Source organism: Odontesthes bonariensis, chromosome 15 (assembly GCF_027942865.1).
Source record: "Odontesthes bonariensis isolate fOdoBon6 chromosome 15, fOdoBon6.hap1, whole genome shotgun sequence".
Taxonomy (NCBI): domain Eukaryota; kingdom Metazoa; phylum Chordata; class Actinopteri; order Atheriniformes; family Atherinopsidae; genus Odontesthes; species Odontesthes bonariensis.
This window is the reverse complement of record NC_134520.1, coordinates 12,473,678-12,545,766: the sequence shown is the minus strand read 5'-3', so window position 1 is coordinate 12,545,766 and position 72,089 is coordinate 12,473,678. Positions and strand designations below refer to the sequence as shown.

The window sequence follows — 72,089 nt, the reverse complement described above, 5'->3', positions numbered from 1 at the left end:
TGAACAGTTTTCAGAACAGTCTCTGGGTGGTTGATGTATTACATCAGCATTGCTTCTTCTTTTGTTTTTTCCCTTCTTTTGTGATTTCAGGCAATTGTACAATTCCAATTCCTATTTATCCTGTCCATTATCAGATCTTACCCGAAACATAACACTCTGTACATATGGAACATAACTTTATTCTTTTTTTTTTTTTTTTTTTTTCCATACCCATCTCACCCCACAAAATTACTTCAAAACAGGAAACAGTGTGAAGTAGAGTGTCATTAAGTGTTCAAGTGTCTCCATATCTGAGAGGTATCCTGACCTCACGACCTCTGGATGTCACCTGAACAGCCCTGTCTGGGGATGACTGGGGTGGTGAACGCATCACCGGTGGATCTTTCTGTCTCTGGACAGAAGCAGGGTCTCTGTGGCTGGGTCCAACTACAGAAGGAGGGCTGCTGGGCGGCTGCAGCGGAGGTCCCTCAGGCTGCAGCTGCTGGTCTGGAGGTTCAGCAGGCTCAGGGACTGCCTGCAGATGTCTTCTATTGCGTCGCAGCACCGCACCGTTGTCCGTCTTCACAATATAAGACCGGGGCTCAGTGCTCTTGCCAATGACCGTAGCAGACATTCTCCAACCCTTTTTTCCATCCAGTTTCACTCTGACGGCTTGCCCAGTTTGAAGTTCAGGAAGTGGCAGTGCAGAGTGACGGCGGTTATAGAAAAACTGGTAAGCTGACTTAGTCTGAGCATCCTTTTGCTGGATTTGCTGTCTGTTCACAGGAGTAGCTTGTGATTTGTCTTCCAGCCTAGGAAGTGTGGTCCTGATGTGTCTTCCAGTCATCAGTAAAGCTGGGCTCACCCCAGTAGCAGCACTCGGGGTGGCTCTGTAGCACATCAGAGCGAGATACGGATCAGGCTGCTTTAAGATGCGCTTAGCAGTCTGCACAGCTCGCTCTACGGCATCGTTTGCCTGGGGGTAGTGAGGGCTGGTGGTTATGTGTGCAAACCCATACCTTTGGCAGAAGTCTTGAAACTCACCCGAGGTGAATTGTGTGGCATTGTCACTCACCAGTTGCAGCGGGATCCCCCATCTAGCAAACATGCCTTTTAGCCTGGTAATGACCTGGTGGCTGGATGTCGAAGACAGATGAGCAATTTCAATGTCTCTCGAGTAGTAGTCAGTCACAATGAGATAATTCTGCCTCTCTAACTCACACAAATCAGCAGCAATGCGCTGCCAGGGGCCCTCAGGTAAAGATGTGGTGAGAAGCGGTTCACGTCTTTGAGTGGGTTTGTTTTCAATGCAGAACTTACATGCTGACACTGTCTTTGTGATCTCTGCACTGATCCGAGGCCACCATACTGACATCCTGGCCCGAACACGACACCTTGTCAGACCTTGGTGTCCCTCATGTAGCTGTTTGAGCACTTCTGATCTAAGTGCAGCAGGGATGACGAGTCTATCTTGATACAACACCAGTCCATCGGTCTCAGAGAGGTGAGCTCTGGCAGAGTAATATCCATGCAGGGATGGAAGCAGCGCTGTCTTTGGTGGCCATCCGTTCCTAATGAACTGCACTATCTTTTGCAGCTCTTCATCCTGTAGTGTGGCTGAGCGGATTTTGTCCAGTTTTTGTGATGAAACAGGTGCATTTTCCACCACTGACTCCACATATGCTTGTACCTCCTGGTCTGTGTGTTCATCACCACTGTCAGTGAGTGGGCTCCTGGAGAGAGCATCGGCCACAACGAGGTGCTTTCCCGGGACGTGCTCAGCCACAACATTGAACCTCAGAAGACGCATTAGGAGTCTTTGGCACCTTGGAGGGACTTTATCCAAATCATATGTGTTTATGAGGGGCACGAGTGGTTTGTGGTCCGTTTGTAGACGGAAGCATTCCATGCCTTGCACATAGCGGGCGAATCGTTCACATGCCCACACGCCTGCAAGACACTCCTTTTCAATTTGGGAGTATCTCTTCTCTGCATCTGATAGTGTGCGGGAGCAGAATGCCACTGGCTTTAACTCCCCCTCATGTTCTTGCAATAACGCTGCTCCTAATCCGTAGCTGCTTGCATCAGCGCTGATTACGGTGTTGCGGTTGACGTCATAATATGCAAGTGCTGGGGCTGACACAAGCATAGTTTTCACCTTCTCAAACGCCTCTTCTTGTGCACCACTCCACACCCATTCATTTCCCTTCCTGAGCAGGGGAGTGATGGGATGCAGCTCAGAGGAGAGGCCGGGCAGGAACTTTCCAACATAGTTGACAAGACCCAGAACCTGTTTGAGTTCTGTAACATTAGTTGGACTTGGCATCTGTGTGATGGCTTTAACTTTGTCACTGTCAGGTCTCATGCCTTCTGCACTTATGATGTGGCCAAAGTACTGTATTTCTGTTTCGCCAAAATGACACTTGGCCTTGTTCAACTTTAAACCACTGTCCTTTATGGTCTTCAGCACCGCATCAAGACGAGTGTCGTGCTCTTTCCTTGTTGCTCCATAAACAAGTATGTCATCCATTACCACGACAACTCCATCATGATCCTTCAACAGTGTCAACATCTGTCTCTGGAAGATTTCCGGAGCAGACGTGATACCAAATGGCAGACGTCGGAAGCAGAATCTCCCCATTGGGGTTATGAAGGTTGTCAGCTTCCGGCTGGAAGTGTCCAAGGGGATCTGCCAAAATCCGCAGGAAGCATCGAGGGTTGAGAACACTTTAGCTCCAACCAGTTTAGGAGCAATATCCTCCAATGTTGGCATGATGTACCTCTCACGCTTGACTGCCTTGTTTAAACGTTTTAGATCAACACACACTCGCACCTGCTCTTTGTTCTTCTTCTCAACTGGAACCATTGGGGCACATCAGTCTGAGGGCTCCGTAACCTCCTCAATTATGTCCAGGGCTAACATGCGTCTGAGTTCAGCCTCAACCTTAGGCAGGAGGGGAAACGGGATGCGACGTGGCGTAGTCAGTGAGTAGGGCTCACAGTCAGCTCTTAGTTCAATTTTAACAGGGTCACACTTGAGCAATCCAATATCCCCAAACACATCACTTAACATTACAGTGTCCATTCCATCAACTCTCATGAGCAGTCCCATCCTTGTGGCAACACTCCGTCCCAGGAGGTTGTGAGAGTATGGCCCTTTAATTACAGTTATCCAGAACCTGTATTTCTTTCCCCTGTACTCACTTGTTGCAAGAAACTTGCCAATACTCTTTACTTCGCCGCCGGGGCTGGTGATGGGTATTTTCCTTGCAGATACCAGCTGTGAGCGCTGTGGCAGTCTCCTGAATGCAGCCTGCGACACTACAGTAATGTCTGCCCCAGTGTCTATTTTAAATTCCACAGTGCTGCCATTGACAGGTAAGTTTACAAGCCACTCATTTTCTGAATCAGGTAGATCCATTACGTCTGACACTGTTTCAGTAACTTCTCCAAGGAAAAACATCTCGTCTGTATCAGTGGGGCTGCTGGACATTTCAGCTACCTCTTTCAGCATCCTCGTCTGACATGCTGCTTCAAAATGTCCAATTTTATTGCACCTTCTGCACTTTTTATTCTTGGCTGGGCAGGGATGTATTTTACCACGTTGTCTGTTACAGCGGGAACAGGTAGGATGTTGTTTTGACTCACTGTGTTCCTGCCATTGTCCCTCGTTGCTGCTCCTGCTGTCATGGAACTGTCGCCTCCCCTGCCTCATGGCGTCCACTGCACACTCCGAGCGCAGACTCACATTCTGTTGCTTTATTTGCTCACTCTGGCGCGCTATTTGGATAGCCCTTTCAAGGGAGAGTTCAGGCTCTAGCTGTAATTTCTGTGATACATCGTTGTCAGAAATGCCAATTACAATTCTGTCTCTGATTTGCTCATCTTTAGTCCGCCCAAACTCACAGTACTGTGCCAGTTCGTATAAACTCCTCACAAAAGCCTCAACCGACTCACCGGGCTTCTGAGCTCTCTTGTGAAAACATGCTCTTTCATGGATCACGTTCCTCTTGGGCACAAAATGGTCGGAGAATTTGGCTATCACCGTGTCGTAGTTCAACTCCGGTCTGTCTCTTTCCGCCTCGCCATCATCGTCATCATCGTCGTCATCATCTTCATCGTACACAAAAGAATCATAAATTGCCTCCGCCTCTCTCCCCATGGCGTAGAGAAGCGTGTTGACTTGAACTTCCCCGCTATCTCTGTTCAACTTCGACGCCACTCGAAAGCGATCGAAGCGCCGGCGCCACATTGGCCATTCCGCCGGGCGAGTGAAGTCAAAAGATTCCGGAGGTCCAAGCTTCGCCATGTCTTATTTTGTGAGCGTGAAGTCGGCCACTTCTGACACCATGTCATGTGTCGATGATAAGAAAAGGAGGAACCAAACCGTCTTGTTGGTAAAGAGCTGATTTATTACCCACAGGAGTTGCTACCGCTAACCGAGCATAATCCAGGCACGTACACCACATGTCCTGACGTACGCGCACGCTGGTGGCATCACCTGCCGTGATTACGGCAACCTGTAGTTACATATCACAACACCAAGCAAACTTGAAAACTTGAGAGCCCTGGCTGCGCGCTTTGTTTGATTTACGCGCCAGGCCACGCTCATTCATAAAAAAAAAGCACGATAAAAAAAGGTCTGCATTGGCAACCTGTGTGGATGAAGAGGATTGCTTGTTTTAAAAAGGGCATTGTTTAAGATAACATCCCACTTTCTGCTTGTATTCACTGGCGCATTCTGAACTTTATTCAAAACACACGTTTGTAACAAAATGACTGATACGGAAGCAAAATCTGAAGTGGAAAGGCCTGAATCAAAACGGTCAATTAAATGACTTTGGAGAAACAATTAAGCATAATCAGCATGTGCTAATGGGGGGAAAAAGCGGCCAGGAATATTTCATAGCTGAGAACTCTTTTAAAATATTTTACTTACTATCTTCAGATGTTAAATACATTTTGTTACTGACTGTCCACAGCAGTACATTGCGGAGTTTCCTGCACCAGTACTCCTGCTGCTTCTCCGTAATGGGCCCTGCTGAACACCATCTATGAAAGGTGACTATAGATAAGTACCTGGTACAACCTCACTTTAGAAAATTTGAATTCTCTGAGTTGTAATAAAGTGCTCTTGAAACTTGCATGCAAGGTCCAAGGTTGACTGGAAGCAAATCGCTGAAATGATGAGTAACACATTTCCTTTACGGAGGAAAGAGATTGTTGAAGATGAACCAGCCTTGTTCTTTGAACGGCAGGTAAAGAGTTTTTGAGTGGTTTTCTCAAATTAAATTTTGCTATTAAAGGGATACTTTGGATTATTTGAAGTCTGATTGTATGGAATATTTATTCCTAGTCATTGTATTGCATACAGTACTGCTGGTGTCAGAAGCTAATCAATGTACACTTAAGAATATTTTCACCCCTTTATCTGCTTTACCCATGACTTGTGGGTTTTCCCATCAGAAAAGGCCGACTGTCTGTCTGGTGGCAAGGTGAAGTATTTTTGTTTTTATGGTGGACCTTTTAAACACCCTTTGTTGCTGGTGCTTGTCTCTGCTTCTCCAAACTTGGAGTGTGCTGACCAGCATCTACTGTAGCTACTATATTGAGTATGAATAAGTACTCATACAACCGCACTTCAAATAATTAAAACTATCTCTTTAAACTTAAATAAAGTGTCCAGTTTGAGAGTACTAATTAAAGGCATACTCTTTGACTCTTTTTGTTTTTTTATCCACATCCACAGATTGAAGCAGAATTTGCTCGCCTTACATCTGTTGACTTGAACGGCTCCTTCTTCACTGGGCTGGACCAGTATCTGCCAAGGTTCCTTGAGCTGTACAAAGCAAAGAGTGGCATAGCGGACCTGACCAGGCTGATGAGATGTCTCAATGAAGACGTAAGTGTTAAAAAAAAATGTCTTCATCCATGCCTCCCACATTTGTTGTTAGCATCTTCCACACCATCTCTGTGAAACATCCTTCCTGATCAGCAGTAGTGCACACAGCTTCTTCTGTGTTGGATGCTTTTTTTATCCTCAGATTTGAACTCCAAATAGGGAGTTCTCTGCAATCACTGACATGAATGAAGATTGACAGCTCGTCTCCACTTCCTCCCACTGTCCAAATTGAAGCCTAAATATCCCAGATACAAGTGCCGCCATCTTGTGCTGGTGACATTATTTGGAGCCAGATTCTGTGCAGTAGTGATCAGGGTTGGAAAGAGTGTATTGAGTTTCTGCCCATACAGCTGGTAGACTAAGTCATAAGCTGAGCTTTTAAAAATGCAAGGCCATATGTGTCTTAATGTCTTTTTGCTTGTGAGAGGTCTTAAATAACTGTTTACAAGCAGACAGAACAAATACCAGTTATTGTTTAAGTTTTCATGTTTTTTCTTCTTTTTAATCAGAGCTCCACACACCGAAAGAGGACAATTCTTCTGCTGGGCCTTCCTCACTTTCTTAAGGAGGATCCCTCCGTTTTTTTTTAAACTGTCGAGGTTTGTATTATTTCATTTCTTTATTGCAGTATTGAAGTTAAAATGTCCTGTAGGACCTGCATAGTCATACTTACTAAAATATATGTAATAAACATCCTTTCTGTAGGTGTTAGACAAAAATATGCACTCAATTCCATCACAAAAACGGTTGAAAAGATCTGTCCAGCTCAGATAAAATTGATTCACATTTGACACCAGGTTTGCTCTAAATCAGTAAATGGAACTTTTTGTTCTGTGGCCCATTAGTCGGGTGATGATTGGTATTAACATGTCTGAAATGGTAAACCTGTTTCTGTTCTTATACATGCCATTATATATACATGATACAACCAAAGATGATGAGATATTTTTGCCTCCTTTGAAATCTTGTGTAGGCCACAGCTGATGACACATTCACAGTGGGGATGAAAGTTGGTGTTGTGATAGTGAAGGACGGCGAAGACATCATTGACACGTCCGTGGTCCTTGAGGAAGCAGTGATCCTGTCTGATCTGAAGGACATTCCACGTGCCATTGCCTTGCTGATGGGTCTTCTTTTTTGCCTCAACATATAGACTATCCAAAGGAACTAAGGTACACATTTGAGGTAGTGTGTGCATGTATGCATTTGAACATTTTCAGTTTTATGGTGACAGGCATATGTGCAGTTGAAGAATATGTTACATATGTAAAGCTACTTTTTTTTTTTTTTTAATTGACAATTTGATACTTGGAATGTTCAGATTTTAATTTTGCAGGGGGTTGAGCAAGTCTTGATCCGTTCAAATATGTCCTGTGTTGTTGGATGTGAATGTCATCCTTGATCTTTCTGGCCCTCCACTGACAGCATTTTCATTTTTATTGACAGCCAGGTGAGCATACGTAAAGCCATTCATTCTCTTCGATGTTCGATGGCAATATTGTCACATAATACTTGCAATGCTGTAAATTTTAAGGTGGTTGAGTAAATCTTGACAGTGTGTGCCCCAATAAACATGTAACTGGCTGCATGTTAGTTGTTGGTTGTCATGTTTCTACTTTCTATAGGCATTAAGTAGGTTATTGTAAAATTTGTTTTGTTAAAATAAGAATAATTTGGTCAGGTTTTGCTAAGCATGGACAATGGAGTTGGAAGATTAAACAACCGGAAATGGAGTTGAATAATGTACAAATTTAAATCTATTGTACTAAGACAAAGTTATTACAACAGGCTACAATAGTTATGTTGAAATAGACGTTTAAGTTCAAAGAAATCTTGGATGAGTTCAATAGATTAATGAATTTAATTCAAATGACCTGACACTTTTAATTGAGCTAAATTAGATTTTCACATTCAAATAACAATCCTAAAAAGTTCAATCAATTAATATATCCAAGTCAACTTAACTGAAACAAAAGGTTTACACAACTGACCATTTTAATTAAGCTGAAATTGTTTTGCTAGTTCAAACAACTACCCAAAGGAGTTAAATCAATTATGAAATCTAAATCAACCAAACTTACACAGATGTTTACACAACAAGGAATATTTCATTTAGATAACAAATGATTTGTTTTAAATTAACTTAGAATTTTAAGGCAGCCCTTTCACTCATATTTTTAAGTTGAAACAACATGTTACATTTTACAGCAGCTTGCCTTGTTCATTCAGTGCTACGAGGAGGCTGATCTGTTTCAGATAAAAAACATGCTTCAAAATGTGATTCTGTAGTGGGAACTAGTTCCACAGTTCTTTGACAATGCATTGTGCTCAAAAAGGTTTTCTTGTATGCTGACAATCGTTCAGAAAACATTAAATTTGGATCAGCAGGTGAAACTGTCCAATCAGTTTCTTTTTTACAAGTTGCAACAAACTCTCCCACACCCTGCCAGTGCCAATGTGTAGGTTTGGCCAAGGAGATGTGAGGGCGAGTACCACAAACATTAAAAAACTCTAATTGCTCTGGAGTGAGACACACAGCCAGTGCAGCAGTTTGTGAATTCCAAAATAAAGTAGACGTACATATTTTTTCAAAAGGAGTGCTAAACCACTTCTTCTCATAGTCATAGTCAGGCCCCAAAGAAATGTGTGATGTGCAGTGCAGATCAGCAGGTTGCATGAACTCAGAAAGGGGTGAAACTAAAGCTTTTGCTTCCTCCACGAGCTGTTGTGAGGAAGGAGAGCTGGGAAGTTTCCACTCATAAGCATATGTAAGTGCTGATGAGTCAAACTGCACCGCTGTGAAAACTTTCTCCGGCTGCGACATCACCTTAACACCCTCTGGTGTGGAAGTTAAAATAATGCCCAGTTTACACACGAGATCACGGCCCATCAGGTTAATGGGACACAGCTCTGATAACAAAAATGAGTGCTTGAAGGAGAGCCCATCGGAGTGACACATGCAATGGGCGTTGTCATTTTCTCCTTAACAACCTGACCTGATGCAGACACGGAATAGACGTATTTTCCACTTAGCTTTGGAGGACGATCAAATTCCCCTGACTTCACTACTGATGATGTAGCCCCAGACGATGGTTTGCTATGTTCACACGTGGGATTAGCTCAGAGGGTAGAGTGCTTGCTCTCATGTTACTGTGTCCCGTCAATTTGGCCAAAGTAAGCCCACATTAGCCAATCATGTCTCCCTCTGTGGGCTTACTTTTGACCAATCACCGTCCCTCCCTCTCTCCATCCATCCATCCATCCATTTTCCTGCTATCATAAAGCAGCTCTTCGCTCATAATTCACACATAATCATCGCATATTAGATTATTATTATTATTATATATACATATTTTTTTTAATTATTATTTTTATAACAAATATCCAGAAATGAAAATGGCTGGTTGATGTTGTCATAAATAGAGAGGAGTTTTAAACAACATCCTCCTCAGTACTATGCATTTTTCCAGATAAATTCATTAGACTGAGCCAGCCCTCTGGAAGAAACCCTGAAATATTTCCACGGTGCAGCTGAAAGAGCTGTGATGTCATGTCATTGTTAAGGAAACCTGAAGAAAAACCTGTTGAATTACAGACTCTTGGATGATACAATTTAATTTGATGCACTTTAGTAGACATGAGTTGAAAAAAATCTTCTTCTGGGCTTTAAAGGCATTCTACCAACAGCTGCTGTAAACTGCCTCCCATGTTTGTTCTGTCATATCTGTGGATATTAGTCAAAGAAAGACTAAATCAAATGTTATAGCTGATCATTTAGAATTCAGATGAGTAAAACATTCCTTATGTGTCTGACAGACTGCAGAAAGCTCTGTAGGGTCTGCTTTTAAGAGTGTTGCATCAGAAGATGGTCGTTCTCTGAGGCAAAGTTATTGTTTGGTGTTTCATTTAGCAGAGGAGAGGCTAAGTGTAAAAACTGTTCATTTTTATTGATTCCAGCACCAAAGCAGCATGTAAAATGTAAATGCAAACATGTTGTTTTAAATACATCATTTAGGAATAATGTCTTTAAAGAACAACACTGTCCCACTGGTTGTCTTTCAGTCCCAGTTATCTGCGTCTCGTCTCGACTGTTATTTCTGCAGGTGTAGGTGAGCAGATCTTCTTCTCTGTGTGTCTGTGAGGAGCTTCACACACGGAGACGGCTTCATCTGTACGGCTCGGTGTGGGATGCTTTTCATCGTTTCAGCTGGGGCCGATCAATAGTCCGGTGTCTGCGAGCAGATGTGGTGCTGGAGTGTGTTCAGGGGACGGCTGTGCAGCTGGAGCTTCCTGGGACTGGTGGATGTCCACTGTGAGGTCCTACAAGGAAGACAGAAAGAAAGTCCTGATTTAAGCTTAAGCATAACTTTGTGACAATTTGTCTTCTTTTGTTTTTAAAGTAGCAGCTTGTTTCTTTACTTTTTTCTATAATATCAGCTAATATCATCTAAATGCAGTATATAATGTGCCTTTCAACTGATCACGACTTTGTGACAGTAAAAAGGACCTACCCCAAGTCCTCCTTTATTGCTTTTTTTAAACACCAGCTTCTCTCATCCGGCTGGGAGCTCCTCGTCGTCACGGAAACCCTGGGTGCATCACGGTAATGTCGGGTCCACAGTCTCTCTCCTTCGGACCTGCGCTGGAGTCTTCTCTCATCTATGATCACCTCGGTAAAACACAGCAGGAAAAGGAAGGAAAAACTGCACAAGTACCTAACATGTGTGAGCTAGCATACATTCATTTCTGTAGTCAGACGGAATCATGCACTCACCTGTTTCGCACAATACGTTACCTGCGGTCAAGGGGAAATCCTTTAACTTCCCCTCGCAGGATTAATAAAGTACTTTGATTTGAATCAGGCCTGGATCAGAAGGAGGGACCCCCTCCTGAAACTTAGCCTGTAAGATAGTTCCACCTTCCTGTACTTCTATGACTGTGACATGACACAGGTAGCAGTGAAGAGAATGCTTACTATTATATCTAGTTTCCAAATGAATTACAAAGCCATGTCCTGCAGATAAACCGGTTTGTAACACTCCACAACACACTCGCTCACAGTCCTATCTTTTGCCTGAAAAAATTCCAAAGGTGAGTTCAGTGCGTCCCCCTCTTTCTCTCTGACATGCAGCAACCACTCAGTCAAAGCCATAACTACCAGGTGAGCACGACACCGTTACGCACTATGATGATTCCACCTTAGAACAGAACACAAGTTTTATAAACCATACGTAATCTTTTACATCCGTCAATATTTCCACTTGGCCCCCGAAGCGTTGTCCGACTCTAACCCAACATCAGCACCAGAGTTTGGGTGCCTTGCCCAAGGACACTTCGACATCTGAACTTGAGGATGTGGGGATCAAACTACCAACCCTTTCACCTGAAACACTGCCACCCCGTCTCTCACTCTCTTGCTAGCTGTCATTTAGCTCTTTAAGGTCTTGTTTCTCAATAAAATTCACAAGATCAATGAACATGGCTCTATGTCCTCTTCTTTCCAGCAGATCACATGCCACATTCCTCCATTTCTCTCTTAATTTGTAGGGAAGTTTCAGGATTCTGCTCCGCATGTTAGAAGGTATGTCCAGTTCACTCATGTACATCACTTGTTCCATTAAGTTTGAACATCCTCTGAGAAATAAAGAGAGTGATTGCAATCCTTTTACATGCTGACTTTTTACTGGTGTCCAGTTCATTATTTTTTCCATGTAAGCAGATGCAATTTTATGCTCATCTCCAAAGCGCTGTGCAAGAAGGCTCTTGGCTCTTTGATAGCCTTGATCTGGGGGAAGATGTTGGCAGCTATGCACAAGATCCCTTGGATGCCCCCTGGTGTACTGTTCGAGAAAGTGCAAACAGTCGCTGGCATTATTCGTCTTCACCTCCACTCCATTTCCAAAGGCCCTAATAAATGACTTATATTGGAGAGGATCTCCATCAAAGACAGGGAGATTTCTTGCTGGCAGAGCTGATGAAACATTTTGCTGAACTAACAATGCAGTGATTTCATTTTGTTTTTGCATAATGTTCACCATATCAATTTTGTTGTTTCCAGTTTGAGTTTGTGAGTTTAAACTGTTTCCCATTAGATGTCCGAGGCGAGCAGTATGAGTTACTTGTGGCAGCCATTTGCACACACTCATTTGCACTCGACGTGAAAGTACACCGCTCACACAGTAATTAGAAGGTAAATCAAGTAAATTAATTCACGTTGGGCGAAATATTTCGATTGGCGATGCTGGCGACGCTAGCATGTATGTATTACGCGCAACCAAGCAGTGGTCAGTGCTGTGAGATTCGGACAATGCCTGGGTCGCCAGGAAAACGCTCCCACACACTTATTTATGTCTCGGGATTGCGGGGATACGCTTAATTTGGCCTGGGGGTGGCGTATCCAGGGGCGTAGCACCAAATTTGGGGCCCCAGGAACAACCACTACCATGCATATTTGAACCAACATTGACCCTATGTTAGGCTTTTGGGACACTTGTATAGGCTAATAGTTATTATGAAAATAAATACATTTAAGACAAATATGGCTTCTATTTCACAATTATGTGGTAGCCAACAAAATGAGAGATTATTTTTTAATTATTTGACTTCAGCTGCTATCAGGGCCGTAGCCAGGATTTCGGAATAGGCGAGGTCCATGGTGCGCGCCGCGCGCCGAAATTTTTACAATATATATATATATATATATATATATATATATATATATATATATATATATATATATATATATATATTAAATTATATAGTTTTTAATATATAGCAGTGTTGCACATTGAGGCTGGTAGCAAAATAAACCATTATAATGTAACAAGAACCCATAGCTAAAAAGAACCTGATTATTTCCCAATACAAGCCTATACAAATGTTTGGTACAAGCAAAGGCCATTTGGCCAGGCATAGAGTAAGGCTAAGTAACCAATATAAAAAATAGAGTTAAATATAGATGGATAGATGCATATTGTAGGCTATAGCTGTTGCTAAACAACCTATAAAGATTTATGGGCTATGTTGAATTCATTACTAAATTAGATGTGAAAAATTGTCTCCAGCCTACATAAATGTGCATTGCTATAACAAGGTGCTGTCTTCTTTATTCAAGAACCATACATGACATTGATATAACAATCATATCATTCTAAAGAGCTCGAGCTGAGCTTTCCGTCAGTATATAGCAATCGCCGCTGCACTGCAGAGTGGCCGAGGAAATCGTTCGTCAAATTCGTCTAATTTTTCTATTACTGATTACTGGTATGCAGCTACTATGTTGACGATACTTTTCTCACCAACTACGGAGCGCACACACGTGTTATACACACTGTTGGAAAGGGCAGAAACAGACCTTTCAAATGGTACCACGCAGTCACACATTCACGAAAGTGATGTCAATACAAACGTCAATTGAAACGTGTATGCGAAAACCGAGATAAAAAAAATAAATAAATAAAAAAAATCCCTGGAAATTACCGAGGTCCAGACCTCACTTTCCTCATAGCTGGCTATGGCTATGGCTGGTATCACAGTGGTATGCAACGGAATGTGAAGGGGATAATCTGTAGGCTGTAATTTTGACATTTGGGCTCACTTTTCTTGGGAAAGAAATCAGTCAGCAGTTGCTTTCCTTCATTTTGTCTCTCTTGCCTTTCTTTTCTTTTCTGAAAGCCTGATTTTTTTTTTTTTTCTTTGGATGACATCTTTCATGTGCCGGCTGCTGCGTTTAATGCCTAATAATGAAGTGAGTGAAATTTATGGCGCATGTACAATCAAAAGTCCGCCAGAGGGCGGACTAAACCAATGCGCACGGATAATGGGGGTGTCTGATATAGATTATAGCCTATTTGCAGGCTGGGATATACATTTCAACAGATGTATTTCCAGAGAACATTGGGTTTTTATAAATTACCAACATATATTGATTTTATTTAAAAAATGATTTTTAAAAAACGAAAGAAGAAGAAAATTTCCCTTAGGGCCCCCCCTGTAGGCTGGACCCTGTGAATCAGTCTGACTTTTCCCCCCTGTTTGACGCCGCTGCCTCTACCTGGCCATAAAGGAGATGTTTAAGGATAAGAACGGTTTTTTGACATTGGGCCCTTGATTTCACATTATAATATGATGTTCTACTCACCCCTGCTTGTTGTTGAACATTTGGAGCTGTTCCGAAGATATTCGCGAGGCGTCTGGCTGCTCTCTTGAGATATTCGGCCATGAAACGCTTTCCTATGGGCAAGCTTATACAGGCACAAACTATGCTGTTTATAATTTATTAATTACTGTACACTAGCACTGATAACGTGGAGGTGCGTCGCTTACTTAAACAAATCCGGGTTACTAATTTTGAATTTTAGCCGAATGAATAAATAGGCAGCAGGTCTGTGGGCTGTCTGTGGCAGTAGCAGACGAGGACGTCAGTAACACCCACTTTACGACAAAAAAATCAAAATTACAGTAACCCGGATTTTTTTAAGTAAGCGACGCACCTCCACGTTATCAGTGCTAGTGTCCAGTAATTAATAAATTATAAACAGCATAGTTTGTGCCTGTATTACGTTGCCCATAGGAAACCGTTTCATGGCCGAATATCTCAAGAGAGCAGGCAGACGCCTCGCGAATATCTTCGGAACAGCTCCAAATGACCAACAACAAGCAGGGGTGAGTAGAACATCATGTTATAATGTGAAATCAAGGGCCCAATGTCAAAAAACCGGTCTTATCCTTTAACAAAGAGAGGAATAGAGCCAAAACAAGTGGTTTCAATAACCACAGATGGAGCCCCTGCTATGATCGAGAACATTATACTTATCTGCAGTCATACATACATGTTCAGTTCTATGTTACGTGACAATAAATATTGTCAAAAAGTTTTTGAATTGTACTGAATTCATTTGATTTAACCGTCAGGTTTTGATTTCATGCAGATGTTGATACAACTACTTGGCTACTTAAATATATATAGAATAGAATAGAACTACTTTATTCATCCCAGCTGGGAAATTATTTTGCAGTAGCAGCGTACAGACAGTAAAAATAAAAATAAGAATAGACATAAAACAAATCAAATAAAATAAAATAAAGAATAAAATAAATATAATAAAGATATATGTACATCAAAGTGCAACAATGCAGTTGTGCGGTTATGCAGTTATGGTATTGAGATACCATAATGACACTTAACTGTTATTGTACAGGGTGATGGCATGTGGCAGGAAAGATTTCCTGTATCTGTCCCTTCGACAGCGGAGCTGAAGCAGTCTGTATGAGAAGGTGCTCCGCTGTCTGTCCACTGTGTGGTGGAGAGGGTGCTGTTTGTTATCCATGATAGATAACAGCTTCTTCCGTGTCCTCCTCTCCACCACGGTTTCCAGTGACTCTAATTTTTGTCCCAGTACAGAGCCAGCTTTCCTGATGATTTTGTCCAGCCTGTTAGAGTCGCTGGCTCTGATGCTGCTTCCCCAACACACAGCAGCAAAGAAAATGGCACCAGCAACAACACTGTGGTAGAAGGTCCCCAACATCCTGCTGCACACATTGAAGGATCTCAGCTTCCTTAGGAAATAAAGTCTGCTCATCCCCTTCTTGCACACAGCGTCAGTGTTTGAGGCCGCTGTGCCAGCGCCAGCCCCACACTAAACTTAAATATATATCACACTAAATAGTTAAACATTATGATCTTCCGGACCTTTGCTTCAAGAAATTGTCTCTGACTGGACTTCTTTAAATTTTAGTTGAATACCCCTGCCCTAGAAGGTAGAAGATCTATGCTTTGTTGAAGCTAAGATGGATATTGTTTGTCTCTGGTTATGGCCATGCTCTGCACTGTGTCCTACTTACCTGTGTAGTATGTTTTGCTTAGTTAATACCTTATCAGTCTTTGTATGTCATGTCAAATTGTTGGCAGTTTACTTTTTTGTTTTGGTTTTTTGTTTGTTTTTTTGCTGACAATTGAGGGACTGCTGACTGTGTGAACAACTGACTATCTGTGTGTGAGAGTAACTGTGTAACAGATCCAGTGTCTGAGTAACTGTGTGACTCAGTTATTATGTGCATTTTAGTTTCTGTCAATGGTATCAGGGTGTTGGTAAATGCACCATATTCATTTTGTACATAAATAAACTAAAAGTTGCACTCAAAATGGCATCTTCTGTCTACTTAATACGTGGCTACTTAAACATTATTGCAAATTGAAATGACTGTTTATAGGTTTATATAAGAAAGATCAATACACACCAGAAATAATCACTTCACATCTTTCATCTGTAATCCCTGGTAATTGTGTGTGTGTGTATTTATGTATATATATATATATATATATATATATATATATATATATATATATATATATATAGTATAAGACAAAAATGATCAAAAGTCATGACATATCAAAGAAGAACACAAGACAAGAGAACAACATGCTTAAGTCCATATAGGAATAAATAATAATAAAACAATAACAATAATAATAACAGATATACATTACTCAATTACTAACAGATGGTTTGATGTTCTTCTGCTGCCACATCACTGTTAGCGCATAAACTTATTTGTGTGTGGTGTAAACCATTGACCCCCTGAAAAACACTTGGCCACCCCATTGCTACCCCAAGAAAAAAAGTCTAGTTCCGCCACTGGTTATACCTAGAAAGACGACCTCATCTTTAACTGCTATGCTCTCAATTGAGGTTTTGGAACAGTCCTTAAGAGCCGTTATTTCACATTTCTTAAGGTTAAGATAAAGACCAGAAGCTTTAGAGAAAATGCTAATTTCATTGATGGCTAAGGGGATTTGATTTTCGTCCTTTAAAAATAAGGTAGTGTCATTTGCCAGTTGTGTTAATGTAATCACTTTATCAGTAACCAATGTTATGGTACATTTGATGTCTGCTAACCACTTGTCTTTTAAAAGACACCTTGTTGTAGACCCAATGGCCCTCATTTATCAAACTTGCGTAAGACGAAAAACGTGCGTAGGTCGTGTGTACGTTCTTTTCTGCGCAAAGGTTGGCATTTATCAAATCCATCGTGAACGCAGGAAAGATGAAATCGCCACGACAGGTCTGAGGCCGTGTATGCACTTTTCCATTTTGACTTGCAGTGACTGCAATACAGCAGCGTCACTAGTGCGTGCTCAGGAGTCGCAACAAATCCCTAGGTCAAAATTACAGACTTATCACTTTAAAGAAGGCCCATGTTTTATTTGACTTCAACATAAATATAAACATAAACGCAAATTAAATAAATTAAACAAGTACAACTCCGTAATTGGAAGAGTGATGGCTCATTGTTCAACCGTGCACCCTCACACCGAACAGGAGAGGCGCTTTAACACTGCGCATACGCGCACGCGTGCCACTGTGGAGAGGTGTATAGGGCTCCTAAAGGGCAGCTGGATCTGTCTCTCGGCTGCGGGGGGAACCCTATACGCCCGAAAAGGTATGCAATATTATTATTGCATGCGGGGATCTCCATAACATTGCCCAAAAAAATGGAGTGCCATTTCCAGATGTACATCCAGAGGACCCCGTATCCAGAGATCCCTACCACCAGCCTGCACAGCCAAGAGCGCTCAGGAGGAGAGAGGAACTTATTCAGCTATTCTGACTTTTGGTAAGCATTCTGTTATTCAAGGAAAAAAGAAAGGAGAACAAGGATTTCTTTCAGCATTTATTCTGTGACTTCAGTGTTTCATTTATGTCTTTCAATGTACTGTCGATAGATTGCATGGTGTGTGTTAAAGCCATCATCCACTTCACGATCTCTCTTTGTCTTTCTAGGACCTCTGTGGTTAACACGGCTGGCCGGTGTGACGCTGCAGACCGGGGGGGCAGAGGCAGAGGCAGAGGCTTCGGATGTTGACGGGGCCCCGTATTCGTCGCGCGGGTCAGGTTGCCCGGATGCCACTTCGGATTCATCTGTGAATGAAAAATATTAGTTTGATTAGGAACCTCATTTGTGTTGAAAATTAAAGCAACTGTTTTATTTAAACGTCTTGGGTGTGCAGTCATTCTTACCATTCTCGAGCTCTAGCATGGGCGCATCAGTGTCAAGTTTCCCTGGCACGCCCGATGAGGACGTAGCTCCGATCACGCCAGCCACCCTCTCCTCCAAGGCACTCAAATCCAAACCTGGATCGGCCAGAAGCTGAACTACCAAGAGGAATAGATAGGGGGAGACAGGACACCCCTGTCTGATTCCTCTACAGATGTTAAATCTAGGAGAAGAGCCATTTTTTAGTTTGATGGAACTGTTATTGTTTTCCTTTTGTTAAGGTTTTGATTATGGAAGTAAAACTTTTTCCAAATCCAAATTCATTCAAACTTTGAAAAATAAAATTGTGTTCTACTGTATCAAATGCATTCCGGCTTCCTCCCACTGTCCAAAAAAAAAAAATCATGCATGTTAGGTTGATTGGCATCTCTAAATTGTCCTTAGAAGTGAGTGTGAGTGTGCATGGTTGTTTGTCTCGTTTGTCTCTATGTGGCCCTGTGATGGACTTCAGCGGTATAGATAATGGATGGATGATCCATCCATCCATTATCAAAGTATCAAATGGCTTATAGAAATCTAAGAATAACATAAAACCATTGTCGTGAACAAAATCAGGGTAATCTAAAATGTCCAAAATGAGTCGTATATTATCTGTGATGTGCCTATTTTTCATAAAACCAGATTGAGTTTCATCAATAATTGAATGTAGAACAGATTTTAATCTTTTAGCCACAGTTAAAGCAAATATTTTGTAATCGGCATAAAGAAGTATCAAGCAGTAGAAGATCTTTTTTAGGTTTTGGTGTCAACGTGGTAAAACCCTGGGTGAGGGTTGTTGGGAGGAAGCCTTTTTCTATGGTTTCTGTGAAAACCTTCAGAAGAAAAGGGGCAAGGTCTGATGAGAAACGTTTATAAAAATCAGCACTTAAACCATCAATCCCGGGGGATTTGTTCAGTTTGAGGTGCGAGACAGCATCTAGAATTTCCTGTAGAGAAATTGGCTCATCGCAGCATTTCTGTTCAACATTAGAGATTGGTTTAACTGTTAGATTGGTCAACGAGGCATCAGCTGAAGCTTGGCAGAAGCTGGAACGATACAGAGTTTCATAAAAAGAATTACAATATTTAGCTATGACATCAGGGTCATCTGTAACAGAGTTGTTGACCTTAAGTTTGGTAATAGAGTTATTGACAGAATTATGTTTTTCTAGGTTAAAAAAGTAATGAGTCTTTTGTCCTTCCTCTTCTAGCCACTTTCTTCTTGATCTAACAAAATCTCCTTAACTTTTGTTAATGTAAAAATGATCTAATTTGATTTGTAACGCAGATAACTCTTGTTGTTCTAAATTGTTTAATTGAGAGGGGTTTAAATGAGAAAGCTCAAGAATCCTAGATATAATCTTGGTTTCCTCAGCTTTATTAACTTTGGCTCTATCACTACTACATTTTCACAGAAATTTACCAGGTTCAAATTTAAAAAGTTCCCATTTAAGACCATAAAGATTTTCAATTTGAGCTTCATGCCAAAAAAATTTAATAAATTGTTTTATCTTTGTAGAGACCTCTTTGTAATTTAGCAATAAATTGTTCAATTTCCAGAATGAAGTAGAGCCAAGAGAGTGTCTTTTGTCTGAAAATGAAATAATTATTTCGATTCCTTTATGGTCTGTAAGGGGGGTAGGCAAGATATTAACAGTAACAGCTTCCTGGTTTACTGAATCTGAGACAAGCCAAAAGTCTGTTCTAGATTGTTGAGATGAAGACTTATTACTCCAAGTAAATAAATGCTCATGTGGATGAATAGCTCTCCAAATGTTTAGATTAGATTAAATTAGATTAAACCTCTCCATAAATGATTTGACAGTTGATTTTGAGGCATTTGGTTTACCCGGCGGCCATTTATCAAGATTTCCATCAAGGACAGTATTGAAATCGCCTCCCATGATAATTGTAGCATTAGGATGTTTTCTTAACCATTCCAGAAAGATCTTTTCAACTAAGAGAAACAAGTGTAGTGGATTTTTTTTTATCAAGGTGGATAAGAAGTTACTCAATAACAAGAGAAAATCTGGATTTTGTCTTTCTGTAAGTTTTATTCAAAGGCACTGTGGGGGATGTATTTTCCCCTCACTAACATGCGTATGTTTGTATTCTTTTATATTCTGATTTAATGTGGTTTTTTCTGCGTCCATGTGGTTTAAACTTGGTGACGTGTTAACTTAATGTTTAAGATTTGTGTTAATTCTTTTCTCCTTCTTTTTGAGGTCATCTGGTCCTGTGTTGCCATGGAAGCGCGCCCATGAGCAGTGCTGATTGGATTCCCCCTCATTGGGGGAATCCACACTGGTTGAGAGGGAGGGGAGATGTTTAGGAATGTTGTTTGAGTTTAGACTGTTTGTGTTTAGTGTTGAGGGTTTTTCACCCCTTTGGAATTAGAAGTGGTGTAGGCTGATCATTTAAAAGGGGTGTCATTCAGACTGTGGGGGATTTTGTTTTGTTTTTGCTGTCTCTTGGGGGTTGAGGAATAAGAAAATGGCATCCTGTGGTCATGTAAAGTAAGACCTGTTTTGTTCCCTATGAAGAGAAATATGTAAAAGAATCAGAGCTCTGCAAACTTTTGGATCATGTTTGTTTTTTCTCTTTTTGGTGTGCATTCTTTGGACATTTTTAAGCCTGGACGGTTTGACTTACCTTTGCAGTCTTACAGGCACACAGCGTTTGAACAGTCTCCTGTGTAGGACAGAGAGCAAAGAGGAGACTTTCACATGTCCCTTTAATATCCCCATCAGGTGGGGGCTATCTTTAAACAACAACAGAGCCCCCCCTGCTCTGTGCTCTGTTGTACATCTAAAATAACACAGTTTGTGAGGTAGCCTCTTTACGACCCCCTGAACTAACCTCCCCGAAAGGTGTCGACCATAAACATTCCCCCGATAGAGTAAACATCTGTTTTCCCTCACTGACCATACAGAAGGGGTCACAAGTTGAATAGTTAAGATGGAAAACAACAGACTTTGGATAAAATGGGACAACTAATACCACTAGTACTTACTTACTAAAAGACTACACTAAGAATTTTCCCATCACATTCCTTTGTTATTACAAGATAATCACAAAACATAAAACTAAAATCCTACAAAACCATCGTCCTAAACCATAAAGATTAAAATGGAAACAAAAAAAATTTATCAAACACATGTGTTGTTTTCCTGGATCTAATATCCTTCAGACCACTAACAAAATAAAGCTAAAATAATGAGGAGAACAGTAATGTTAAAGGATATTCCTAACTTCATATATATACCACAATAATTCTAAATATCAGTCTCAACTCCCCAAACAGTTTTGAGTCATTACATCATCATTTCCATCTTCATATAATATAATCCTCATCCATGCAATCTGTTATCTCAAATGCAGAATCAACACAAACAGAAATCAAGTTTACATTCATATCAACTTTCAGCATGGAAACATTAATCAGTCTCACTACCATAGCTTTAACCCTTGGAATAATGCAACACGAAAGAAACACCAAAATCAAAAAGAAAAAGAAAATAATCCCTCCAATCCTCATTAACCAGGAGGTCCAACCTCCAGTAATCTACCATGGATGTCAGTCATGTTATTAGACACATCAGGAACAAAAGTACAACATCGTTCCCCTATTAAATGACAGACACCTCCCTTCTCAGCTAATAAGTAGTCTAAAGCCATTCTACTTTGCAGACTCATAGTTCTTATGGCCTGCTGTTCCTTTGTCAGCAAAATGAAACCGTCTTCAGTTACAGCAGCAAGATTTCCTAACTCAATTGACAAGTCATTAATATCAACACTGGTTGATCATTAATAGCATGTGGAGTCAAACAACAAACGTAGCAACTGTCATTCCTTATTTTCCTCGCCGTTTGATGCATCAGTTGCCACCAGTTGTTATCAGCATGATCGTCAGGGAAGTGATGAATCTCTCTTCGAGTCAGCTGATGAGTATTATTAGGATAATTACTCAGATTAATCACAAACTGTCTTTGCTGTACCTTTCCCCAAATAAAAACAGGGGTGATCAGAATATTCACAGTACCAATGCAATGTTGGAACAGGCCATCTTCCATACAACTGCATTGTAATCTCGTAGTGGAATGTCCTTTCTTCTTGTAATAAAACAGAAGAAACACTACCATAAAACAATATAATAATAAATAAATTCCCGCTGCCTCTGTCTGAGTGGCTTCTGCGCTTCAGGCTGTTACCAGTCTGGCACAGGTGGGCGGTCGTTGGAAGCCACTCTAGGTAGGGGGTTCAGAACCAGGATGCTTTTCAGATGGTGTGGTGAACACTTTGCAGTGTGTAGCATGAACCCAGTGTCTTTTCCCTGGACCTTCATGGCAGTGTGAGTCACCAGCAGAATCTGGAACGGACCTCTACACCGTTTGTCTCTCCAGTGACGTCTCCTGGTCTCTTTGATCAGCACCCACTGTCCTGGCTGGAACTGGTGCCGAGGTCTATCGGCCACTAGGGAGGGCAGCTTTCACTATCTGATGAGAGAAAGAAAGAGAACGTGACAGAACCTTACGATATTCCAACATGGAATATTCAAAATGAGCAGTTATTAGCATGCTTAAGTTAGTATTGGGTCTTCCTCCTGTGTTTGCGGGCCTTCCAAAAAGGATTTAGCTCAAATTAGCTCTGGATCTATTTTCCATCCGCATATACATGAGAAACAAACTTATTTTTACTGGGGTTACTCTTTTTTAATTATTTTTCATAATCTTCATCGGGTCCCGGGTTATTTTTAAACCCAAAAGTAACATGCAACGCTTCTGCTGACATATAGTCTTGTAATCTGGACACTACATTCTTTCCTTCAGTTAAAAAGGCTGTGGCTGCACCAGCTGGATCTTTCTCTAGCAGATTTAATTTGTAACAATAAAGGGGTGATCCAGCTCCTTTGAGAACAAATAAGTCTCTTGCCTTAATTTCCTTTTGCCTTTTCACAAATATCTTTCCACCATAATCTCCATCATCATCACTTTCTTGTTCCACTTTCATTCTCCGCACACAAACACAAATCATCTTCCTTTCTGTGAAACATCACTTTGTTTTTGGTCCAGTTTGACTTGACTTGATTTGATTTTTCTTTCTCTGCGTTTACTTTCTCCAGTTCCTTCTTTCTTTCCTGCTTGAATCAACCAGAATTTCACATCCTCTATGCCTTCCTTCCCTTCCTCGTGATATCCCTGATAATATAATTTCAATTGAATTTTTTAATCAATAGTTCACTGTGCCAAATTAATTAAATTAATCTCATAGAACCATGGACATGGACTGTATTTTAATTTATATTATTAGAGCTCCCACAAAAGTTAACATAAACAATATCAATTTTTTCAACCATATCCAGAATTCCTCCTTTGGACGCATGATCTAATCTGTCCGTCCACTTTGCAAACAAGGAAAAAAAAATGTTTAGGTAGGCATGGCCTACCATCAGAAAAATGCCAACCAGAACCGCTGGCAAAAGTACAGCCATCCGATTTAAAAAAAAAAAAAAAAAAAAAGCGATGTTTTCCACAAAGCTCCGCAATCGTGAACCACCTCAAAAACATATTTGGAATCTGTATAAATAAATAGTCACAGGTTTTCTTTCCGCTAACTTGCAAGCCTCAGTTAAAGCTATTAATTCAAACCCACAGCAAAACGAGAGGAGGAGTCATTAACATACAGGAAAAGATCAGGGTTAGACAAAGGGGTGTCCCGTTATCAGGACGGGGGAACAAACAACATTCAAAACAGCTGCGCAGTCATGCCGCTCTCCATCCCCCTCAGTAAGCAGAAGTTGACTTTTAACCATCCTCCTCAGAAGTGTGGCTGGTTTTAAAGTGATACAGCGTTTAACTATAATGTTGGGCATGTCCAATAATATAATGAATATCTAAGCCACCTTGCTACTGATAAATGAGACGTCTTTTGTTCCAGGTGGATGACACAAACAGAATGTAGAACAAAAACTGTTAGTGGATTATATCCAACAATGTCACATGACGCCAACACTGCTTTCTCAGCTGCAGCAACAGCGCTGCGACTGCATTAAGCCTACTGGAATAATAAACCACAGGTTGCAATTTATCACCATGGGATTGCAACAACACAGATGACATGAAACCAGCCTTTTCAGCCACCATTTGGATAAATGGTTTCTCAGAATTTGGTAAGGCCAATGCAGACGCAGCGGACAAGGCGTTTTTCAAATCAATGAAGGCCAATTCTGCTTAGGGGCTGCCAAGCCCCTCCCATATATTAAGCTGGCCAATGGCGCTTCCAGCTCAAAGTAATTTGCAATGTGAACTCTGCAATAACCTAGCCTGACTACGTCATACTCACGATTCTAGTCAGAATGTGAGTCTGATACCGCTCAATAGAGATTTGAGTATGGGGCGTGTTTCAACCGAACCAGGAGAAAAAATGCCTCTTCGCTCAATTGGATAGACCTACAACCAATCAGAGCAACGTAGTATGTGACGTAGATTAAGCAACACACACATTTGTTGTAGGAAGGACGGCAAAAACATATTTTCTATCCATAAAAGCCTTTATCGCGTTCCTCTGTTCGTCTTTCAAAATGAATGTAGAACAGACTCGATGGCAGAATCTACACACCCTAGCTCTCCAGCGGCAGCCATGTTCAGCTCTTTAGTGACGTAGTCGATAATGTCCCTGTTGATCATCTGTCCATCATCGTATAAAGCCTGCCCTGGCAATCTGATTGGGTCGACCGATTCTTGGTCGGGCATAATGATTTCCCAACTGAGCAGAGCCAGACCGAACTTCCCGACCAAAACTTTTATGGGCGGGGCTAAGTTCGGCTGGCACCCAGGCTAGCAATAACCTGCCATACCCAAGAATGACATCATGTGTTTCTTTGTGAGAGGTTTTGGGATGTTCAGAACTGCATCAATGCGCTGAGAGGACAGATTTCTGCTCATGAGAGAACATGACCAAGAAACGTCACTTCTTCCTTCACAAATTCACAAATTGAAATTTTGTGACCTTTTCCTTTGAAGATGTTGAAGCAGTTTCAACATGTCTGTCCTACATTGATCCGTAAATCCTGCTGAAAGTAATAAATCATCAACGTATTGGATAAGGACAGTTCCAGGAGTCAGAGTCAAATCAGCCAGAGATTCTTTCAATGCTGTGTTAAAACAGTTGGACTTTCAGTGTATCCCTGACATAGACGGGTACAACAATAATAACAACTGGTTCACAATCTTTAATAAGGCCAACATCGTATTTATGAGCTGCCCACAATGAAATAGGCAGCTTTGCGAGATCTGCATCCGCAGAGGAAGCAGTAGCCAGCAATAGACACCACAATGACACCACAGGTGGCATTGTGTATGCTTTCTTCGTATGCTTTTCAGCTTGTTTCCTCAACAGTGACGCTCGCTGGTCTGGAGAGAACTGCAAATGTGACGCATTCTCGGCGCAAACTGCGCTGATGAGCTGAAGGAACTGTGAAGGGGCTGGCGCTTTCGATGACGTCATTAATGGTTCTCGAGCCAGAACAGTTGCGTGGTTGTGCCGAGTAAGAATCAGGCTTGAGCCGTTCGAGCGAGCAGTTTGCAGTGGTGTCAAAAATACACATATTTGTTACTTAAGTAGAAGTATAGATACTGCAGTTTAAAAACACTTTGGTAAAAGTTGAAGTATCAACTTAACCTTTTTACTCAAGTAAAAGTGAAAAAGTATGTGCTCCAAAACCTACTTAAAGTATAAAAGTATAAAGTAACCTTTAAATAATTTTTTTTTTTAAAACCCACACACAAAGGTAGATGCCACTATATGAATTGCAAGCTTAATTTGAAAAGTGATTAGTTCTACATGTGGCCCAAGACAACAATCATAAAACCATTACTGTCAAAGACAAAGTCACTCAAGGAGCATGTTCTTTCTCAAACTTTATTGGAATTCAATCCCATCAAAAAAAACAAAAAAAAGTCTTACTGCCTGAAAAAATACATAACTATGCCAGTTGTTATTCCGAAAACATCAGCGAGGCAAGGCTAACGCCTTTGACAATTGTTAGCTGCTAACCGGGCATGTCTTGGCATGTTCCTATGCTAGCCAAGCTGCAGCAAAATATATCAATTATCAGTTCACAGTTCGGTGGTAACAAAGAATAAGCTTACAACTTACCTCTACATGTTTTTTCAAATTGGAGGGAGAGTTCTTGAACGCCAAAATTGCGTGGGTCTTGGGTGTGCAGAGTTTACATTGCATTTTCCAAGAGTCATTTTTGCACCCGACTATTTTGAAAAAATCTTTAAGATAGGGCCAAGGATGAGGAAGGTCTCTTTGGTCTCCGTCTCCATCTCCCGATACACTCTCGCCTGTGTCCGACCTTTCAGACATTTCGCCATCTTTTTCTGAGTCGGACATTTTGCGTGGCAGCTTCGCGTTTGCAGTTAGTTGTAGAACACCTGCTCGCTTCTGACGAATGACGATTTAATTGGACGAATAGCCTAACCGATGAGTGTTTGCGTTATATGATTCATCCAATTACACTCGTTCTCACTAGGTGTGGATGGCTGAAGCCAAGAGTTAAAAAAAAAAAAAGTAACAAGGCTGTTTGTTTTGAAAATGTAAGGAATAGAAAGTACAGATACTTGTGTGAAAATGTAATGAGTAAAAGTCAGAAGTAGGCAGAAAAATAAGTAGTGGAGTAAAGTACAGATACCTAAAAAGTGTACTTAAGTACAGTAACGAAGTATTTGTACTTCGTTACTTGACACCTCTGCTTTTCAGCAACGGTTCCGTAAAAACACGATTGATCACCCTGCTTCTGTGTGCTTGTAGATATGAGTTCTTCAACGAGCTCTACCACCGCTTTTTGCTTACACCCAAAGTCATGATGAAGTGCCTGTGCCTGCAGGCGCTTGCGATAGTCTACGGCAAGTGCTTCGAGGAGATCGGCCCCTTCGCAGACACAAAATACATCGTGGGCATGCTGGACCGGGTATGTGCAGCCAAACTGTACCTGCAAGCGTTTACGGTGCTTTTATATCTATCAATAAAGGCTCAAATCTACATCACATACCTTTTGGTTACAGTGTACAGACAAGCTGGAAAGGGACAGACTCATCCTCTTTCTCAACAAGCTCATTCTCAACAAGGTAAATTGTTAAAAAAAATAGATGCATAAATGAATGATAAAGGGAGGGGCCTAACTTGTTCATTTTTGCAGAAAAATGTGAAAGACGTGATGGATTCAAATGGAGTCCGCATCTTGGTGGACCTGCTCACCATAGCCCACCTGCACACCAGCAGAGCGACTGTGCCACTTCAGGTATGAACTGTGGCCAGAAAGTAGAATTCTCCACTCGGCTCATCCCATATGTGAAAATCTTTGTTCTCCGTTTCCACAGAGCAACGTGCTGGAGGCATCACCGGACATGAAGAGAGAAAGTGAGAAGGAGTGGTACTTCGGTAATGCAGACAAGGAACGAAGAGGGCCTTTTAGTTTTGAAGAGGTAGGTCATTTTGGCCCAGTTTTTGGGATGCTAACAGGTCATTTTGGCCCAGTTTTAACTGGGATTCATCCTGCTAACAGGTCATTTTTGCCCAGTTTTAACTGGGATTCATCCTGCTGACAGGTCATTTTGGCCCAGTTTTAACTGGGATTCATCCTGCTGACAGGTCATTTTGGCCCAGTTTTAACTGGGATTCATCCTGCTGACAGGTCATTTTGGCCCAGTTTTAACTGGGATTCATCCTGCTGACAGGTCATTTTGGCCCAGTTTTAACTGGGATTCATCCTGCTAACAGGTCATTTTGGCCCAGTTTTAACTGGGATTCATCCTGCTGACAGGTCATTTTGGCCCAGTTTTAACTGGGATTCATCCTGCTGACAGGTCATTTTGGCCCAGTTGTAACTGGGATTCATCCTGCTGACAGGTCATTTTGGCCCAGTTTTAACTGGGATTCATCCTGCTGACAGGTCATTTTGGCCCAGTTTTAACTGGGATTAATCCTGCTAACAGGTCATTTTGGCCCAGTTTTGACTGGGATTCATCCTGCTGACAGGTCATTTTGGCCCAGTTTTGGGGATTCATCCTGCTGACAGGTCATTTTGGCCCAGTTTTAACTGGGATTCATCCTGCTGACAGGTCATTTTGGCCCAGTTTTAACTGGGATTCATCCTGCTGACAGGTCATTTTGGCCCAGTTTTGACTGGGATTCATCCTGCTAACAGGTCATTTTGGCCCAGTTTTGACTGGGATTCATCCTGCTAACAGGTCATTTTGGCCCAGTTTTAACTGGGATTCATCCTGCTGACAGGTCATTTTGGCCCAGTTTTAACTGGGATTCATCCTGCTGACAGGTCATTTTGGCCCAGTTTTGGGGATTTTGGCCTGGTTTTTGAGATTCATCCTTTCCAACAGGAATGCTTTACTTTACCATTTTTCTGTTGCATCTTTGTCCAGATGCAGGAGTTTTGGAGCACAGGTGTCCTCACAGCAAAGACACGCTGCTGGGCACAGGGGATGGATGGTTGGCGCCCTCTACAGGCCATTCCCCAACTGAAGTGGTGCCTCCTGGCCTCCGGACAGGCAGTGATGAACGAGTCTGATCTGGCAACGCTGATCCTCAACATGCTAATCACCATGTGCTCGTACTACCCAAGCCGGTGGGGACTACTGGTTGTGTGTTTTGTTTTCCCATCTTGTGTTTTTTACAGTAATAATTTCATGAACCTGTCGGGTTGTTTTTAAGGTTTGTTTGGAAGGATAAATCGGTGAACAATAATTATGATAACGCTCTTAATTTACTTTGTATCTAGGGACCAAGATAACGCCATTATCCGTCCTTTACCTAAGATCAAGAGGATGATCAGCGACAATGCCTGTCTCCCACACATTGTCCAGGTAAAGTTGTGCTATATAAGTCCTACTCGAGTAGATGGGGTGATAAGATGAAGTGACATTCTGTGGTTTCCCATTGTCCACTCCAGCTGCTGTTGACGTTTGACCCCATCCTGGTGGAAAAGGTTGCTAATCTTATGTACCTAGTGATGCAGGACAACCCCAACCTGCAACGCCTCTATTTAACAGGGGTCTTCTTCTTCATCATGATGTACACAGGCTCCAACGTTCTTCCTGTTGCAAGGTAAAAGCATGTCATGGACCATACACGCTGTCTAACACATTCATCTACTTCTATGTTCTACACAAATGAAAGAAAAGAAATGAAAGGTCAGTGTTGTGTGTGCCGCGATATCTGACATTTCCTTCTTTTCTTTAGGTTCCTGAAGTACACTCATTTGAAACAAGCCTTCAAATCAGAAGAGGTGAAAATAACTTTTGGATGTGAAATCTTTTACCTTTTAATAAAAACAGATTAATTCCAATAAATGAAGTCGCCGTTCTTCTGAAAATGATCTGTCGTGCTTGTGTCCACAGTCCAAGGGGCAGGACATCGTGCAGCGTAGTGTTCTGGGACCAGTGTTGCCTGAGGCCATGGTGTGCTATCTGGAAAACTACGAGGCCGAGCGCTTCTCTGAGATATTCCTTGGGGAATTTGACACACCAGAGGCCATATGGAGCAGCGAGATGAGGTGTGAAGAGGCCTCTGTCTTGCCTGGCTCCTTCTTATTTAGATGGCTGTCTGGTTTATGTGAATGTCTTTGAACTCTCTGTTACAGGCGGCTGATGATAGAGAAGATAGCAGCTCATGTTGCAGACTTCAGCCCCAGGCTGCAGAGCAACACACGAGCCCTTTACCAGTACTGCCCCATTCCTGTAATCAGCTTCCCTCAGCTGGACAACGAGCTCTTCTGCAACATCTACTACCTCAGACATCTGTGCGACACCATTCGCTTCCCCAACTGGCCCATTAGGGATGCTGTATGTGTTTTCTCACCTTACTTTTTTTTAGTGTCCTGCTTCTGTTTTCTACCAAAGGGTTCATGAGGCACTACTCTGATTACTCCTGCAGGTGAAGCTACTGAAAGACACTCTTGAAGCTTGGAAAAGAGAGGTGGAAAAGAAGCCTCCTTCGATGTCTGTGGATGATGCGTATGAAGTCCTCAATCTGCCTAAAGGACAGGGCCAGTGAGTAAAAAAAAAAACACGTTCTGCTTTTAAAATGATCATAGATGGTACACAACACATTGAGTTGATTTCCTGTGGCATTATGCCCCTTACTGTCATTGAAAGTTGTCTTTTTTTTGTCTTCAGGCATGAGGAAAGTAAAATTAGGAAAGCCTACTTCCGACTGGCACAGAAGTACCATCCTGACAAAAACCCAGAGGGAAGGGTGCGTGCATATAATATGCATAATAATAACTAGGGCTGGGCAACGATTAAAATATTTAATCTAATTAATCACATGATTTACCTGATTAATCACGATTAATCGCATTTGTACGCAAAATCCAAAAGTAGTGTATAGCTGTTAGCATTTAGTTTTATTTTAAATGTGCTGCCATATGAATGAAAGTGCCATAACATTTGTTGTGCAAACACACTTTTAACATCAGCATCTTTCTGTAGTTTTTATGTAGAAGCCTCGCTCCACTGTCTGTTTCCTTGAATGACTTGCTGCTATCAGTTGTGTGTTTTGCCTTTAAGTGATATTTTAGACTGGAACTACTACGCTGAGAAGACAATTCAACTTGGCAGTGTTTACAGATGACTTTGGTTCTGTCGACTCTGCCGTCTGGAAGAACTTTAAAAAGAAAATGGCCGAGTAAAAGTTCCGTACCCTTCTCCATGTTTGGTGGATCAGCAGACAGCAACAGACTTTTACAAAATAAAAGCCTGTGAGCAACAGACTTTTACAATAATAAAATAAATAGTAAAACGGGTGGTCCGTGGCGTAGTGGGTTGAGCAGGCGTCCCATGTACAGAGGCTATAGTCCTCGCTGCAACTGGCCTCGGTTCGAGTCCCGCATCGGACGGCCCTGTGCTGCGTGTTGTTCCCCGTCTCTCTGCTTCCTGTTTCTCTGAACTTTCCTATCCATTAAAGGCACAAAAGGCCCCCCCCCAATTTTTTTTTTTTTATTCGAAAACTAAAATAAATAAAGAAAATAAATCACGCGTTAATGCGATAATAACGAGTTAACTCGCCCAGCCCTAACAATAACTATTCAGAATGATTTTAGCAACTTGTTTTGTATTTCAGGACATGTTTGAGAGAGTTAACAAAGCCTACGAGTTCCTCTGCACAAAGTCTGCCCGAATCGTGGACGGCCCCGACCCAGAAAACATTATCCTCATCCTCAAAGCCCAGAGCATACTGTTCAACCGACACAAACAAGGTGTGTAGGTCGAAAAGATTGTTACAGTGAAAGTGAAGATGTGATGTGGGCTTTTTGTTTCAATCGTTGCTAATTGTTATGTTCCTCCACAGAACTGGAACCTTACAAATATGCCGGTTACCCCATGCTCATCAAAACCATCACGATGGAGACCGAGGACGAGCAGCTTTTCTATAAAACATCACCTCTCCTCCCGGCTGCTACTGACCTGGCCTTCCACACGGTGAACTGCTCGGCTCTTAATGCAGAGGAACTGCGCCGTGAGAACGGCATCGAGGTATTTACGACACATTGAGCCCTTAAATATCAGCATCTGGGAATGCTATCTGCGGGTAACCGAGTCTGTTTCTTCAGATATTATTGGAGGCTCTCTCTCGTTGTGTTGCTGTGTTAACGGCATCCAGCAAGCTTGATGACATGGCTGTACAGGTAGAATGATCAGAACATGCTTTTGTTTGTTTTTTGGTATTTGGAAAGATTTCTTCAACTCTTACTCCACCCACAGGTGTGCGGGCACATCTGTAGGTGCTACAGTGTGGCAGCACAGTTTGAAGAATGCAAGGAGAAGATCATTGAACTGCCCAACATCATCCGGGACCTCTGTCACATCTTGTTCTACGGAAAGGTTTGGATCTGTGTTCTGATCAGATATGAACGTGTCCCATTGACATTTTCACACTCATTGGGGTTACATGGCGCTGAAAGGATCAGATTGTCTAAATTACAATAAGAATGAGTTGAGCGAGGGTAATTCTCCTTGGATATATGGCGGTGAATGAATGGGATCAGAGGCACAAAGCGTGTCATACCCCGGTATGATAGGTGGCGCTGTACCCATTCCAGCTGTTGCTAATAGAGCCACTTCCTGTTGACCTCTTCACCACCAACAACAACAACAAACTCAGGCATTGGAGAAAGATGGAGAACGCAGAGCCAGATGAAGCTACGTCCCTCTACATTTGGTCTGTGATGAGCTGCTTGTTGCACAAACTCGATGCCCAACGGAGCATTCTCCATCGCGTTGTTTGTTTCTTTCTGACGGCGACAACAACCGGAATATCGTCTCCTTTGACTTCCGGGTCACGACCCCGGGAAAACATCTGGAGCATGCGCAGAACGCAAAGTCTGATTCACGGTCAACAAGCAGGTTTACTTTTACTTTCAACCGAGTTATCTCGGGGTCTTAATCCGATCCAATTTCTTGTCAGATTAAGGTGTCTACATGCAGTTTTATTAATCTGTAATTTAGACAATAATCCGATCCTTTCAGTGCCATGTAACCCCACTGACTGATGACTTGTGTGTTAATGCTTGCTGTCATCAGAGGCTGTTATCTTACATCAGTGTTAATTGCTTAACAAATAACTGCTAGCCATCTTTTTCTTCTGCCTCTAATAGTTTTAGATCAGTGATTTTGACCCCTTTAAGAGCCACCCGCTGCTCTCCAAATGATCAGGAAATACAGATGGAATCCAGCTGTTTAGGTGCTGAATAGAATCAGTTTTCAAATAATTAGTTTTATTAATGTGTTATGATGAGAAAGACGAGCTTAAATGGAAGTGTTTCATAGGAATTGTGTTGCCCAACAGTGATCCATTCTGTTTCCACCTTGCCTCCTCTCAGGGTCTCCCAAAGACTGCTGCACTGGCAGTTCAGTGTGTCAGCTCCTTCGCGGTGGATTTCTTCCTGCAAACCCATCTGTATCACGCTGGTGTGCTCTGGCACCTTCTGGTCCACCTCTTCAACTACGACTACACCCTGGAGGAGAGTGGAGTGCAGGCTAACCAGGACACAAACCAGCAGGAGGTTGCCAACAGCTTGGCCAAGCTCAGCCTGGTGGCACTCAGTCGTCTGGGAGGCTACGCTCAGACGCCACACTCCCCGGATGGCAATAACCCTGTTTCAGAGACCAACGGCATAGAGGGAACCCCTCCAGAGAACCCCACCATCCGTAAGAGCTTAGCATCCATGCTCACACCGTACATCTCAAAGAAGCTGGGGACAGGATCTCCTGCTGAGGTCAGTCGAACGGGGGGTCGAGCAGAGTTGGGTTCGTGCTGCATGTCACGGATCATCAGAGGATATAATTAGATTCTCCTTGTGCTGATTTCAGGTTTTGAAGCTGCTGAATAGTAACTCTGAGAATCCCTACCTGATCTGGAACAATGGAACACGAGCCGAGCTGTTGGAGTTCCTGGAGGGTCAACAGGAGGGAAACATCAAGAGGGTCAGGAAGACTCGCAGCCGTTCAGATTTAGGTGACAGAGTGACGTCCATGCGCGATTACTCACGTAGCCGCGTTGTTTCGTTCAACAGGGAGAAAATGACAAGAGCTTCGGTGCAGAGTTTCTGTTCAGTGATCACAGCAAAGAGCTCATCGTGGGGGAAATATTTGTCCGGGTGTACAACGAGCAACCTTCTTTCCCGCTGGAGGTGAGTGTTCCAGCTCCGCTTAGTCGTGTTGTTGTTTGGCGTTACAGAGGCAGAGGTTTCCAGGCAGATAACACAAAGCTCCATTCTTAAGCCTCATCTTTAAAAAGACCCTTCAACAGTGGTTGAGAGCAACCAGACCTGCTCTCATGGGTAACCCCTCCGTCTTTTCCATTTTGTGTATGAACTCTTAACTTTGATGTGAATTAGTGTTTTTTTTGTTTGTTTGTTTTTTGTGTCAGATTTATGCATGTTATATCCGTTTGTCATGGTGTTTTTTTTTTTTTTTTTTTTTAATGATACCTACCTTTGGACAACGGATGAAATTTAGCAACTGTGCTAACTCTGGCATATTTACATTGATGCTCTGCTGATATGTTGATTAATATAAATAAATAAAAAATAACTAAACAAATAATAAATCGCTGTTAATGTCAGAAGTGTATGTAAATCTCTCTACCGTCTCTCTGTTTAGTTCCCCAAAGCCTTTGCTGCCAGTCTGCTGGACTACGTCGGCTCGCAGGCTCAGTACCTCCACACTCTGCTGGCTATGAGTCAGAGCAACAAGGTGGAGTCCCAGCACCACGCCGAGAGGCTACGTTTCGCTGAGATGGCTTTGGAGGCTCTGCGTAATGTCATCAAGAACAACGCTGGTGAGAAGGAACACCAATGAATGCTGAGTTGTATTTAGTTGCTTTAAAGCTTCTTTTCTGAGCTGCTCTCTGCTTTCAACCACAGGCTCAGAATCCGAGTGCATTGGCCATTTCAAGCTGCTCTTCTCTTTGTTGCGGGTGCATGGAGCCGGTAGAGTGCAGCAGCTGGTTTTGGAGGTAGAGTCGATTAAATCTGGGTCCGGACTTTTATATCTTGTGTGGATCCCTGTGAGGCCTCATCGTAATCGCATCGGTTTCTCCTGCAGGTTGTGAATACGGTGACGTCAAACCAAGAATGCGTGAGCAACATCGCCGAGTCCCTGGTGTTGTCCAACCTTTTGTTGCTGATGCACTCACTTCCCTCCAGTAAGCAGCTGTAATAGCGATCATTCTGTGTGGGATTCTTTCTCTGCTTTCATTGTTGAGCAGTGAGCTTAAATTCATGTTCTTGCATCTTTAGGCAGGCAGTTGGTGCTGGAAACCCTCTATGCACTGACTTCAAACACAAAGATAGTCAAAGAGGCTATGGCCAAAGGTCGGTGAACTTGTACTTTTTTACATATATATATATTTATATGTGTGTGATTTTTGCCTGCATAATGTTTCCGTTTATCTACGTGTCTCACAGGTGCTCTGATCTACTTGCTGGACCTCTTCTGTAACTGCACACACCCCCAGGTTCGCACTCAGACTGCGGAGCTCTTCTCCAAGATGACCTCAGACAAACTGGTTGGACCAAAGGTCAGCTTGGACTGATGTGTTGTATAATCATCATTATATCTGCAAATAACTCACCTTTTGTGTCTCTTGCTCTCCGCCAGGTACGTCTCACACTCGCGCGCTTCCTTCCGGGTGTTTTCATGGATGCGATGCGAGACAACGCAGAGGCGGCCGTTCACATATTTGAAGGAACGCACGAAAACCCCGAGCTCATCTGGAACGACAACTCAAGGGAGAAAGTGTCCACCACCGTCCGGGAGATGATGCTTGAGTATGTTTGATTTGTGGTGTAAGCAGCCGTTACCAGAACTGTCTCAGAGGGTGATGTCGATGCTTTTCTATGTCTCTGCAGACACTTTAAGCAGCAGAAGGACAATCCTGATGTGAACTGGAAGGTAAGTGTTAATCAGTTTGTCCGAATGTTTTGTGGCTCGGTGTGAAAATCAACTTTTTGGCCTTTGTGCTCAGTTGCCGGATGATTTCACGGTGGCTTATGGAGCGGGTCAGGGGGAGCTTGAGGTCGGTGGAGTCTTCTTGCGCATCTTTATTGCTCAGCCTGGGTGGGTGCTACGCAAGCCTCGAGAGTTCCTGGTGTCCCTCCTGGAAACCCTGACCGAGCTGCTGGAAAAGAACAACCCCAGCGTGAGCAGATGTGCTATTTGGAAACTAAAAAAAACTAATTATTTTTGCCTTTCTTTTTTTTTGTTTAATATTTTTATTGGGAAGTATGGTACATTGGAATAGAAATCAATGTCACATTTACATTGAGCATTGTATCACCACTGTCAGTTTGAGCAAACATATTGATACAGTCAAAATAATGTGCATCTTGATGAGTTAACAAAAAAAAGCACACAGTCTACCTCCTCTAGTGTTTTTGGTTGTTTCTTTTTCACAACAATTCCAGAACAATACACAATTGTAGGGGGCTACTTAACTAACAGTTAAAGACATCTATATGTAGCAATTGAATGAATATAATAAGTGTAATATGTACATGTGTGTGTAAGCTCTTTTTGCCTTTCTAACTGGCATCTGTGGTTTCCTGCAGGGAGAGGCCCTGGAGACAGTTACCACGGCGGCAGTTTGCCTCTTCAGCACCCAGAGCCAGCTGGCTGACCAGGTTCCTCCTCTGGGCCACCTGCCTCGCGTCCTGGCAGCACTCAACCACAAGAACAACGCCGTGCCCAAGAGCTCCATCCGCCTCATCCACGTCCTGTCGGACAACGAGGAAAGCGTTCCGTGTCTGAGCTGACACTAGATCACAGAAAGCCCAACAGGGGCTTAAACTTCCCCCTCTCTTTGCGACATAATACAGTGCTAAAGCTGCGTTGTTTTGCACAGCTGTGTGTTCGCTCCATGGCTTCTCTGGAGACGATCGGCCCTCTGATGGCTGGAATGAAGGTTCGGGCAGACATGGCCGGCCTGGCGTGTGAAGCTCTCAACCGGATGTTCCAAAAGGAGCAGACGGAACTAGTTGCTCAGGTGAGTTCTCAGTTTTGTTGCTTTATCTTCACCACGTTCAACGCGGCCTTAACGAAACGTCTCATAACTGATTAACAGGCTCTCAAAGTGGAGCTCGTTCCATACCTCCTGAAATTACTGGAAGGAATTGGCCTGGAGACGTTAGATAACCCTGCAGCTACCAAGGCCCAGATAGTGAAAGCCCTCAAATCCATGACTCGCAGTCTACAGTTTGGAGAGCAGGTATGAGTTAGTAGTTTAACTAATGCAGTGACATCACAGTGATGGATGTGACTTAAAGCCCTTTGCTTTGTAGGTGAATGAAATTCTTGCGAGGTGTGGAGTGCCTTCAAAGACCAGAAACATGATCTCTTCATCTCAGAGTCCCAGACTGCAGGCTACCTGACAGGTAACGGGTTTATCAACAGCAAAATATTTCTTTGATTACTTTAAAGGTAGGTCTTGATTCTCTTACTCTCTCTGATCTATGAAGTATTCTCAATGCTTTGCTTTTCCCTAAAAAAAAACAAAACCAAACACCTGGCTGTTTCTTCACTTGACCTGAAACCCAGCAACCCTTCCGTCTGTCCACGTCTTTTAACCACCTGGCTCTACCTTTCCCTTCCTCTCTGTCCTCCGGATTTCCTCCTCAGGGGTTTCCACTCCTTCTCTCCTGGCCTCCAGCAGCCCACTGCGAGGTGGGCTTTAGACTCCAGAGCTCGGCCCTCACAGCCCTCCTCTCTCTTGCTCTGATGCAGGTAGACTCGTACCTGACTACTACTACCATCCTCTCCCTCTTTACTTTCATCCCTTTTCCACTCTCATCTTTTCACCTCACAGTACTAAAGATGTCATTTCATCCTCACTAAATCATCTGCTCCATCCTTAAGATTTATGTGTTTACACTGTATATACCATAATCTGAGTTAAAGGGATAATCCGGAGTAAAATGCACTTTAGATCAATTTACGGGATGTTGGGAGTACATACGTTGAGTTGACATCAAAATCATGTCATTCGGATGTGTTTTGAGAATTTCGATTTGACCGTTTTTAGCCAAAAGTCGTTAGCCTGGAAGTGATGAGGGAATCGAGTATCGCAGCCACAAAACACTATTTTTATACCTCTTCTACAGCTCCAAACAACATAACACTTACGTGGTAGTGAGTAGAGGGTCCCTAAAGCCAAACCGAAGTGTCCCGAGGTCTTCATGTGGTCGGATATAGAGTCCAGAATGGATTTAATCAAGCCAGTACCTTTCCGGAAATGTGTCTGCTGCAGCTGCCGCTACAGACCGTGGTGAAGTTGGTTTGATATTGGTTTGAAAAAAAAGACACCTTATTTCCTTATTGTGAATATCTGTCGAATATCCAATATCAAACCAACTTCACCACGGTCTGTAGCGGCAGCAGACACATTTCCAGAAAGGTACTGGCTTGATTGAATTCATTCTGGACTCTATTTCCGACCACATGAAGACCTCGGGACACTTCGGTTTGGCTTTAGGGACCCTCTACTCACTACCACGTAAGTGTTATGTTGTTTGGAGCTGTAGAAGAGGTATAAAAATAGCGTTTTGTAGCTGCGATACTCGATGCCCTCATCACTTCCAGGCTAACGACTTTTGGCTAAAAACGGTCAAATCGAAATTCTCAAAGATTTATGTGTAAACACTGTATATATCATAATCTGAGTTAAGGTGTCCTTAGGAAGGACCAAATTGCATCACAAATTAATCAGAAAAAGATGCTAAAAACAGAAAATATCCAGATTAATCAACTGCAAAGTGAGTTCAGGATAGCCAAGCTTTCTTAGTGCTAACTGGACCAACAAACTCCAGTCGGATACAGTCGGTATCACCATGGTTGTAACATACTTTCTGTCTTTTTTAACTCATCTTTACTCACTCGGGCCTGGTCCATGCTTACAGAAAAGGAGCATTCGATGCATCCTTTTAATGCTTGCACTCCGCCTCTTCAGTCGAGTGAAGAGAGCACATAATCTGCCTCCAAGGAGCTTATATGCTCAAGTTACCATTAAGACAAATTCTGGCTTAACGCCTAAAACTCCTGGCTGACTCATCTAGCCTTGAAGCTCTGTGTTTTAGTGGTTCTCCCCACAGAACTGAATACAACTATTGACCCTCATACTCCATGTACAACCCCTCGTACAAAAGCATCCAAAGTTAGAATCCTGCAGCCATCACCCCTTCATAAACCACAGTCAGTAGTTTCTGGGTGTGTCCACACAGTGTTTTTACAGTGGGAGCGAAATGCTCGCCAACGTTTTGGCTGAGCTTCTCCGGTACAGTATAGGATGGACAGACGCAGACAGAAGTACTTCTTTTCCATTGTTTATGTTGCCTGGATGATGACTTCTACTTGTATGATGAAAAAAAGAATGAATATAATTATAATAATATATTATATATATGTTATAATATATATTTTTAATATCATATAATCTAATAATGAATATAATATAATATAAAAAAATAATGAATATTTCAGAAAAGTGCCAAACTACACTTTGTGGACACTCGGCTCCAGTTTAGTGCATCATTGCAGTTCACCAGTCGCACTCGAGCTACCTTTAGGTCGCACCGGGGCCGTAACTTGCCGTTCTCCTCCCTTCTTTTAGGTCCAGGAGTGGCAGGTTACCTGACAGCAGGAACTGGCGCCACTGTTATGCCCAGCGTCCCACCCCCTGTGGACAATGACATTGGAGACCAAGGCTGAAGGACCAACGCACGGTCGCGCTCAGGCACCCAGGCTGCCCTGCAGTTTCACGTCTGCGGCTCAGAGAGAACCTGTTCAGCTCCCCAGAAGAGGGGATGGAGAAGGAAGACAACTGGGGAGAGCGAGCCGTCACCGAATTTCACCACAATCTCAGCCCCAGCCCCTCTTTACAAAGGACACTCAAGTCTTCAAAAACACTTTGTTTTAATGGATGACCACATTTGTTTTGTTCCTGTTCCACTTTTGTTTCTTCCAATGACAGAAAAAAAGTTTACTTTTTGTATGAATATATTTTTTACTTTCGATTTTTCTTCTTTTCTTTCTGATGAGAAAGACGCGGGAAGACCAAGGCTCGTCTTTGGGAAGTTGTTTCCTCCCTCCTCATCCCGTTCCCTCGATCCCTAACCGTCTGTTCTGAAAGCCACGACTCATCTGAGGGTGTTTTTTGCCACATTTGTGCACTGGATCTGTCCTCTTTAGTAAATGTAATTTCCGAATCTTTGTAACGGATTCTAACATCGAAAAGAAAAGAAAAGTTACCCAGGAGATGATGAAATGTATTGTTTCTCTGTCCCATTTCTTCACAAAATGATGTGACTGTGACCCTCAGAAGGAAGCTGAGCTGTCTGGTTCTGTCAGGTCATGACACAGATCTCCTCTCCTAATGTCCAGCCTTTTATTCCTCTGATCTTCTTCATTCTACACTCTGCTCTGAAGGCTACTCTTCTTGCCTGCCTCATATTTTTTTTTAAGTAATTCTCCTCCCCAGAATGCAAAAAGCACTAGAATATTTATGAGTGAAAAATAACCACAGGAAATGAGCTTCTGCTGACGTGACGAATGCCTTTGATTATGAATCTATGTGAAAGACTAGTGCAATTTGTGAAATGTAATATTACGTATATAAACTTTCTATATTGAATGTACATTTAAAAAAAGAATCAGTCACACTTGTACATAAAATTTTAAGAATAAAAGGGAACCCACAATGTTTTTCTTTTGTATTTAGATTTGTATTTGTCAAACTATCCGCGTTACTCTCTCATATTGAGACGTAGGTATCCGAGTTCTGTATTTACTAAGTTACTGGCTCAGAATATTCATTCAAATTGTGGGCATACTCAGCAGCACCTTTTGAATTAGATTACATGGTGTAAATTGTACTCAAGTATGAGTAAAATTACACACTTGAAATAAATACTCATAATAGTACATGTACCCAAAAATCTACCTAATTATAGTAACGGGAGTATTTGTAATTCGTTACTTCCACCCCTGAGATTTAGTAATCATTCACGTTTGTGTTTATTTGAATGTCTATTTCTGCACTGTAGACTGTGTGGTTTCTCCACAGTGATAATAAATAAAGTCTGCTGTGTGAAAAGATATTTGAGATATGACTTTGAGGTAGATTAAACCAATGTTAATTATTTTCCATTCAATTTAAATACAAAAGTAGAATCCTGATTTGATTATTTATGGAAAAGTAGGAAAGTATGGTATTTACTGGTTTTATGAAATAGTTAGAATATACCTTTATGTTTTTTTTCTGATAATATTTCCAACCTAATGTGTACATGTTTAATTGAGATCTGCGTGCGATGGAACTTTTGAACATGCAGTCCGAATCTTCTCGGACAGATTAATGGGTAACACCGGAAATTGCGTCAATGGCGCGAACCATAGAAATAGAGAGTAGAATCAGGAGTCTTCAACACAAATCAGCTTTACAAACTTAGCCAAGCAAGTACACGGGGGACAAAATGGTCTACTGACACTATCAAAAAAGGTCTACCATTAAAGTTCGCATGTGAAGCTACACATGCACTTGTCTTCATGCTTGCCGGAGTGACTACACGATGGAAACAAACAGTTGGATATCACTTCACCAGCAATTCAGTGGATGGCACAAAACTAAAGCCTCTTGTACTTGAGATACTGAAGAAGGCCAAAGACATTGGGCTACATGTGACAGCAATAACATCAGACATGGGTGCTTCAAATCGTGCACTTTGGCTATGTTTTGGCATTGTTTGCTCTAAATTCAGTAGGACTGTAAACAAAGGGCAGATTTCTGCATTTCATTGCTGATGTTCCCCACATCATCAAAAATATGAAAGCGGCACTTGTCAATGGAAATGCCATAATTTTAGGGAAGGAGGTTGTTGAAAAGTTTAATTTAACATCAAACACAGTCACTGTCAAGCATGTCAAAATGCTCCACGATTTTCAGCAAGATAAAGACCTGAAGCTTACCCAAAAACTGAAGGAACACACAAATAGAAATTGCCAACACAAATGGCTGCTAGGTAGCTCCCTAACAGTTCCTGATTATAAAATAGTCATGCCAATTCTTAAACTGTCATGTGTTTGGGGCGGAACAAAAAATTAAACTTTGATCACTTTTATTTATCCCAAATGGAATTATTTTGTTGCAGCATTTCTCTTTTTGCAAACAATCATCATAAACTTTCATAGTGAAGAGTTAGAGTTATTGGTGTTGGCAGGAAGGACCTCCAGGATCCTCTCTGCAAAGCTCAGTAGTTAATTGCCTTCTCTTGATTTGTGGGTTAAGGTTAAGGCTGATACTGTTGCTAGGCAACTTTCAAGGGACCCTTGACCCCGCCCCGTTTCTAGTAACTCCACCCCCAAAGCCAGGCAGCTGTCTGTCATTTGTGACTTCAAAGATGACATCATTGTCCTTTATGACATCATAATGACATCACCATTCCAGAGTATATGCCTCTGGCAGTACACAGATAGAAGTTCTAATCTGATATCAAAGCACAGAATACATTTAAAGCAAAAACACAATTTGTTACTGTCTCAGACACACAGATTTGTTTTTAACAATGGAGAAAGTAATGAAACCCAAACTGACACGCTGGCAGACAGTGAAAAATGTGGATGAATATTTAGGCAAGCTTACTGCGGACGCATTAGAAATTAAAAAACAGCAAAACACATATGATGCTGCAATTCAATGTGGAAGAAAATTTACCCACGCCCTCCACGTGGCAACAGTCCAACAGCCCAATAAAGACTTGGCTGAGATGAAAAGAGAGAGAGAAAGACTTCACAGAGAGTTCGACATAAAAGCCAAAGACGAAATGCTTGTAAATCTGGCTAAAACCGAACAACAGCAGCTGGAGAAGGTTCGGCTGCAAAGAGTTAAAAAATGTGCTAACGTTCAAGAACAGTTTGAACAAATCAGACAAAGGAAGGAAATGGCTGACAAGAAGAAGCAAGAGGAGAAGAGAGAAGATGAGAGACGAAAGTTTCTTTACCAAGAATATCTAGAAGAAAATAAGAAGCAAGACATCACTAAGGCTAATGAAAAGAAAAGGGAATTAATGCGGCTACATCAGGACATTTCAGATCATCAGCTCACAAAAGAAATGGAGTTGAGAAAACAAAAGGCTGAGGATGAACGCAGAGAACGTGTTGTTAGGGAAATAGAAGAACAGGCCAAGAAAAGGCCAAAAGGGTCGCATGAAATTATCAAAAAGCGACAGGTTCGTACAGAAATAGCGTCACGCAAATTAGAGGCCATTAAGAAAGAACAAGCTGCCATCGAAGATGTCAGAAAACAGAAACTCGAGCTCGAGATCAGATCTTACGATGCTAAAAAGGAGAAGCAGCAGAAAGAGAGGGTGACAAAACGAGCTGCAGACCTCAAAGAAATTATAAGTTATAGAGAAGTTCAGGTAAAAATGAAAGAGGAGAAGAAGGCTGAAGACAAAAGGAGAGAGAGCGAATGGGTTGAGGCCCAACTGATTGACGACTCTAAAGAAGAGGAGACTGCTCAGAGAAAACGGAAAACCAACATTGAATACATGAAATACAATGAGGAGTTGGAAGCACAAAAACGTGCCTCAGCTGACCAGATTAGGGAGAATGAAAAATACTCTGCTTTGAAGGCCGCAAGAGAGGCTGATGAAATGCAACAACAACAGCAAAAGGTTCAAAACGATATTCTGTTAGCTACAGGCCTCAAGAAGGAGGAAATAAAACTGCTTTTAGGAAAAAGTACAGGAGGACCTGGTTTTCTTATAGATAAGATGGATGACGGTTACAACTGTTCCATAACTAATGAACCTTTGCCCAGAATGTCAACAAACAAGACTAAGTTCATAAAACATTGCCAGGAGCGTAGCAGCCTGCTTCCAAGGAGGAACAAGGAAAGTGTAGAACTGCCTCCCATTACACCCAGACCCTGCCAGGAGCGTAGCAGCCTGCTTCCAAGGAGGAACAAGGAGAGGGTCGAACTGCCTGCCATTACACCCAGACCCTGCCAGGAGCGTAGCAGCCTGCTTCCAAGGAGGAACAAGGAGAGTGTCGAACTGCCTCCCATTACACCCAGACCCTGCCAGGAGCGTAGCAGCCTGCTTCCAAGGAGGAACAAGGAGAGTGTCGAACTGCCTCCCATTACACCCAGACCCTGCCAGGAGCGTAGCAGCCTGCTTCCAAGGAGGATCAAGGAGAGTGTCGAACTGCCTGCCAATACACCCAGACCCTGCCAGGAGCGTAGCAGCCTGCTTCCAAGGAGGAACAAGGAGAGTGTCGAACTGCCTCCCATTACACCCAGACCCTGCCAGGAGCGTAGCAGCCTGCTTCCAAGGAGGAACAAGGAAAGTGTCGAACTGCCTGCCAATACACCCAGACCCTGCCAGGAGCGTAGCAGCCTGCTTCCAAGGAGGAACAAGGAGAGTGTCGAACTGCCTGCCAATACACCCAGACCCTGCCAGGAGCGTAGCAGCCTGCTTCCAAGGAGGAACAAGGAAAGTGTCGAACTGCCTGCCAATACACCCAGACCCTCCCAGGAGCGTAGCCGCCTGCTTCCAAGGAGGAACAAGGAGAGTGTCGAACTGCCTCCCATTACACCCAGACCCTGCCAGGAGCGTAGCAGCCTGCTTCCAAGGAGGAACAAGGAAAGTGTCGAACTGCCTCCCATTACACCCAGACCCTGCCAGGAGCGTAGCAGCCTGCTTCCAAGGAGGAACAAGGCGAGTGTCAAACTTCCTGCAATCACTCGCAGACCCTATCAGGAGCGCAACAAGCTGGCAAATGCTTTCTTTCTGGCACCTGCTTACATGTACAGACCCCAATGGAAAATCTGATGAGAAAATTTAAACAGTGAGTAACTTGGGGCGGTCGGTGGCGTAGTGGGTTAAGCAGCCGCCCCATGTACAGAGGCTACAGTCCTCACTGCAGCTGGCCCCGGTTCAACTCCCACACAGAGTTGCCCTGTGCTGCGTATCTTTCCCATCTCTCTGCCCCCTGTTTCTGTCAAACTGTCCTAACATTAAAGGCATAATCATTTGTGACTTCAAAGATGACATCACCATTCCAGAGTATATGCCTCTGGCAGTACACAGATAGAAGTTCTAATCTGATATCAAAGCACAGAATACATTTAAAGCAAAAACACAATTTGTTACTGTCTCAGACACACAGATTTGTTTTTAACAATGGAGAAAGTAATGAAACCCAAACTGACACGCTGGCAGACAGTGAAAAATGTGGATGAATATTTAGGCAAGCTTACTGCGGACGCATTAGAAATTAAAAAACAGCAAAACACATATGATGCTGCAATTCAATGTGGAAGAAAATTTACCCACGCCCTCCACGTGGCAACAGTCCAACAGCCCAATAAAGACTTGGCTGAGATGAAAAGAGAGAGAGAAAGACTTCACAGAGAGTTCGACATAAAAGCCAAAGACGAAATGCTTGTAAATCTGGCTAAAACCGAACAACAGCAGCTGGAGAAGGTTCGGCTGCAAAGAGTTAAAAAATGTGCTAACGTTCAAGAACAGTTTGAACAAATCAGACAAAGGAAGGAAATGGCTGACAAGAAGAAGCAAGAGGAGAAGAGAGAAGATGAGAGACGAAAGTTTCTTTACCAAGAATATCTAGAAGAAAATAAGAAGCAAGACATCACTAAGGCTAATGAAAAGAAAAGGGAATTAATGCGGCTACATCAGGACATTTCAGATCATCAGCTCACAAAAGAAATGGAGTTGAGAAAACAAAAGGCTGAGGATGAACGCAGAGAACGTGTTGTTAGGGAAATAGAAGAACAGGCCAAGAAAAGGCCAAAAGGGTCGCATGAAATTATCAAAAAGCGACAGGTTCGTACAGAAATAGCGTCACGCAAATTAGAGGCCATTAAGAAAGAACAAGCTGCCATCGAAGATGTCAGAAAACAGAAACTCGAGCTCGAGATCAGATCTTACGATGCTAAAAAGGAGAAGCAGCAGAAAGAGAGGGTGACAAAACGAGCTGCAGACCTCAAAGAAATTATAAGTTATAGAGAAGTTCAGGTAAAAATGAAAGAGGAGAAGAAGGCTGAAGACAAAAGGAGAGAGAGCGAATGGGTTGAGGCCCAACTGATTGACGACTCTAAAGAAGAGGAGACTGCTCAGAGAAAACGGAAAACCAACATTGAATACATGAAATACAATGAGGAGTTGGAAGCACAAAAACGTGCCTCAGCTGACCAGATTAGGGAGAATGAAAAATACTCTGCTTTGAAGGCCGCAAGAGAGGCTGATGACATGCAACAACAACAGCAAAAGGTTCAAAACGATATTCTGTTAGCTACAGGCCTCAAGAAGGAGGAAATAAAACTGCTTTTAGGAAAAAGTACAGGAGGACCTGGTTTTCTTATAGATAAGATGGATGACGGTTACAACTGTTCCATAACTAATGAACCTTTGCCCAGAATGTCAACAAACAAGACTAAGTTCATAAAACATTGCCAGGAGCGTAGCAGCCTGCTTCCAAGGAGGAACAAGGAAAGTGTAGAACTGCCTCCCATTACACCCAGACCCTGCCAGGAGCGTAGCAGCCTGCTTCCAAGGAGGAACAAGGAGAGGGTCGAACTGCCTGCCATTACACCCAGACCCTGCCAGGAGCGTAGCAGCCTGCTTCCAAGGAGGAACAAGGAGAGTGTCGAACTGCCTCCCATTACACCCAGACCCTGCCAGGAGCGTAGCAGCCTGCTTCCAAGGAGGAACAAGGAGAGTGTCGAACTGCCTCCCATTACACCCAGACCCTGCCAGGAGCGTAGCAGCCTGCTTCCAAGGAGGAACAAGGAGAGTGTCGAACTGCCTGCCAATACACCCAGACCCTGCCAGGAGCGTAGCAGCCTGCTTCCAAGGAGGAACAAGGAGAGTGTCGAACTGCCTCCCATTACACCCAGACCCTGCCAGGAGCGTAGCAGCCTGCTTCCAAGGAGGAACAAGGAAAGTGTCGAACTGCCTGCCAATACACCCAGACCCTGCCAGGAGCGTAGCAGCCTGCTTCCAAGGAGGAACAAGGAGAGTGTCGAACTGCCTGCCAATACACCCAGACCCTGCCAGGAGCGTAGCAGCCTGCTTCCAAGGAGGAACAAGGAAAGTGTCGAACTGCCTGCCAATACACCCAGACCCTCCCAGGAGCGTAGCCGCCTGCTTCCAAGGAGGAACAAGGAGAGTGTCGAACTGCCTCCCATTACACCCAGACCCTGCCAGGAGCGTAGCAGCCTGCTTCCAAGGAGGAACAAGGAAAGTGTCGAACTGCCTCCCATTACACCCAGACCCTGCCAGGAGCGTAGCAGCCTGCTTCCAAGGAGGAACAAGGCGAGTGTCAAACTTCCTGCAATCACTCGCAGACCCTATCAGGAGCGCAACAAGCTGGCAAATGCTTTCTTTCTGGCACCTGCTTACATGTACAGACCCCAATGGAAAATCTGATGAGAAAATTTAAACAGTGAGTAACTTGGGGCGGTCGGTGGCGTAGTGGGTTAAGCAGCCGCCCCATGTACAGAGGCTACAGTCCTCACTGCAGCTGGCCCCGGTTCAACTCCCACACAGAGTTGCCCTGTGCTGCGTATCTTTCCCATCTCTCTGCCCCCTGTTTCTGTCAAACTGTCCTAACATTAAAGGCATAATCATTTGTGACTTCAAAGATGACATCACCATTCCAGAGTATATGCCTCTGGCAGTACACAGATAGAAGTTCTAATCTGATATCAAAGCACAGAATACATTTAAAGCAAAAACACAATTTGTTACTGTCTCAGACACACAGATTTGTTTTTAACAATGGAGAAAGTAATGAAACCGAAACTGACACGCTGGCAGACAGTGAATAATGTGGATGAATATTTAGGAAAGCTTACTGCGGACGCATTAGAAATTAAAAAACAGCAAAACACATATGATGCTGCAATTCAATGTGGAAGAAAATGTATCCACGCCCTCCACGTGGCAACAGTCCAACAGGCCAATAAAGACTTGGCTGAGATGAAAAGAGAGAGAGAAAGACTTCACAGAGAGTTCGACATAAAAGCCAAAGAAGAAATGCTTCTAAATTTGGCTAAAACCGAACAGCAGCAGCTGGAGAAGGTTCGGCTGCAAAGATTTAAAAAATGTGCTAACGTTCAAGAACAGTTTGAACAAATCAGACAAAGGAAGGAAATGGCTGACAAGAAGAAGCAAGAGGAGAAGAGAGAAGATGAGAGACGAAAGTTTCTTTACCAAGAATATCTAGAAGAAAATAAGAAGCAAGACATCACTAAGGCTAATGAAAAGAAAAGGGAATTAATGCGGCTACATCAGGACATTTCAGATCATCAGCTCACAAAAGAAATGGAGTTGAGAAAACAAAAGGCTGAGGATGAACGCAGAGAACGTGTTGTTAGGGATATAGAAGAACAGGCCGAGAAAAGGCCAAAAGGGTCGCATGAAATTATCAGACAGCGACAGGTTCGTACAGAAAGAGCGTCACGCAAATTAGAGGCCATTAAGAAAGAACAAGCTGCCATCGAAGATGTAAGAAAACAGAAACTCGAGCTCGAGATCAGATTTTACGATGCTAAAAAGGAGAAGCAGCAGAAAGAGAGGGTGACAAAACGAGCTGCAGACCTCAAAGAAATTATAAGTTATAGAGAAGTTCAGGCAAAAATAAAAGAGGAGAAGAAGGCTGAAGACAAAAGGAGAGAGAGCGAATGGGTTGAGGCCCAACTGATTGACGACTCCCAAGAAGAGGAGACTGCTCAGAGAAAACGGAGAACCAACATTGAATACATGAAATACAATGAGGAGTTGGAAGCACAAAAACGTGCCTCAGCTGACCAGATTAGGGAGAATGAAAAATACTCTGCTTTGAAGGCCGCAAGAGAGGCTGATGACATGCAACAACAACAGCAAAAGGTTCAAAACGATATTCTGTTAGCTACAGGCCTCAAGAAGGAGGAAATAAAACTGCTTTTAGGAAAAAGTACAGGAGGACCTGGTTTTCTTATAGATAAGATGGATGACGGTTACAACTGTTCCATAACTAATGAACCTTTGCCCAGAATGTCAACAAACAAGACTAAGTTCATAAAAACATTGCCAGGAGCGTAGCAGCCTGCTTCCAAGGAGGAACAAGGAGAGTGTCGAACTGCCTCCCATTACACCCAGACCCTGCCAGGAGCGTAGCAGCCTGCTTCCAAGGAGGAACAAGGAAAGTGTCGAACTGCCTGCCATTACACCCAGACCCTGCCAGGAGCGTAGCAGCCTGCTTCCAAGGAGGAACAAGGAAAGTGTCGAACTGCCTGCCATTACACCCAGACCCTGCCAGGAGCGTAGCAGCCTGCTTCCAAGGAGGAACAAGGAGAGTGTCGAACTGCCTCCCATTACACCCAGACCCTGCCAGGAGCGTAGCAGCCTGCTTCCAAGGAGGAACAAGGAAAGTGTCGAACTGCCTGCCAATACACCCAGACCCTGCCAGGAGCGTAGCAGCCTGCTTCCAAGGCGGAACAAGGAGAGTGTCGAACTGCCTGCCAATACACCCAGACCCTGCCAGGAGCGTAGCAGCCTGCTTCCAAGGAGGAACAAGGAGAGTGTCGAACTGCCTTCCAATACACCCAGACCCTGCCAGGAGCGTAGCAGCCTACTTCCAAGGAGGAACAAGGAGAGTGTCGAACTGCCTGCCATTACACCCAGACCCTGCCAGGAGCGTAGCCGCCTTGATTTGATTTGATTTGATTCATTTATTTAAACTCGAAAAATCATTGAGGGCCTGACCCTCATTTACAATGATGTCGAGTAAAAAACAAACATATAAAATGTAACAATATAAAAAATATAAAATAAACATATATAAGACATATATAAAGCAACGTATACACAACTTATATCATATAAAAAAAGTATTAAATAAACAAAGTATGAATTAAAACAAGTACATGAATGTGTAAAAAACCTCTGAGCATTTCTTTAAAGTGGTCTTGAGACATAAAAGTATCAAGACCCACCCTTTGTTGCATAGTGTTTCATGCTGAAGGTCCACAGATACTAAAAGCAGCTTTGCCCAGCTCAGTGCGGGCATACGGTACCTCCAGCAAATTGCTGTTACGGGTTTGGTATGGATTTGCATACTTAACTAAAAGAGAGGATATATAGAGTGGAAGCTTGTCAGTAAGGGCCTTATAGATAAACATAAATAAATGCATGTCCCTTCTTTGAGAAAGTGGAGCCCACCCAACTTTGTCATACAACAAACAATGATGAGTAATGTAGGGATCTCCAGTAATGAACCGAAGAGCTGAATGATAAACAGTATCGAGTGCCTTAAGATTAGAGAGTGGTGCATGCCTATAGATCACATCCCCATAATCAATGCAAGACAAAATTGTAGCTTCGATTATTTTTTTTCTACAGAAAACTGGAAAGCAAGATTTGTTTCTGTGTAAATAACATAGCTTTTGTCTAAGCTTAGTCACAAGACAGTCAATGTGCTTCTTAAATGTGAATTTGTCATCCAGCCAGATCCCTAGGTACTTATAATGTGAAACTCTTTCAATAACAGACCCATGTAGAGTGGAGATATTCAGATCATTTCTGTTACAATCCTTAGATCGAGTGAAAACAATGCACTTAGTCTTACTTGCATTGAGCAGAAGCTTAAGACCAATTAAGGCATTTTGCAGGATATTAAAAGACTGCTGTAATTGTTCCAGGGCCAGGTGAACAGAATCTGCAACACAATACAGAATTGTATCATCTGCATAAAGATGCACAGAGCATTTGGAGAAAAGAGGGACTATGCTATTTATGTAGATGGTGAAGAGTACCGGGCCTAAAACTGAGCCTTGCGGGACCCTCTTAGTTATTAAAAGGGGGTCAGATTGTGTGTTACTCAGTTTCACAGTATGATGTCTGTGGGATAGGTAGCTCTGAAACCATCTACAAGCACTTGCACTAAAACCAATACCAGAGCAAAATTTGCAGGAGCAGAGAATGGTCCACGGTGTCAAATGCTTTTGACAAGTCCACGAACATGGCAGCACAATGTTTTTTCTTGTCAAGAAGTGACAATATCATCCATTACTTTAGTAACAGCAGAGACTGTACTATGCTTAGGCCTAAAGCCTGATTGGAGAGGGCTTAGGATATTAAAAGCATTTAAAAATTCTTTTAGCTAATCATTCACCAGCTTCTCTAATATTTTTGAGAGACATGATAGCTTAGAAATTGGTCGATAGTTATCAGGGTCAGTCTTGTCACCCCCTTTGTGCAGAGGGGTGATGTGAGCAAATTTCCATAGTGAAGGGACAACCCCAGTGGACATGGAAAAGTTAAAAATGTGCAATAATTGCTCTGCTATTATGTGTGCCGCAGTGCGCAAAAAAAAAGGATCTAGGTGGTCTTCTCCAGTTGCTTTGCGACTATCAATTGCTAGTAAAGCAGATAGCACTCTATATTTTGAAACAGGCTGAATCTTGAATTGCTGATCATTGTCTCCGGTGATATGTACATCATTTGCAGAGACATTTCCAGCCTGAGATGTACAGGAATGACTATTGCTATTATCGAAAATTTGACTGGCTAAAGAGAAGTGTTTGTTTAGAGCACAGCAAATGTCAGATTTGTCCTGTAATAGGCAATTATCAAATTTAATGGAAGAAGGCATGGGCGTAACAGATTTACTGTTTTTATAATTAACAGCCTTCCAGAATTTTGCTGGATTAGAATAAGAGCTAGAGACAAGATTAAAATAATAGTCAGATTTAGCTTTTCTCACAGATAAAGTGCATCTGTTCCTGATTTTTCTGAAACATGCCCAGTCAGAGGCATCCTTGGTCCTCCTAGCTAATGATCAAGCTTTATTTCTTGACTGGAAGAGAGAGGAGAGTTCAGTGGTAAACCATGGATTTATTCTATATTTTACTCTGATCTTTTTAATGGTGCATGCTTATCAACAATGTAAGAAAATGAGTTTGAGAAAAACTGCAGAGCTAAGTCAACATCAGGAACCGCTGCTGTAAGATGAATGTCACTTTCATAGAGATCATTTAAAAAAGCTTGTTCATTAAAATGTTTCATGTTTCTTTTAACCACAATGCGAGGCGGTGCTTTTTTTAGGTTTGTATGCCTAATGCAGGCAATAGGACAGTGGTCACTGATCCCTAAATCAAAAACACCACTTGCACTAATTTTGTTAATTTTATTAGTAAAAAGTAGATCAATAAGAGATGATTTACAAGGGTTTTTTGAGTTTGGCCTTGTAGGTTCATCAATAAGTTGATCCAGAAATAGGCCAGAGAAAACTTCTCTAAGCTGGTTGGAGGCATTCTTTTGCCAATCAATATTAAAATCTCCTAACACAAGAACTTCTGAGTTAGTGAATCTAGATATCAATTCTGCCAGTTGATCTATGGATTCAGAATCAGCTGACGGAGGTCTATAGACCCCTATTACTACAAAGAAGTTGTTGTTGGAGCCATAATATACCTTGAGTGCAATCAATTCAAAAGACTTAGGTTCACTCAAGGAATAAAGAACTGTGACAGAAAAATGTGACTTCACATAAATAGCCACCCCCCCGCCCCTGCCAGCTCTATCGATTCTAAATAAATTATAGTCTAAAAGATTGACTTCAGAGTCATCAACTTCACTCTTCAACCATGTTTCTGATAATACCAGGATATCAGTGTTTGTTTGGTCGATTAAAATATTTAGGTGATCCATTTTATGTCTTTGCAATATACTTCTGATATTGAGGTGGATCAACCCAATTCCTTTTCTATCCTTAAAAACACATGGATTGCCCAGGCGAGCCACAGCAGAGGCAGAATCCATTGGAACTGTATTTATGACAGGACTGGGGCCAATATTGAGAGGAGTAGGAGATAGGTATTCAAAAGTGGAGTAGGTACCAAACGAAATATTAGAAGGGGGACAAGGATCAGCAGGGCCCGTGCTATTAAAACTGGATAGATTAACTGACTGACTTGGGTCATGCTGAGCTGTTAGTCAGACAGAGTTAAATGCAATATAGTTGATGAAATTAGATGTCAGCATCTTGATCCCTTTTGAGTTAAGATGCAGGCTATCAGATTTGTACAGGTTATGTCTTGTCCAAAACGTATCAAAGTTGCTGATAAAACCATAGCCTGTTGCTATACAGAAGGATTTCAACCATTCATGGAGGCTAAAAAGGCGGCTAAAACGCTCAGGTTTGTTAGATGCGGTGGGAACGGGACCAGAAAAGAGGCAGTGTTTACCCAGGCTCTCAATAGTTACTGCGAGAGATTCAATCTCGTACTGGAGTTTGATTGACTGTCGGGACATTACGTCACTTGTCCCACAATGCAGTACGATGGTATGTGCAGAGGGGTGAAGATCTATCAAAGTTGGTGTGAGTTCAATAAAGTCCGCAACTTTGCCACCAGAGAGGCAGTAGGTTAAGGCACCAGGGAGGTCCACGAATCTTACAATGGAATCCCCTAAAACCAGAATGTCGGGGTTGTTGTCGCAAGAGAGGCTGATAACATCAGGGGCGGAGCTACAGGAGTGGCTACGGGGGCATTTGACCCCCTTCAAATCTGATTGGCTACCCCAAGTGCCCCCCCAGATGATTGACAGTCTTTACGGTAGCAGTTCAGCTGCTGTGATAAAACCTGACGGCGCGCTTCCATTTTAACCACAGCAGCTTTTGCAGTCTTTACGGTAGCAGTTCAGCTGCTGTGGAAACGCACAGACCAATCCCACGTGATACTACGCAGCCAATCAAGTCTGTGCATTACAGGCGGTAAACATTGCGAATCTACAGTGCAGACAGAACAGAGATTGAGTCAAGTCACACATGAAAAGACGATAGATAGCATACTGTTAGAGAAAACAAAGGGAGATATACAGACGACTGACGTGAAGAAAGTTGAGAAACAGGAGTGAGACGGACAAAGGGAGAGGAACGGACGACGGAGCCGGACAAAGGTAGAGAATTAAGTAACAAATGGCGCTCTCCAAAAAAAGAAAAGTGGACAGCAAAAATAGAGCATTCAATCCGGAATGGACAGACTCGTTTCTGTTCATACTTCCCACTGGGAGCATTAAAACAGTGTGTCTCATATGTTCAGAGACTGTGACACTTATAAAAAGGGCCAATGTGAAACACCATTATGAGACGAAACATAAAGGTTTTGAACAAACATACCCACTCAAATCTGAAGTGAGATCACAGAAAATAAGTGGTCTCAGAGCCCAATATGACCAGTCCAGAAAGCGTTCTGTGAAGACCTGTTAGGTGTCACTCCCCTTCAGACCAGTACAAGAGGAGAAGACCTCTACCCAGGGGCGTAGCACCAAATTTGGGGCCCCAGGAACAACCACTACCATGCATATTTGAACAAACATTGACCCTATGTTAGGCTTTTGGGACACTTGTATAGGCTAATAGTTATTATGAAAATAAATACATTTAAGACAAATATGGCTTCTATTTCACAATTATGTGGTAGCCAACAAAATGAGAGATTATTTTTTAATTATTTGACTTCAGCTGCTATCAGGGCCGTAGCCAGGATTTCGGAATAGGCGAGGTCCATGGTGCGCGCCGCGCGCCGAAATTTTTACAATATATATATATATATATATATATATATATATATATATATATATATATATTTTTTTTAAATTATATAGTTTTTAATATATAGCAGTGTTGCACATTGAGGCTGGTAGCAAAATAAACCATTATAATGTAACAAGAACCCATAGCTAAAAAGAACCTGATTATTTCCCAATACAAGCCTATACAAATGTTTGGTACAAGCAAAGGCCATTTGGCCAGGCATAGAGTAAGGCTAAGTAACCAATATAAAAAATAGAGTTAAATATAGATGGATAGATGCATATTGTAGGCTATAGCTGTTGCTAAACAACCTATAAAGATTTATGGGCTATGTTGAATTCATTACTAAATTAGATGTGAAAAATTGTCTCCAGCCTACATAAATGTGCATTGCTATAACAAGGTGCTGTCTTCTTTATTCAAGAACCATACACAACATTGATATAACAATCATATCATTCTAAAGAGCTCGAGCTGAGCTTTCCGTCAGTATATAGCAATCGCCGCTGCACTGCAGAGTGGCCGAGGAAATCGTTCGTCAAATTCGTCTAATTTTTCTATTACTAATTACTGGTATGCAGCTACTATGTTGACGATACTTTTCTCACCAACTACGGAGCGCACACACGTGTTATACACACTGTTGGAAAGGGCAGAAACAGACCTTTCAAATGGTACCACGCAGTCACACATTCACGAAAGTGATGTCAACACAAACGTCAATTGAAACGTGTATGCGAAAACCGAGATAAAAAAAATAAATAAATGTGATGGGGTGCACTAGGTCATTTCCTGAACACACTCCTGTGTTCAGGCCACTCCCTTCCCCTGATTAGGCTGAGGGCATTTAAAGCACCTGTGGCCTCCTGACTTTCTTTGTCTGCCTCTTTCTCCTCTGGCTGTTGCTGGTCTTGGTTTCCTCTCCCTTTTGGCCTAGTCTTACTGGTGTCTGCATCTAGGTAGGAAGAAAGATATATATGAACTGTGTGTTACAAGAAAGTGGTACTAATTTGAATTTTCCTTTTCTTTATAGTTGGAAGCACACCTTGCAGTGGCTTAGCCTGTGCACCTTTTTTATCTAGGTTGTCGGCTGCTGTTTTGCCTGGGTTTTAGCTTGCTTTTAAGATTATTTCGGACCAACTGGCGTTTTTAATTGTTTAATATTGTGTTTTTCTCTTTTCTTTTAGTGCCACTACCCTGCTTGGTGAGCTCGCAACTCTGCGGTGTTTTTGTCGAAGACACTGGGTCTCTAGGTACACGGGGAAGCAGAGCAAGCTGGGATACACAGAAGGGGGTTTGGCGGCCCACTGCAGTCTGACTCACCGGAGACTCGCCCCATCGCTGGTTAGCGGTCGACGTCGATTGCCTGTCTACGTGCTCATCCTCGAGGAGGCAAAGGGCAACGGGAAGGAACGGAACCGAGTCCGTTTTTCACTTTCTGCCGCAGCCAGAGGCGCGCTGCTTGGCATAGCATGCTAAAGAATGAGCCAAAGGGACACACTCGTTCATTTGTTCGCCGGAGGATGTGGTGGTACGGTGGGCGCCATCTTAACTTGTCCTCTTGAAGTGGTGAAGACCAGACTGCAGTCCTCTTCCATCACGCTGTACATCTCTGAAGTCCAGCTCAGCACCGTTAACGGCGCCAGCGTCGCCCGTGTTTCTCCGCCGGGGCCTCTGCACTGTCTTAAGTTGATTATAGAGAAAGAGGGACCTCGCTCACTATTCAGAGGACTGGGTCCCAACCTTGTCGGTGTAGCACCTTCCAGGGCGATCTACTTTGCTGCCTATTCAACAGCCAAGGAGAAGCTGAATGGAGTGCTGGAGCCAGACTCGACCCAGGTGCACATGGTGTCTGCTGGGATGGCAGGGTTCACCGCCATCACAGCCACCAATCCCATCTGGCTGATCAAGACCCGTCTGCAGCTGGACTCCAGAAATCGGGGCGAGCGGCGTATGAACGCATTTGAGTGTGTGCGGCGGGTGTATCAGATGGACGGCCTGCGGGGTTTCTACAGAGGAATGTCGGCCTCGTACGCCGGCATCTCTGAGACTGTTATCCACTTTGTCATCTACGAAAGTATCAAACGGAAACTGCAGGAGCACAAAGCCCACGCCAGCATGGACGAAGAGGAGGAGTCTGCCAAAGATGCCTCGGACTTTGTGGGCATGATGCTGGCAGCAGCAACCTCAAAGACTTGTGCCACCTCCATCGCCTATCCTCACGAAGTGATTCGCACACGACTACGAGAGGAGGGAAGCAAGTACCGCTCCTTCTTTCAAACTCTGCTGACTGTACCCAAAGAGGAGGGATACCGGGCGCTGTACCGCGGCCTAACCACCCATCTCGTCAGACAGATTCCTAACACTGCTATTATGATGTGCACCTATGAGGTGGTGGTCTACCTGCTTGGTTGTTAGCCAAACCCAAGCGTCTCCCTTCTGTTTAAAGAGGGAGACCGCCAGTAAAGAACTGTGAAGGATGCCCGTTGGCTCAAAGTGGTGGGCGTGAAATGTCAAAATGAAGACCAAAGGAGACCCGAAGATACTCTAGTGGACCAGAAAGAGACGAAGAAAAAGCCGGGGAGAGGAATTTATTGGGTACCGTATCAGCATCATCTCCTCCAGCTCTGCTTCTGCAGCAGGTGGAGGGTGTCACAGCTCAAAGGAGGAGCAGTTTGGTTCAGAGGAGAGCGGAGGCACTGACAGGGCTCACAAAAGCATTATGGCCCCCGCTAAAGCCCTGATGGATAGGATTTTAAGGAAGTTCAGTGGCCTTAAAAAGGGGGTTAGTTTGCATACGTGTTTGATTAAAAACTTTAAAAAAATTGTGTGGTTTAAACATTTGAGGGTTTGGTGGGGGGGGCTGCTTGACAGGAGGGATAAAAGCTTATTGTAGGTCATTTAATAATCCAAGGATCTCATTGGCGGCCTTTGTGTAGACGAGCCTGCACTTACCTCAGTGCTGTGAGACATGATTCAAAGGAGGTTCAATTAAGGTGGAATGTGGCGAGGGGAGGTGAAGGACAACGCCACCTGGGGGATTTCACCCCAGGAAATCTCTTACAACAAGCGGACAACACAAGTTCAGTACCCAAATATACAGGACAGAAACGTGGTTCCAAAATAAGATGTTTATTAATTTCAATCAAAATAATTACTAAATGAAGATCTGAAAAGAAAAGGAATTAATGGCACAAAATAACTCAACTTATGAAAATGTAACATTTATTAACAAATATCTTTTACAAGCACTAAAATTTATTCTTTAAAAAAGAATAAATACTTATGCTGAAATTAACAAAAGGGGTGAACAGAAGCCAGCTATAGGGAGGCAGCCTACCAAAGGGTGTGTTCCAGGAGTGCAACAACTTACTCACCACGCGTGCTCTCAGCAATCATAGCAAAATGGTGCAGCACTGCAAACTGTGTCCCAGTGAACTTTAACACTACAAACTTGTGAAGGGGAACCACACTACCGTGCCTAGCCTCCGCTAAAGCCGACTAATGCCACTAAAAGAAAAGAGAAAAACACAATATTAAACAATTAAAAACGCCAGTTGGTCCGAAATAATCTTAAAAGCAAGCTAAAACCCAGGCAAAACAGCAGCCGACAACCTAGATAAAAAAGGTGCACAGGCTAAGCCACTGCAAGGTGTGCTTCCAACTATAAAGAAAAGGAAAATTCAAATTAGTACCACTTTCTTGTAACACACAGTTCATATATATCTTTCTTCCTACCTAGATGCAGACACCAGTAAGACTAGGCCAAAAGGGAGAGGAAACCAAGACCAGCAACAGCCAGAGGAGAAAGAGGCAGACAAAGAAAGTCAGGAGGCCACAGGTGCTTTAAATGCCCTCAGCCTAATCAGGGGAAGGGAGTGGCCTGAACACAGGAGTGTGTTCAGGAAATGACCTAGTGCACCCCATCACATAAATAAAAAAAATCCCTGGAAATTACCGAGGTCCAGACCTCACTTTCCTCATAGCTGGCTATGGCTATGGCTGGTATCACAGTGGTATGCAACGGAATGTGAAGGGGATAATCTGTAGGCTGTAATTTTGACATTTGGGCTCACTTTTCTTGGGAAAGAAATCAGTCAGCAGTTGCTTTCCTTCATTTTGTCTCTCTTGCCTTTCTTTTCTTTTCTGAAAGCCTGATTTTTTTTTTTTTTTTTGGATGACATCTTTCATGTGCCGGCTGCTGCGTTTAATGCCTAATAATGAAGTGAGTGAAATTTATGGCGCATGTACAATCAAAAGTCCGCCAGAGGGCGGACTAAACCAATGCGCACTGATAATGGGGGTGTCTGATATAGATTATAGCCTATTTGCAGGCTGGGATATACATTTCAACAGATGTATTTCCAGAGAACATTGGGTTTTTATAAATTACCAACATATATTGATTTTATTTAAAAAATGATTTTTAAAAAACGAAAGAAGAAGAAAATTTCCCTTAGGGCCCCCCCTGTAGGCTGGACCCTGAAATCAGTCTGACTTTTCCCCCCTGTTTGACGCCGCTGGGCGTATCCCTTTAAGATATGATGGAGCTCGGTCATTAAGGGCTTTATTTGTGAGGAGAAGAATCTTAAATTCTATTCTGAATTGAACAGGGAGCCAATGAAGAGAAGCTGAAACTGGAGAAATAGGATCTCTGCTGTTAGTTCTCATCAGAACTCTGGCTGCAGCATTTTGGATCAGCTGGAGGCTTTTCAGAGATTATGTGGGACAGCCCAATGATAAAGAATTAAAGCAGTCCAATCCTGAAGTAACAAATGCATGGAGCAGATTTTCTATTGGAAAATCCAATAGAGTCTACTATAGAATTAAAGTTCATATTTAGGCTAACATTTCCAACATCTACATGAATATTAAAGTCACCCACTACAATGACTTTATCTGTACTCAGCACTAACTGGGATAAAACCTCTGAGAATTCAGACAGAAACTCAGAATAAGGGCCAGCTGGACGATACACAACAACAAACACAAGAGGTTTCTGTGATTTCCACTTTGGGAAAAACTGAGAATCACACATTCAAAAGAGCTCAAACTAATCTTGGCTCTGGGACTGATTAGTAACCCTGATCTGAAGATAGCTGCCACTCCTCCTCCTCGGCCTGTGGTTCCAGGATGGTGAACATTTAAACAGTCAGAGGGAGTTGATTCATTAATGCTAACATGATCCTCCTGCTGCAGCCAGGTTTCTGTAAGACTAAATATATCAATATGATGACCACACATCAACTCATTCACCAACAGAGACTTGGAAAGGGGAGATCTGATATTCAGCAAACCACATTTAATAGTTTGATGTTTTTGTTCAGTTAAAGTTTTTATTTTCTTTATTTTGTTGCACAACAGGATTTGCTCCTCTTGTGTTAATTGTGGGGGGGGGGGGGGGCTTTTTGAACTGACTCCAGTGATTCTGAGGCTCATTAGAAGACTTTTCTGTAATGCTGTAATGTGATCTGAGATGACACTTTGCCTTTGTGTGTGCTTTTGTATGTCTGAACCAGAGGTGGAAAGAGTACTGAAAATTTGTAATCAAGTAAAAGTATCTTTACTTTGCCTAAATTCTACTCAGGGTAAAAGTAAAATTACCCATCTCAAAATTTACTTGAGTAAAAGTACAAAATTACTTCATTTAAAATGTAATTTGAGTAAAAGTTACTTAATTACTTTCAGTTTCTTAATGCAAAAAAGGATGAGTTATGAATCAAATTCAGTACAAGTTATTTTAATCTATTTCGAGGTGTATTAAAGTGCAAATCCACACTTGCAAAAGATCAACTGGGCTCAGGAACATACTTCCTCACAAGGACAGTCACAACTTGTACCATAATTATGGACAACCCTGAACATCCTCTCCATGAGACTGTTATCGGAAAACAGAGTCTCTTCAGTCAAAGGCTTCTTCAGTTTGGATGCAAAACGGACCGCTACAGGAAATCTTTCCTGCCCACAGCCATCAGCATCTATAATAACTCCTTGATTTAATTGAGCTACATCAACATTTAATTTCCCTCTGGGATAAATAAAGTATTTTTGAATTGAATTGAATTGATTAAAGTGCAAAGAATTTTCAGTCCTATTGTCCAATGGACAACACTATGATAAGAATAAAGAAATTTAAATTACAATCAAAGTATTAAAAAAAAACAAAATGCACACAAAATTAAGTGCCCACAGGATACCACAAATCAAACTAAAATGCCAAAGGATCCCACTATTCACAATAAAATGCCACAGGATCCCACATCTCAAAATAAAACAAAATGCTCACAGGATCCCACTATACAAAATACAGTGCCCACAGGATCCCACATCTCAAAATAAAACAAAATGCTCACAGGATCCCACTATACAAAATACAGTGCCCACAGGATCCCACAAATCTGCCTATAATCTACAATTTTGGACCGGAAAAGCTCTTGTTCAATTTCAGCAGCAGCTGATTTTGGAAGTTTTTTGCTGTAAGTCTTGCTTTCTTTGCTGTGAAGAGCAACCCGGCTGAACTAAAAAGCCTCTCACAGGCAGCTGAGGCTGGAAGGCCTGTGTTGAGTTTCAGAGAAAGCTTCTTAATGTTTGGGAAGGAGTTCAGCAGGTCCATGCTCTCCGACACACAGGCAAGGTACCCCTCCAATTCCCCAGAACCCTCTGACCTGCGGGACTTCATTGTGGAATAACAATAAAAAATGTTTATGTTTTGATAAAATGCCGAGATCCAAATATCCAAATACTGACGTCGGAGCCCAGTCCACTGACTCGGTAGCCAACAACGCGCTGGGGCAGCCTTCAAAACAAAGCCCAAATGTAGCCCGTATTACATTACTGTTGATTTGCATTTAACAACATAATACTTTACTGCACTACTACAAAACAGTTAGATTTGGCACATACCTTTGACGAAGTGGTCACCGCAGACACGAGCATTTGCAGATTCAGTTCCTCCAGTCTGTAAACGTAGGTTAACTATCCACTTTTTACGGCGTTGTTCTGTGAGTTTTTTCCATTTCTCACCTCTATGGGCGATTACCTTAGGTACTCGATAGTAACCCTTTCCCTTCTCTCGGTTAGAGCGATTGCAACATCCAAAAATGGCACAAAACTGAGGCATTTTGGGCAAAAAAGTGGCAGACAAAACACAGTGTTGTCAATGGGACCCAGCTCCAGTTGCCCACCATTTAGGTTCGCGCGCTTAGAAAACACAGAAGTGACGTCAAGTGAAACCCAGCTATTGACTTTCAGTTCCGGGACAGCTGTTTAAATTTCCGCCCGCATTTAATTTTTCACCATAAATATTTGTTTTACTCAGTAACGTGAGGGGTTTCAAATGTAGCAAAGTAAAAGTACTTGGGTCAAAATGTACTCGAGTAAAAGTAAAAATTGCACTCTTCAAAAACTACTCAGAAAATGACATAAAAAGTACTCAATTACAGTAACGCGAGTAAATGTAATTGGTTACTTTCCACCCCTGGTCTGAACACTATAGTGTGTCAGCTTTCGCTGGTGTGCCTGAAGATGTGCTGGGGCGTACTTCACTGTGGCTGCACGGCTGCACGGCGTGCTGATCAGAGCATGGGAACGGAGCGGAGCTGCAAAATATAGTTGGAGCATGGAGCCAGTTTTGATGAAATGCGCTCCAGTTCCGCTCCGATACTGCTCACACCACGAGTCTAGGGCATGCAGAAATTCATCCATAATTGAGCTGTGCCCATCACAGGACTATGGTGGGAAAGCGCCCACAATGGCCTTAAAGGATAAGACCGGTTTTTTGACATTGGGGCCTTGATTTCACATTATAGCATGATGTTCTACTCACCCCTGCTTGTTGTTTGTCATTTGGAGCTGTTCCGAAGATATTCGAGAGGCGTCTGGCTGCTCTCTTGAGATATTCGGCCATGAAACGGTTTCCTATGGGCAAGCTCATACAGGCACAAACTATGCTGTTTATAATTTATTAATTACTCTACACTAGCACTGATAACGCGGAGGTGCGTCGCTTACTTAAAAAAATCCGGGTTATTGTAATTTTTATTTTTTTGTCGTAAAGTGGGTGTTACTGACGTCATCGTCGTGCTACTGCCACAGGCAGCCCACAGACCTGCTGCCTATTTATTCATTCGGCTAAAATTCAAAATTAGTAACCCGGATTTTTTTAAGTAAGCGACGCACCTCCACGTTATCAGTGCTGGTGTAGAGTAATTAATAAATTATAAACAGCATAGTTTGTACCTGTATAAGCTTGCCCATAGGAAACCGTTTCATGGCCGAATATCTCAAGAGAGCAGCCAGACGCCTCGCGAATATCTTCGGAACAGCTCCAAATGACCAACAACAAGCAGGGGTGAGTAGAACATCATATTATAATGTGAAATCAAGGGCCCAATGTCAAAAAACCGGTCTTATCCTTTAACCATGGCCTGAACAGGCTAACGTTATGCCTGTTTGGTTCCTTAGCTAGCTAAGTTTAGCTCGCCAACGCTGAGAGTCGTAGCAGTAATTAAAAGATATTAAGAAAGATACTTGGTTGATAAAGTATGTTTTCTTGTTATTTAAGAAAAAGGCTAAAAAAGACGTGAGCATTTTCCAGTGAATAAAATGAAAAGAGTGATCTGAGCTGCTGCGGCTGGTTGACTGTTAGCTTTTCCGGCTAACACCTTGTCAAGCACCGCACCGCTGTCCCTCACAAGATAGACATTTGAGTTTGCACTGACTGGGGTGGACTTACATGGATGTATTATTTCTTTTTTTGTGGCACACTGCCACCCTGGACTTCGCGGCCCGAACATACTTAAGGTAGCGGGGGAAATGCCGCGTCAGAGCCACAGAGATGTCTATCTCCTGAGGGAGGTCGGTGTGGTGCTCCAGACAGCTAGCTCCAATCACCTATATAACCAATAGCAACGAGAACTATTTATAGTGCTCTCACCCTCTCTCGTTCACAGTGACGGTACCGCGGTCAACACCGCTCTATCGACACACAGCAGGGAAAAGGGAGGTGAGTAAGGTGCACAGGTGTTATCACAACGTCATTACAAGTGCATTAAAAAGGTCTATAGGCCCATTTTGGGGGTAAAATCTCTCTCCCATGAGTCCTTGTTGCATTCCCGCTATGCTGATTGGTTCTGGGTTGGTCACGTGTTTCGTGGACGCCATGTTTGTCTAACAGTGCCGAGAGGTAGACACTACTTTAAACAATCAATTTTATGCAACTCAGTATTCTTTAAATATACAACGATTGTAGGGGATAAATAACAGACGTCGGTTACAAAATTACAATTCTTCATTTTTCTTTGGTGATAAACAGGTAAAATACCGGCATTAAAATCACTCTCACACACACACACACACACACACGCCGGACACTGGTTGGACACTCCAGTCCACCCTAGTGGAGCGGTTTCGACAAACAGGACCAAATGATGCTGAGGTACACAATTAACAAACAAAGCACTGCAAACGAATAATAAGAAAGCAAAATAAATCACAGCAAAACAATGAGGACGGCAAACAAAACACACAAAAGTAAAATATCCAGCACACCAGGTTCAACAGAGGGAATACACCGTTAACTGGCGGGTTACAAGTTCACTAAAAGCACATACAGCCAGCGCACACAGAGAAGGGCAGACGTTGACCAAACTCTCTCTCTCTCTTTCGGATTTTATATTGGCGGTTGGCAAACAACTTTTAGTAGCATTACCGCCACCTACTGATATGGAGTGTGGATCACATGACATTTATCTATATCCCTATATTTATATATACCCGTTCAATATATATTTATTTATTTATATATATATATATATTCACACACACTCTTTTTGCAATAAATCTACTATATATAATTTCATTTTCATCCTACTAAGCTTTCTAATTAAATTATTTCTCTGAACCTGATAATTCCTACAATATATCATAACATGTTCTATTGTCTCATCTTCCCCTCACTCACATTTCCCTGATTGATGTTTTCCTATCATATATAAGTTTTTATTTAATCCATTATGTCCAATTCTAAGTCTTGTTATAATGATCTCCTCTCTCCTACTTCTTTCTGTTCTTCTCATTTTCCCTATTTTCCTTTGTATTTTAAACAACCAACGTCCTTTTCTTTCTTCCTCCCATAACTTTTGCCATCTCTCTTCCATTTTTTGTTTTATAATACCCTTTACCTCTTTTACACTCATTCTTACATTAATATCAATCATTACTCGTTTTACACTCTGTTTTGCCATTCTATCTGCCATTTCATTTCCCTCAACTCCATAATGCGCTGGTACCCATATAAAATTAACTATAAGCCCCATCATATTAATTCTATATAGTGTTTGTTCTATTTCTATTAATACATCTGGTCTACTTTCTGACTTACTATTTTGAATACTAACTAATGAAGAACTTGAATCTGAACATATAATTGACTTTAATGGTTTAACCTCTTCTATCCATTGAACTGCTAAAAGTACCGCAATAATTTCTCCAGTATATACTGATACTCCATCACTTACCCTTTTCCCCACTTTAATTTTAAATTGCGGTACAATCATACCTATCCCTATCCTATCATCTAAAGTTTTTGATGCATCAGTATATATATGTACACAATTATAATATTGATTTATATGTTCCTGTACAATATATTTATTCAAACTAAAATTATTTCTATTCTTCTTTTCTAGTAATGATAAATCTACTTTTGCTTCAGGTATTATCCATGGTGGAACTGTATGTAATGGAATCGTTTGACTTATATCTATTTTATCTAAATATTTTTCCCTACTTTTAGCATTTACTATTGTTCCATAACTTTTAATTTTTCCTTTTTCCCACCCTGTTTCTAACACTTTTACTGTTGGATTATCTTTTTTCTGACCTTGTAATTTTGACCAGTAGTTTAAGGATAATTGTTCCCTTCTCATTTTTAGAGGCATTTCACCCATCTCCACCTGTATTGCTGCTATAGGAGATGTTTTAAAGGCACCTGTACATATTCTTAAAGCCTGATATTGTATAGTATTTAACTTTTTTAGATTTGTATCTGCAGCTGAATTATACACTATACTCCCATAATCCAATACTGACCTAATTAAACCTGTATAAATAGCTTTCAATGACCTTCTATCAGCCCCCCACTCAGTACCAACTAAACATCTCATTATATTCAACACCTTCCTACATTTATCTATTATTTTATTAATGTGTACACCCCAAGTCATTCTTTCATCCAACCATAACCCGAGAAATTTAAATTGCTTAACTCTTTCCAATTCATGACCATATATTTTCAACTTAATTTCTCCATCCACTCTTTTCCTTGTAAAAAACATTATTTTAGTTTTTTCCACAGAAAACCTAAATCCCCATTTATATGACCACTTTTCCACCATTGAAATTGCTTCCTGTAGCTTCTTTACAATAAATTTTAAACTCCTTCCTCTTTTCCACATTGCTCCATCATCAGCAAACAGTGAACAACCCATTCCTCCTTCTGATTCCTTAAACATATCATTTACTATCACAGAAAATAATACTGGACTTACTATGCTTCCTTGTGGTGTCCCATTTTCTATATTAAAATTTTCAGAATATTCCTTCCCTATTCTCACTTGTATTTTTCTTTCTTCTAAAAATGTTTTAATCCATTTAAACATGTTACCACTTATACCCATTCTTCTAATTTTAACTAATAACCCTTCCCTCCACATCATATCATACGCTCTTTCAATATCAAAAAATAGTGCTACTACACTCTCTTTATTTACTTGAGCCTTCCTAATTTCATGCTCTAAACCTATTATTGGATCCATTGTACTCCTCCCTTTTCTAAATCCACTTTGAACCTCTGTTATAAGTCCCTTACTTTCTATATAATATATCAATCTTTCATTTATCATTCTCTCCATTATTTTACATATATTGGATGTTAACGCTATTGGTCTATAATTTTCTGGTAATGATTCATCTTTCCCTGGCTTTCTAATTGGTATAACCACAGCTTCTTTCCAACTTTTTGGTATTTCTCCCTCCTCCCAAATTTGATTATACAATTCCAATAAAATGTTTTTAGAAAATTCACTTAAATTACTTACCATTACATAACAAATCTGATCTTTCCCTGGTGCTGTTAATTTACATTTTTAAGTGCCCTATTTAATTCCATTATTGTAAATGCCATATTCAATACATCATCCGATTCTACCATTTTTTCCAATAGCTCCTTATTTTCCAGAATTGTTTTTTCTCTCCCTTTTTTCCCGTCTACACTGATATTTTCAGAACTATGAATTTTAACAAACACTTTTGCTAACATCTCTGCCTTATCTTTATCTGTCACTGCTGCTATTTCTCCATTATTTAATACTGGATATCCAGTCATTCTTTTAATTCCTTTCATTCTTTTAATCATTGTCCATACCTTAGATATTTCTGTCTCCCTCCCTATTGAGTTACAAAAACTCCTCCAATAATCTCTTTTTACATTTTTAATAGTTCTTCTTACCATCGCCTGTAATTTTTTGTATTCATTCAAATTCTGAGGGTTATGATTTTTCTTTAATACTTTAAACGCTTTATTTCGTTTCTTAATAGCTGCAGTACATTCCATTGTCCACCATGGTACCAACTTCCTTTTCTTTTTCCCTCCTTTTATCCTTAAAGTTTGATGAGCCGCTTCTACTATAGCATTACATATATTAAAATTCAAATCCTCAATACTACTATTTACATCCACTTTTCGTATTTTTAATTCACTATTATTCCTAAAAATTTTCCAATTTGCAGATCTAAAACACCATTTTTTCATCTCATTTATACAATATTTCTCTATATGCATTTTAACTTCTATCATAATAGGGTAATGATCACTTCCTATAGTTGTTTCATTAAGTACTTTCCATAAACTTTTACCTGCTAAAGAATTTGACACTATTGTCAAATCAATGGCTGACTCTGTATTATTTCTAAAATTAATTCTTGTTCCACTTCCATCATTTAATACTACCACATTTTTAACATCCATTATTTCTTCAATTACTTCCCCATTATAATCATTATAACTACCCCATAATGAGTTATGCCCATTAAAGTCCCCACACCAAATCACTTTACCCTCTAAATACTTCCCAAATTCCTCCATTACCTCTAAAGATAGTTTTTTACATGGGTTATAAAAATTTATTATTTTAATGTTCCCATTTATTGTCCAAATTTCAATAATAACATATTCTAATTCGTTTCCTTTAGCTACTACTCTAAATTGAACTCCATTTTTTATGAATATTATACAGCCTCCTCCTGACCCTCCCTCTCTATCTCTTCTAACACTTTCATATCCTTTAATAACAAAATCTAAACTTGGTTTAAGCCAAGTTTCCTGAATACACATAAAATCCAACTCTTTTTTAAATTCTTTAATAAATCCCTTAAACTCCTGTCCATTAGCAATTAAACTCCTGGCATTCCACTGCAGGATGAACATTATATTCTGTCTTCCTGTCCTCCTGTCTTCCCTTCTCCCCCCAACTTTTTATTTATGTGCTCCCAAGATATGTCCTTTATCCCAAAGAATTTCTCTGCTCCTTTCACTATTATTTTGATTTTTTCTGTTTTATATTTTACTTGCTCTGTACAGTTAATTACATATGCAATGAACAACATAATCTTCTCAGCTGTCAACCCTGTATCTGTTCTTATCTGTCTTTGTTCTGCTGTTGTATTCCTCTCAGCTGTCATCACTGTATCTGTTCTCATCTGTCTTTGTTCTGATGTTGTATTTATAATAGTTTCCCCTGACACCTCTCTTGGCTTCTTCATTCTCTTTGCAGCTTCTGCATAGCTTATATTTTCAGTGACTTTAACTTGTTCTATTTCCACTGCTTTTCTTCTAACTTCGCATCCTCCATAAGTCACCCTGTGTTGCCCTCCACAGTTACAGCAAATATCCTTTTCATTTTTACACTCTTCATATCCATGCTCCCCTCCACACTTTGGACATCTTTGTTTCCCCTTACATGCTGCTGCTACATGTCCATATCTCTGACATTTATAACATCTTAGCGGAGGAGAACTGTATGGCCTAACAGGAAAGACCATACATCCAACTCTTATCTTTTCTGGAAGAACTTCTCCTTGAAATTCTAACATCACTGACAGGCTTTCCACTCTCTTTCCTTCCACTGTTCTCATTAATCTTTTAATGTTGCTTATCTCATTTCCACTAATACTACGTTTGAACTTTTCTAGATCTTCATCCACCGGTATTCCATAAATTACTCCTCTAGCTATTTTAGCTTCTCCCATTATCTTTATCTCATTCACCATTTTTTTGCAAATGTTCTGACTATTCATCACTTTGTTTTTCTGCTCTTCACTCCCCACTATAATCAACAGATTTCCATCTCTTAGAATCTTAGCCAGAATCAACTCACCAAACTTCTTTTTTAGTTCCCTCGATAAATTTATTGGACTTAGTTGAATACCCTCATCTTCTTTCCTAAATTTTATAATTATTTTGGTTTCCTCCCTGACAACCTTCTTACACACTATATTATTTTCGTCTGAGCTATTTCCTTCGAGACTTCGCTTACTACTTTGCGTTCCCCTCATATTATCTTCCTTTGTCCTTCTCTCTTTTCCTGACCTACCACTACCACATACATGACTCCAATCTCCATTATCCATTTCATCATCTCCCTCGTCTTCACCCTGAGACGCCATACAATCCAGTCACAAATCAGTTTATGCCAACCGCCACGTCACTCCAAACCTCCAACTCCTCCGAACTACGAATTCAAATCCCCACCACGTCACGTCCGTCGACCAGCTAGCTCAGGACAGACGACAGTCGTCGCCCACCTGTCACCTGAACAAAGGTTCCCCCATATATTGGTGTGAACCCAATTACATCACGGTGCCACCCAGTGGACAATAATGGTATGATATGGACCAAAGGAAAACTGGCTCTTACAGGCTTTAAAGGGGAACTCCGGGGCATTTGAAGCGCATTTCCATTGCTAGAGGTTGTCAAATACTGACGGTAGGACACAGACCGGTGCAAATCGGCGCTCTCTGTGAAGCGATCGCGCTGTTTGCGCAGTTTCTAACCAAACCAAATAGTGGTGGCTAAGGGGCAAGAGCTAACCCTTCGACGATAATCCCATATACAAAACAATTATCTTCTCTAGAAAAACTACGTTCAAGTATTTAAAACATTACAACAATATTACTGGGCATGTATTGTTGTAATGTTTTAAATACTTGAATGCAGTTTTTCCAGAGAAGATAATTGTTTTGTATATGGGATTATCGTCGAAGGGTTAGCTCTTGCCCCTTAGCCACCACTATTTGGTTAGCATGACAAACTGCGCAAACAGCTTGATCGCTTCACAGAGAGCGCCGATTTGCACCGGTCTGTGTCCTACCGTCAGTATTTGACAACCTCTGGCAATGGAAATGCGCTTCAAATGCCCCGGAGTTCCCCTTTAAGGTCACATGTCCCCCAATGACTTGTAAATCTTTATTTCTGTGTAATGATAATAATGTACACACACACTTCAGAAAAACTATATACATCCTATACAAGGAACTGTACATGCAAGCACACAATATATAGCAGCAAAACTGTTAAGAACTTATTTTGCTGCTCTTTCCATCACGTGATGTGATCTGCAGGCAGATCCGCAGGTGATGGAGGACTTGTCATCAACAATGAGGGCCTGTTCTCCGGATCACAGAGGGGTCATCCTCATGGAGCACAGGAACTGTGATGTCGTCCACGGTCTCTCCATCAAACCCCTCATCCTGTACATCCTCATCGTTGACTTCCTCCACCAGCCTGTCCTCCTCCTCTGGGCTCTGGAGCTCAGGAGTCAGTGTATTGCTGGTCTGGCTGTACAAATACTACATTCCCAGCAGTTCACCTACAAAAACAAAACAGAAAAAGAAAGTAATTAACATTTTATCTAATCTAATATCTATCTAATATGTTGTCCTCATCTCTGGGACAGACAACATCACAGCGGTCATCATGAAGGCTCAGCAGCAGCTACACTTTCTCTTCCCCGCTGCCTCAGCAGGAAGTGTAAAGGTATATAATGTATATAGTGCTTTGTGCACCTAATCCATCTTTTTTCTTTGAACTAGTTCTTTTAATGTTGCTGTATTTGCTTATGTTATTTTTTTTACATCCAGCAGTTGCTTTTAATCACATTGTACATGTGTACAGTGAGCTAGTTTATTCTATTCTATCCTATTCTATTCTATTCTAATACATTAAAGGTTTAACTGATTAATAAATAGTGTTATTCAAGATCAAATGAATGATGCTGTTCTTTTTCATGTTGAATGGGGCATCATTTCTTGCCTGTGTATGCTCCAGGCGTGTGACAGCGCTCATCCCAGCATCTCCCTCGCACCCTTTGGCTGAGCTGGTCCACTGCCTCTCTCAGAGCACCGCCATAAGAGCGGAAAGAAGGTGATCCTTTAACGGCGTCCTCCATCCGCTCATCCTTCCAGCGCATCAGCCCTTCAAGAAGATACGGCTGGAAATGCGCATCACTGGCACTGGTTCCTGAAGGGTAAATAAAGAATAAATAAATAAATTAGTACAAGATATTCACTACATTTGACATACATATGTTATGAAGTATCTGTAACATGTCATAGAATTATGTTAAAAAATAAATGTCATTACAACCAGATGGGGAGTAACCCATATGTATGCAATTCGTGGAATAAATCTGTTTAAGCGGAGGTGGAAGGACTCCAGGGCAGTAGAGACACGGGCACACCTGTAGCAGCACAGCTCCAGTCTTAATGTAGAGCCTCTGGGTCTTGGATGCAGCCCACGTGTTTCTTCTGCTCCTGCCATATCTGCTGGATCCGTTCATGGTCCAGCAGAGGAACGCCTATACAGTGTCCTTCCCACTTGCACTGTCAAACAGACAGATCAGTGAGCCAATCAGTCTGGGGGTCTCCTCCACCCCTCCTGCAGTGCAGCACCAACTCCCTCCGGGTAATGCGATTGGCCACCGCCTCCTCCGAGATGTGGCCGATCCTCTTTGCTGCCAGCTCCCCCTCCGTGGCACGGCGAAGAGCAGCAACATCCTCTGGATCCCGCTCAAAAATGCACGTGGACCGGCGTGCCATGAAGATGCTGTACATGCGGTGAGCCTCTGTTGTGACGCCTGCAGCAAACCGCCGCATGAAACCGCCAGATATCAAGGTGCACCTGAAGCCCGTCCCACTCTGCAAACATGGCCTTCACCCGACAAGGGCCATGCTGACGGCAGCAGTCTCTGTCCACGTACATCATTCTTGGTGGCGCCTCTCCTGCCACCCTGTACCGCTTCATTAGGTTTTTTTTTTAAAAAGAGTTCAAATCTGTATTCATTATGTTTACACTCAAAACTCTGCATATAAGCAGGGCTGTGATACTTTTTTTGTGGAGTCAATCTTGAGGCCAGAGCCAAAGATGCTGGTTATTTTGGCCTTCACCTCATGCAGTCGCCTTAGAACATCCCTGGCATACACAGCTAACAGCCACTTGGGCTTGGGAAGGGCAGGTAAGAGGGGAGGCTCAGCGAATGCATGACAGCTACGTTTTGTGAATCTGTGTGAAAACGTGATTGGCTAATTGACCACAGATTGATTTGTCTTAATATGGAACGCAGGGGAGGAGGTTGACCTCTTATTTTTTCTCCCGGCTTATCACAAATGGCTCAAGTAAAGTATAGGTACCCCTCCAAAATATGACTTTGGTAAAAGTCCAAGTCACTGACTGAAATGTTACTTGAGTTAAAGTCTTAAAGTATCCGAAACGTCTTGTACTTAAGTATGAGAATTACTATAAAAATAGATGTACTTAAGTAATGTAATGAAAAGTATAAGTAAAAAGTAAACAAGGCAAGTGCAGCTTGAATGACATTTTTAATATTTTGGTAAACTTTGAAAGTCAAATACACTTAAAATCTACACACAACCAAGTGCAGGCA

The 72,089-nt window shown here is 42.0% G+C and overlaps 2 pseudogenes; both read left to right on the top strand.

Moving 5' to 3' along the window:
• Positions 1 to 23,354: 23,354 nt before the first annotated feature.
• LOC142399965 (dnaJ homolog subfamily C member 13-like) lies at positions 23,355 to 39,230 on the top strand (annotated as a pseudogene).
• A 16,047-nt stretch (positions 39,231 to 55,277) lies between these two features.
• On the top strand, positions 55,278 to 57,086 carry LOC142399766 (solute carrier family 25 member 36-A pseudogene; annotated as a pseudogene).
• Positions 57,087 to 72,089: the final 15,003 nt, after the last annotated feature.